Source organism: Mytilus trossulus, chromosome 11 (assembly GCF_036588685.1).
Source record: "Mytilus trossulus isolate FHL-02 chromosome 11, PNRI_Mtr1.1.1.hap1, whole genome shotgun sequence".
Classification (NCBI taxonomy): domain Eukaryota; kingdom Metazoa; phylum Mollusca; class Bivalvia; order Mytilida; family Mytilidae; genus Mytilus; species Mytilus trossulus.
The window spans coordinates 45,535,618-45,607,706 of NC_086383.1; the positions used below are offsets into that span (position 1 = coordinate 45,535,618).

General features: G+C 32.5%; 1 protein-coding gene and 1 long non-coding RNA gene across 3 annotated transcripts; one reads left to right on the top strand and one right to left on the bottom strand.

The window, feature by feature from the left end:
* Positions 1-4,078: 4,078 nt before the first annotated feature.
* On the bottom strand, positions 4,079-5,718 carry LOC134691182 (uncharacterized). Its single transcript, XR_010102103.1, has 2 exons — positions 5,552-5,718; positions 4,079-4,397 (listed from the first exon to the last, which is right to left on the bottom strand). It is a non-coding gene; the product is annotated as an uncharacterized LOC134691182 (long non-coding RNA).
* Positions 5,719-7,674: 1,956 nt separating this feature from the next.
* On the top strand, positions 7,675-53,589 carry LOC134691183 (serine incorporator 1-like). Of its 2 annotated transcripts, XM_063551506.1 has the most exons (13): positions 7,675-7,851; positions 37,169-37,333; positions 37,912-38,138; positions 38,658-38,737; positions 39,652-39,789; positions 40,340-40,416; positions 41,071-41,164; positions 42,199-42,285; positions 42,714-42,855; positions 43,409-43,482; positions 44,107-44,127; positions 51,021-51,171; positions 51,985-53,589. In XM_063551506.1, exons 1-13 carry the CDS (start codon positions 7,831-7,833, stop codon positions 52,121-52,123), a joined length of 1,416 nt encoding a protein of 471 aa, XP_063407576.1. In that variant the 5' UTR covers positions 7,675-7,830; the 3' UTR covers positions 52,124-53,589. The 2 variants fall into 2 exon arrangements, with proteins under 2 accessions (XP_063407576.1, XP_063407577.1); XM_063551507.1 differs by lacking the exon at positions 44,107-44,127.
* The last annotated feature ends 18,500 nt before the right edge of the window (positions 53,590-72,089 follow it).

Here is a 72,089-nt window from a genome sequence, read left to right on the forward strand (position 1 = left end):
AGTGAATTATCCTTAACATTAAAAGAGTTTTTGACACTTCAAAAATAACTTATTCCATAATTTTCATATAATTCATTACAAAAACTAACTTGATAACACTAGAAGACATTTACATACACGTATGTTAAACGTATTTGAAAAAGGAGTAGGTCCGGTAAGGGCCTATTTTGGCCTCAAATTTCAGGTTCATCTGACGAAGGTTTTTGGACTCTTTTAAAACACTGAAGTGTTTATTTCAGTTGATTCAATTAGTTTATGTGAAACATTTAAACTAGTTTAGTCTTTAAAAACGATCCGATTCAAGCTCAAATTTGAAAAATCTACCAAATGTGCCGAAAAATGTCACTTTTCAGATGTTTTTTTGTCAAAAATGAAAGTGGCCGCATCCATGTTCATCCTCAACCTTTATAAATGTTATGTATTATCATAAAATACAACTTACAATTCAATATTAAGTATGAACACGAAAGCGGCCACTTTCGTTTTACCCCGAAACCGTCTAAAATTTAACAAAAATGTTAGAATTATGAAGTTTTTAGTAATCTAGCATGACTTAATGGTGCTAGTATCCGATATATGTGCATTGTATTGTCAAAAACATCGCATACTTATGTAGCAGAACCATTCTACTGTCAAATAGATAAATAACAGTTTACATTTTAACAATTTTGTAAAACTGCTTTATTTTGGGGCCAAAAAAGGGTCTTACTGGACCTTCTCCTTTGACGAGGTAGATTTACAAATTACTATTTATCTATAGTGTTGAATTTAATCACTGTTCAATAGTGTTGCATTTTGGGGATGAATGCAATACCAGAAAAAAAGATGCACACATAACGTTTTATTTATGAAGATTGTTGTAGCACATACCAAAATCTTTGAACTAAATAAAATTACCACGTTTGAAAATCAGAAATAAAAATTATGATAGCAATTAATAGAGGATACACTGAAGCTTTTTATTTTTTTAATATTTCAAGGTTATGTAAAAACAGTAGTACTCATTTAGAAACGACATTATATAGCTAATGTTCCAAGGGTAAAGGACAACTACCCATGGGTTCACGCGCCTATTTAGATGTAACCAAACTTTTGAACTAGCGGCCGAATTACTTGCATGTGGACAATTTATTTTTGTTTGGGGGGGGGGGGCATTTAAACTTGAAGTTTGGTTGGGAGTCTAGAGGACGGCAACTCGTGTTAATAATCATCCTGTAGACCTTAGTAAGGTGCACAATTTATTTAACTAAACATATCGCTGTTTTTATGACTCATTTATAGGCATTATGTTTTCTGGTCTTTGGGTCCGTTTGTCCGTCGCCGTCCTTCATTAGTCTGTTAGTCTGTCCGTCCGTTTGTCCCGCTTCAGGTTAAAGTTTTTGGTCGAGGTGGTTTTTGATAAAGATGAAGTCCAATGAACTTGAAACTGAGTACACAATCATGATCCTTGTGATATGATCTTTCTACATGTTCTAATCGTAATGATGCCACATCAGAGATTTCGCCCCATTTTCACGGTCCATTGAACATAGAAAATGATAGTGCGGATGGGACCTCAATGTACTATGAACACATGCTTGTTTCTTCATATTTTTAGATATTTTTCGTTATCTATAAAATTAACGCTTATTCTGCAAAGTTCTCAGTTCAAACAAAATTTTGACTCGATACGCTCGGCGATATAATTCTGCCAATGCTTCAAAAAGCGCCAAGCTATAACCAGAGACATATATACACAAAATAGTGATTTCGACAACACTATAAAGTACTTTCATTGAGGAAATTTACGCAAATGTTCCATAAATAATTTTATTTTAGGTCAATCGACAATTTTACATTATAATTAAATTAAAACAGATATAAATTCAGTTTCTCACGAGACAAAATTCGGCCACAAAATTCTACTGGCTACATATTTTTATATATATGACCAGAGACATATAAGACATATAATGTCTCTGATATGACAAAGTTGCCTCATTTCTTTTTTTTTACATGTTAAAAGACTCTTTTTGTTTTCCTGATTGAATATACACTATAGTATTGCCGAGTGCTTCTGTTAAAATAAAGTTCTGGTCATGGTTAAAATCATATGTCAGAATTTGTAAATTTTTAAAAAACAATTGCCAAGTCATAATCCATTCCGGTAATATTCAGGTGATCGGAGGGCAATAAATTGCGTAATCGCACACCTGTGAATCAACAGTCACAACTCTATTTAGGACCTAATTACCGGAAAATCGGACACACACAATTTCACTGTGTAATTAAACAAACTATTGCAAAGATATATGCCGTACCGAAAATTTTCTTGTTATAACAATTGAGCATTACCAGATTTGAAATTTTAATTATGAAATGCATATCATATAACAATATTTTTCTCAATAAATGCTTAAAGATAAATATAACATTCAAGTTTTTTTATTAGAAAAGAAATTATAATATGATCTGATATAATTTTCCCATTGCTTCTCTTGATTATCTATCGAGGTTATTCATCCCCGACTTGATTGCATGTTCTAAATTTTATCGACGAGAATCTCATTCTGGGCCGCGATCTTTAACGGGATTTCACGGAGTTGCCAATCTCTGTTACAAAAACAAAAAGAGTCTTTTAACATGTAAAAAAAAAGAAATGAGGCAACTTTGTCATATCAGAGACATTATATGTCTTATATGTCTCTGGTCATATATATAAAAATATGTAGCCAGTAGAATTTTGTGGCCGAATTTTGTCTCGTGAGAAACTGAATTTATATCTGTTTTAATTTAATTATAATGTAAAATTGTCGATTGACCTAAAATAAAATTATTTATGGAACATTTGCGTAAATTTCCTCAATGAAAGTACTTTATAGTGTTGTCGAAATCACTATTTTTTGCTGCCATGAAATATTGAATATGAATCCGTCATTATTTGTGTTTTTTTAAAGACTTAATATCACAGACTTTGATTAAAAACAATATGTTTCATAAGTACAGTAAAATGCTCTGCTCAACTCTGGGAACATTATATCTAACGTTAATATGTTCCTGCTCAACTGTAGAATTTTAATGTTTTGTTTCATAAACCACTGGAGTATTTCAACATTCTTATCTTTACTCTTTCCAGAGACATATATACACAGTGAAACTTGAGTTTGAAATTAGAAAGATTTAAAATTGTGCACAAGTTTTATCTGATCTTTTGTGGGTTTATGTTGTTCAAGGTAATTTTCTGTGCAGTTATTTTCATTTCATTTGTTATTTTTTTCCTCTGTGTTACACGACCTTGTACTTTTTGATTTGCCCCTTGACATCTCCTGCTTCTGTTTAAACCTTTACCACAAATATCTCATCTGTTTTAAATAAAATAGTCTCATTCCCGGAATTTGTTATACAGGAATTCATATTAATATCAGATTTTTATAAGCATATCAACTGCTTGGTCTCTTCCCACAACTTGTGTCAGTTAGGACGGAATGCATCAATAGGTGCATACATGTACCAGGTCATGGATATAATATAAGTACACGTTATGTGCTTTTGACCTTCACAAGAATTCTTAAACATTCATAAATGTGCAAAGAATATTGTTGTCGTTGGGTTGTTGTCTCATTGACATATATATACCTCACACTTCTGTTTAGTCATAGCATCTGTGCCTTTTCAACTTATTGCAGAAAATATTACCATAAACATTTATTCAAAACAGGAGAGATGAAATAGTGATCACAGAATGAGGACATGTAAACTTAAAAAACACAACAGATAAATATAAATAAGCACCATTGACAATTTTTTAAAGGACTTAAACAAACATAGATGGTGACCAATGTAAGCGACTAGTGTACAGTAGCAGAGTGAACATTTCTTGCTTCTTTTTCTACACATTTTGTCATTTTATGTAAACAATTACATATGTTACTTTCCATGGAGAGGAAGGAATTTGTTAATAGAGTGGCCTTCTAATGATAGTCATACATGTAAATCCTTGTCTCATTAGCAATCATACTACATCATCATATTGTTATACATCTACATGTATGGTTTCTTGTAAAAACTATGTAAACTTTGTAAACATAAATAAGACTAATGAAGTTGAACACAAGATATTTATTTGCTTTTTTATCCATTTTACAGTCAGGATAAGCACATGTACTTTTCTCTCTTACATAACCATTGTTAGTTTTAAGTATCACATTGATAGTAGTAATCAGTCCACTACATGACTGTGCCGTCACTTTTGGAAAAAGTCATCACTAGTTGTTTCTGTTTGCCAGGGAGTCTTATTTTCAATCAGAAAGACTTGGGAGTCCTACATTCAGCCCATGTATGATATTATATCTCTTGTGTGCTGCACTGATGCAGGTAAATTTGATCAACATCTTTGTTCTTTTATAGCATGCAGGACCCTGTTAAAAAAAAGAAAGCTGTCAGATACTGAATGTAAATCTATATAAATTGTAAATGTCATCAAAGTGGTGGAAATAATGAAAAAAAAAACCAACTTCTATGCACAAATCAAGTATGTCATAGGAAAGTAATGCATGTGCTGGGTACAATAATTCTCTGAAGATGGAAAAGTTTATAAACTGTAAACGAACAGGGGTCTGTCTTGATATTGAAGCAAAACACCATGGGCGACTGCTATAATACTGATTTCAAATTGTAAATTGCATCAAAGTGGGTGAAAATATGATAAAAACAACCTCTCTATGCAAATTCAGTATGTCATAGGAAAAAAAATAATGTGCTGGGAACAATTATTCTCTGAAGATGGAAAAGTTTTAAACTGTATCCATGGACAGGGGTCTGTCTTGATATTAAAGAAAATTAACATGGCCGTCAGCTATAATACTGATTTTTAATTGTAAATTGCATCAAAGTGGGTCAAAATATGATAAAAACAACCTCTATATGCAAATTCAGTATGTCATAGGGAAAAAAATAATGTGCTGGGAACAATTATTCTCTGAAGATGGAAAAGTTTTAAACAGTAGTCATGGACAGGGGTCTGTCTTGATATTAAAGAAAATAAACATGGCCGTCAGCTATAATACTGATTTTTAATTGTAAATTACATCAAAGTGGGTGAAAATATGATAAAAAAAACCTGCATATGCAAATTCAGTATGTCATAGGAAAAAAAATAATGTGCTGGGAACAATTATTCTCTGAAGATGGAAAAGTTTTAAACAGTAGTCATGGACAGGGGTCTGTCTTGATATTAAAGAAAATAAACATGGCCGTCAGCTATAATACTGATTTTTAATTGTAAATTGCATCAAAGTGGGTAAAAATATGATAAAAACAACCTCTACATGCAAATTCAATATGTCTGGGGAAAGTAATTCATCACGCAATTTGTTTTATTCCTTTTCAAATGAAAATGTTTTGATAAAAATTACGACAGTGCTAAAAATTTCCATAACGTGCATCTCGGCCCAGTTTCTACCATTATTAAATACTGCAATAAAACGTTAATCGTCTCAATATTTTAAATAATAACTACTGCAAACTGAATAAAACAGGGTAATTCATAGTAGAAATTGAAATATATACTTACATTATGCTGTTTTGAAATGCTTGATGTGAAATAAAAATCGAAGCGTGGTGGTGTACTTGTCGTGATAAAATCAATATGGCGATCTCGTTAAAGTCTCGTGAGATGCGTTACGTGGATTAGATTTCGTTGACCACTGTTACAGTTGCCAATCTCTGTGTATATATGTCTCTGCTCACACTGAACAACAAGCTATAATTGACTATACATGTATTATTTATAATACACAAATCATTTAAAAATTGAATGTTTTCGAATATCATCAATATAGTTGTGAAAATGAATAAGCAGTCCCTTGCTTTGATGAAAATGAAAAATCTTGCTTCAATAATGCAGAAGATGAACAATCTGTCCTCTCAGTTTACACAAATATATAACCGATCAAAAAAATCCTCCTGCCCCCCCCCAGAATATCAAATAGTCGTCCCCTAATTACAGAAACAAGTCTAATAGAGAAACCCAATAATTTGTATAGTAAAATTTTACTATACAAATTCTTGGTAAAATCAGAGAAATGTCTCAGTGGTAAAACATTACTGAGAACTTTGCAGAATAAGCGTTAATTTTATAGATAACGAAAAATATTTAAAAATATGAAGAAACAAGAATGTGTTCATAGTACACTGAGGTCCCATTCGCATTATCATTTTCTATGTTCAATGGACCGTGAAAATGGGGCGAAATCTCTGATGTGGCATCATTACGATTAGAACATGTAGAAAGATCATATCACAAGGATCATGATTGTGTACTCAGTTTCAAGTTCATTGGACTTCATCTTTAACTAAATAAAATTACCACGTTTGAAAATCAGAAATAAAAATTATGATAGCAATAGAGGATACACAAACTTTTTTTTTTTATATTTCAAGGTTATGTAAAAACAGTAGTACTCATTTAGGAACGGGCCTCCGAAGGCCCAAGAATCTATAAAACAAATGATGCAAAATCGTGCTTTCTGGGTGTTCGGAAGACCCTTTCATAATCTGAAAATGCAAGTTTTGCTTAATACTCTTGTGACAATATTTTGGTCTCAAAGCAAAATGTATTAATTCAGTGTAAGACTTAAGTTTCTAGTGAGAAAAAATGGAATTCACATAGTTAAGTCATTGTAAGTCTGTGGCTGCTGGTTTTTTTTAACTCATGACCAAGTTCATAACAAAATTACTAGATTGCAAAAGGAATACAACACATGCAAACAGAATACCGTGAGAAGGGCAATCAAAGAACAAAAGACAAATAAATCAGAAATATTGATCCCGAAAAATCAGGGCTATGTCTGAGGGAAAACAGAACTTGCTTCTTGCAAGGCACTCGCCGTGAACACAATTTGATATAGAATAATAGAGACAAGTGTTTGGAATCTAGTGCAATCTAGTGTTTGGTTTTGAAATTTTCTACATGAGGCATTTGCCTTATAATGTAGTTACGGCCCTGTTAAAATAAAAGTGAGGTAGGTTTCCTGAGACAATATACATCAAGTTAAATGAAACCAATTTTCAGACATTTCAAGTATATTTAAATAATATTTATACTTTTATTATTAAACAAATTGGAACTTGTTTCCCGATTTTTTTGGGGGAAAAGATGAATTTATGAAGAATCTGGTGACATTTCATACTTTCGATTAGACCTGCTGAGTTATTTATTTTCAATACATGGCAAGTCAGGTAATTTATTTTCAAACTACCACAGAACAAACCATATATTTTTGGGATTATCAAGGCTGAGTTTTTCAAAAATTTCTATTTTAAAAATCCCGGCCCCTCCCCAGAATATCAAATGGTCGTCCCCTTAGATGATTTCTTTATTCTGTAAGTTAATCAGTATTGCTGGGGATGGTTATACATTCTTTTAATTTCCACAGTTAATCTCAAGTTATACTTTTGCGGAAATTTTTGCCGAATTATTTACTTTTGATGTTGTTTTAATGGTCTCTGTTAGCTTTTCCAAATATTTGTATAGTAAGAAGGATCAAAATCTATTAGTTGCTATACAAGGCGTGAATCCTTGGTTTTTCCTTGAAACTAACTTTTTGACAGCTATAACTAACGAATCTTCAATCCATTTGATATGGGGTGGATTGAAAATGACATGTCCGGAATCAAAGTTCTGTCTCCGTTCAGCATTTTTCATCTTAGTCATCGATCGACATTTTGTAATATTCTTGCGCAGTAAACAAAAACAACATTGTGACTAAAGATCACGTATTTTTTAACAAATCTCAAGTCATTGATACACAGAATTAAGTTTTTCGAAGATATAGTTATCAACTTTATAATATGGGCTGCATTATAGGCTCCGTAAGTAGCAAATAAAAGCCTTTTCCTTATTCAGAAATAAAACTGAAATTGGTTTGGTCTTCTGATTATGTCAGAGAGGAAGTGTAAACAAAACAAAAAAATATATACCTAGGAAAAATATTAAAAATTAGAAATAAATGTTTATAATTGTATCTGTTATATATTTCATTGTATGTAAGCATGTTAAGCCAAAAGTAGATATCTCAATCAGACTTCAGATTATAATTTTATGAATTCCAAAAAATATCTCAGTCAGATATAATTTGAAAGACAGCAAACACAGAGGCAATTATAATATACTTGAATATACGTCAAGGCACCCAACACACATTTTTTAAATGACAACCTGTAGGATGTAGCAGCTTTTGTTATACTGTAAAAAGACGAAATAATTACATTGTGTACATAAAAGTTAAAAAAAAAACCTGGTCATTATCATGATATATGGACTGCCGTCGGGTAAATGTATTGCTTAAGACAGAAATAATGACTGAGCTGATGGCTAGGTTATTATCACTGTGGCAGTCAATACCACTGTCCTATGAGAAGTCCATGTATCACAATGCAATAATGACCAGTTCTTCATTATCTATTATGTTTATTTCATTAAGGAACCATGTATTTTTTTTAATTACACCTTATGTAAGAATCCTGGGTTTTGATTGGTTGATAGCCAGTGTATGTTTCACCAATTTATTGATATCGAATGAATATTGTTATTTTTTTAACACCGCCAGGGTAGACATGGTAAATGCAAAAAGGATATACTTTTTTACAAGGTTGGCAAAAAAGCGGTCAATACTAGTATTGACCATGCCAGTGGTAAATACCGGTATTTAACGGGAAATACTGGCAAATACTGGGAAATACCGGCAAATACTGGTCGATTGAAATTTTGAGTGGTCATTACTATAAAAACCACTATTTACTTGGTCAATTATAATTACAATTAAAAAATTAATTTGTATAGAAAGTGTTTAAATCATTTTTAATGCTTTCATTTCGAATTCTATTGTAAATTTAATCTTTTTGTCCCTGCTTCAAATTTCCATTTCCAGCATGAAGAAGGTTTTTATCTCACAGTTAAATAGCTATAGACAGGAAATAATTTATTGTTTAAGGAGTCTTTATATATCAATTTTATTACTTTCAACCCATGTACTGTCAACTTTTATTGGAGGCTGTTGTTTTAGTAATTAAATTTTCACACCTAGCAATGCAAGGTGATAGGTAAAAAGACCCATGTAACTTCATTTACCTGTAGTTTTCACTGGTAGACCTATTTGGCAAATGACCGCGATTTTTGGCAAATCTCCGCGGACCGGATAATAAATATAGGTTTATCGTAAATTTTCCGTTTTACAGAATATTTTGCGGTTCTCCGGAGATTTTCCGTGTCTCAGGGAATTATCCGTTTGTCCGATTAAACTGGTGTGTATTGAGTCAGTGATAGAACCAGTGATGCGTGAGCGACGGTTATTAATAGATCGTTGTATAATCCGTTATCTGTGAGCAGCGGTTATTAATAGATCGTTGTGATTATATACACTGTTTACAGTCAGATCAAAATAACCGTCTTATTACCCTTTTCAGTCGAGAAATAAAAATCGGTGGTTTTGATATTAAAGTTACTTGCAATTTAAATATCGAATTTAGTTCAATAAAGAATAATCTATTTAAAGTGACCAATGAACAGGAAAATGCACGTGGTAACTTTGCAATACTACAAATATGTTCACCTTACAAAATTCTTCTTTATTGTCATGTTAAGATAAATCAGTTCCTGTAAAAACAGTAAAAACAGGGTCTTAATTACTGCAGATGCCGTAATCCGACATAATGTCATACTGAATTGGCACTTGTCTAGTGTGAGTAACACCTGCTGTGATATTTTTGCAATACAACATGGACAAGCGGAAGGTCATAAATCAATCTGTTGATCCGAATTTAACTTTACCTGTACAGATATTTATTTATGGAGGATATCATAGATACATTTAATAAATTGTATTGTATTCAATGGAGATAATTTAAATACACAATATAATTTATTCAGACATATTTGCAGGTATACATTGAACATGTTTATTCCGGCTATTGGTACTTTACGGAACGGAACGGAACGGAACGGAACAGAATTTCATTTAAGGTATCCAAAGGGGGCATTTATCAAAATTTCGAAAAATCTTTAAAACAAAACAAACTTTAAAATTTCTGTGTTTTACGGTTTTCCATATACAAATAACACAAATGTATACTTAATCTCATCTTCACAGGTGAAATGTGCAATAATGTATAACATCGGGAACTATTCTGTAAATGAATATGTCGGATTGTCCTGATAAATTATCATGAAATTAACGCATTTGCAAGTCATGCATTATGATATCTAGACTGACCTCACGTCGTCCTTTCCGACGATGATAAGAAATATTGGTTCTGATTTTAACTTTTTAAATTTATTATTCCGTTCCGTTCCGTTCCGCAAAGTACCAATTGCTCTGGGGAATTGGTATTTAACGGAATCGAACGGAACCAGACATTTATAATGTAATCAAAGCAGTATGATAAAAAAATGTGTCTGACACCCCTTTTTGCAGAAGAAATAAGTGTTTTAGATAGCATTCCCGACCAGATAAATAATTAAGAATTTAAAACAAAGGCAGCTTAGACAAAAAGTCTTACCCCCTCCATTGGTAATTATATTTTTTAAAAGAGGCCTTCCACCTCTCGTGCCGACGAGGATTAGAAACAGTAATCAAGTTGAATCTGATTTAAACTTTTTAATTTATTATTCCGTTCCGTTCCGTTCCGCAAAGTACCAATTGCTCTGAGGAATTGGTATTTAACGGAATCGAACGGAACCAGACAGTTATAATGTAATAAAAGCAGTATGATAAAAAAAAATGTGTCTGACACCCCTTTTTGCAGAAGAAATAAGTGTTTTAGATAGCATTCCCGACCAGATAAATAATTAAGAATTTAAACAAAGGCAGCTTAGACAAAAAGTCTTACTCCTTCCATTGGTAATTATATTTTTTAAAAGAGGCCTTCCACCTCTCGTGCCGACGAGGATTAGAAACAGTAATCAAGTTGAATCTGATTTAAACTTTTTAATTTATTATTCCGTTCCGTTCCGTTCCGTAAAGTACCAATTGCTCTGAGGAATTGGTATTTAACGGAATCGAACGGAACCAGACATTTATAATGTAATCAAAGCAGTATGATAAAAAAAAATGTGTCTGACACCCCTTTTTGCAGAAGAAATAAGTGTTTTAGATAGCATTCCCGACCAGATAAATAATTAAGAATTTAAAACAAAGGCAGCTTAAACAAAAAGTCTTACTCCTTCCATTGGTAATTATATTTTTTAAAAAGAGGCCTTCCACCTCTCGTGCCGACGAGGATTAGAAACAGTAATCAAGTTGAATCTGATTTAAACTTTTTAATTTATTATTCCGTTCCGTTCCGTTCCGTAAAGTACCAATTGCTCTGAGGAATTGGTATTTAACGGAATCGAACGGAACCAGACATTTATAATGTAATCAAAGCAGTATGATAAAAAAAATGTGTCTGGCACCCCTTTTTGCAGAAGAAATAAGTGTTTTAGATAGCATTCCAGATCAGATAAATAATTAGGAATATAAAACAAAGGCAGCTTAAACAAAAACAAAAAATCTTACTCCTTCCATTGGTAATTATATTTTTTAAAAGAGGCCTTCCACCTCTCGTGCCGACGAGGATTAGAAACAGTAATCAAGTTGAATCTGATTTAAACTTTTTAATTTATTATTCCGTTCCGTTCCGTTCCGTAAAGTACCAATTGCTCTGAGGAATTGGTATTTAACGGAATCGAACGGAACCAGACATTTATAATGTAATCAAAGCAGTATGATAAAAAAAAATGTGTCTGGCACCCCTTTTTGCAGAAGAAATAAGTGTTTTAGATAGCATTCCCGACCAGATAAATAATTAGGAATTTAAAACAAAGGCAGCTTAAACAAAAACAAAAAATCTTACTCCTTCCATTGGTAATTATATTTTTTAAAAGAGGCCTTCCACCTCTCGTGCAGACGAGGATTAGAAACAGTAATCAAGTTGAATCTGATTTAAACTTTTTAATTTATTATTCCGTTCCGTTCCGTTCCGTTCCGCAAAGTACCAATTGCTCTGAGGAATTGGTATTTAACGGAATCGAACGGAACCAGACATTTATAATGTAATAAAAGCAGTATGATAAAAAAAAAATGTGTCTGACACCCCTTTTTGCAGAAGAAATAAGTGTTTTAGATAGCATTCCCGACCAGATAAATAATTAAGAATTTAAAACAAAGGCAGCTTAGACAAAAAAAAAATCTTACTCCTTCCATTGGTAATTATATTTTTTAAAAGAGGCCTTCCACCTCTCGTGCCGACGAGGATTAGAAACAGTAATCAAGTTGAATCTGATTTAAACTTTTTAATTTATTATTCCGTTCCGTTCCGTTCTGCAAAGTACCAATTGCTCTGAGGAATTGGTATTTAACGGAATCGAACGGAACCAGACATTTATAATGTAATAAAAGCAGTATGATGTAAAAAATGTGTCTGACACCCCTTTTTGCAGAAGAAATAAGTGTTTTAGATAGCATTCCCGACCAGATAAATAATTAAGAATTTAACACAAAGGCCGGATAGACAAAAAGTCTTACTTCTTCCATTGGTAATTATATTTTTTAAAAGAGGCCTCCCACCTCTCGTTCCGACGAGGATTAGAAACAGTAATCAAGTTGAATCTGATTTAAACTTTTTAATTTATTTTTCCGTTCCGTTCCGTTCCGCAAAGTACCAATTGCTCTGAGGAATTGGTATTTAACGGAATCGAACGGAAACCGACATCTATAATGTAATAAAAGCAGTGTGATAAAAACAAGTCAGACCCTTCTTTTTTGAATGAGTGGTAAGTGTTTTAGATAGCATTTCGACTTGATCAATATTTAAATAAACAGCTGCGCCATGAGCGCATGATACGCCCGTCGTCTTGTGAAAAAACATAAATCTTTTTTGAATAACACAGGGTTGTACAGGATGTCATGCTTAGTATATCCTAACTCCTTCCTTATTCCCGCTCAATAGGAAGATTGTACAAGATGTATTTGGAAACCCGACGCAACATTAGCCTGTTAAGTTTTAAGCAATAGATATACAGCGCAACATGTGAAAAAACCCTCTTTTTTTTACAAAAAACTCAATAACTCGAAAATATAAAAATGAATCATCACCAAAAAGTATACAGATCTTTAGATTAATATAACAAAGAAGTGTGTAAAGTTTTAAGCAATAATCATAAATCGTTTTTGAGATATGGTGCGACATGTAAACCCCCCCTTTTTTTTTTTTTTAAATACTCAATAACTCAAAAATGAAATTTTGAATCATCACCAAAACGTATACAGATCTTAAGATTAATATAACAAAGACATGTGTAAAGATTTAAGCAATAATCATAAATCGTTTTTGAGATATGGTGCGACATGTAAACCCCCCCCCTTTTTTTTTTTACAAAATACTCAATAACTCAAAAATTAAATTTTGAATCATCACCAAAACGTATACAGATCTTAAGATTAATATAACAAAGACATGTGTACAGTTTTAAGTAATAATCATAAATCGTTTTTGAGATATGGTGCGACATGTGAAAAAAACACACCCCTGTTTTAGTTACAAAGTGCCGTAACTCAAAAAGTTGTAATCTTATTTTCACAAAAAACCCTCCCCCTTTTTTACAAAATACTCAATAACTCAAAAATTAAATTTTGAATCATCACCAAAAAGTATACAGATATTAAGATTAATATAACTAAGACATGTGTACAGTTTTAAGTAATAATCATAAATCGTTTTTGAGATATGGTGCGACATGTGAAAAAAACACACCCCTGTTTTAGTTACAAAGTGCCGTAACTCAAAAAGTTGTAATCTTATTTTCACAAAAAACCCTCCCCCTTTTTTACAAAATACTCAATAACTCAAAAATTAAATTTTGAATCATCACCAAAAAGTATACAGATATTAAGATTAATATAACTAAGAAGTATTTAAAGTTTTAAGCCATAATCAAGAATCGTTTTTGAGATACGGTGCGACATGTGAAAAAAACACACCCCTGTTTTAGTAACTAAGTGCCGTAACTCAAAAAGTAAATTTTATTTTCACAAAAAATGTATACAGATCATTTGACCATCATAAGACACAACTATGTTAAGTTTCATGAAATTTGGATAAGTCGTTCTCAAGTTACGGTGCAACATGTTTACACCGGACAGACGGACAGACGGGCGGACGGACGGACACTGGACATTTGTATACCATAATACGATCCGTCAAAATTGACGGACGTATAAAAAATAACACAAAGACAGGTTAGACAAAAGGTCTTTCTACTTCCATTGGATAAATTAAAAAAGGGGCCTTCCGAAGATGATTAGAAACAGTGATCAAAACTTGACAGACAAAAGATTGACGTGCGAGTTTAACACAATGTAATGTGATGCCTGAAACACTTCTCAAGCAACGTGGGTCCTATTTGGCACCACAAATAGCAGAGATCTACAAAAAGCTTGGCTGTGACAAAGAGACGTCTGCAGTACTCAAACTTTATTTATAGAACGAACAACATAAAAACAAGTACACAATCCCGAACCTAATAACCGTTACACTATCCCCCCTTTTCATTATAAACAGACAGTTCTCAATAAAAATATCTCTTATTTTTTTGCACAAATGTTTTTGTCACTCTTTGAAATGTAAGGGTTGGTTTATTTTGCGTCCATATCGACTGATTTTAGGCGGGTGCTTTTCTTTTGTCATCTGATGATTCCCAGGTAAGTCTGGAGCCTGTGTCCTCGACTCACTGGAATCTGAACTGTCATCCATCTTGGGTGAAATCTTTGGATTTAAGGCATCATTGAGAGACCCTATCTTCTTGGTTACGTTTGCATGGGTCTTACTACCACTTGAGACTGGACTCAGTGTCCCCGAATCACGTGATATAATCTCCTTCTGTTCTGATTCATCATCTTGTTTGGTTAAATTCTTGCCCGAATCTTAACTTTGTATCGTCTGTTCTAATGAACATATGATATAGTCTTCAAATAGTGAATTCTCTTTCTTTGAACTATCAGATTTATCGTCGTTAGCCGCATCATAAGCATCGGAAATTTCGACAACAAATTCTTGCGATAGCTTAATTTTCTTGTTCTCAAACCCCCCTGAGTCCGGAGCCTGTGTCCTCGGCTCATGTGGCACATTTGAACCAATCGCACTTACCTCGTCCATGTCTGAAACATTATCCTTTTCAAGATTATCCTGTAGGCGAGTTTCCACTAAAACCGACCCAGTGTTGTTATTGTCTTGTAAGGAAGCTGGGTCTAAAACATCAACAATACTTTCTTTTAGACTTTCAACTCCTCCATATACATCTGTCTCGTCCATGGGCTTTAAAGTATCTAAAGTGGGTTCCATTTCAGCCGTCACTCTTGATATTTGGCAATCATTTTCTGTTCGATACCGTCCTGGTATCAGCTCATTATTTATCAGCAGATCACCTTGTTTGGCCATTATGATACCATCTACTTCTTTCAGTAAGTCTATTCCAATCAAAATATCATCTCTTATGGGGGCAATACATACTTTCCAAATTATCTCCTTTTTACCCAGTTGAAGCTTTGCAACATTATTCATGTCAGCCTCCATTTCTTTCCCATTTTCTGCATTCAATAAGCAAGCTTTTATACCGGTAGTACCGCTCAAACCAATACAATTTGCAAAGGATCTTGAAAGTACCGTTACATCTGCTCCTGTATCAACAATAGCATCGACCTTATTGCCATTGACTTGAATTGGAATGAGTAAATCTTGTCATCTGCCAATTTGATAATATATCTCCTTTCACAATCAGCACCAGTATCTTGTCTTCTCATAGGGCTGGGGGATCGTGATCTTTTTGGACAATCACGTTTGAAATGGCTTTTATCGCCACAAAAATAACATCCCGTTGACTGTGCTGTCAAGGTAGCTGGTTTTGAATCATGCAGCATGGCCCTTTCTAAAAGATCTCTTAGTGCTTTGATTTCATTCTGTAATGTTTGATTATCTGGTTTCCGAAATGAATTTACCAACTGCCTAACGCTGTCCATCCCTTCATAATGGTCAGTACTCTTTTCCTCTTCATCTTTCCACGTAACGCGTCTGGTCCTTTGTTTTGTATTATAATCAACATCCCTGCCCAACGTAGCATGATAATTATGTTGTAGTTGTACAACAACATCTAGTACTGAATATACAGTCTTAGGTTGGTGGTTTAAAGCTTCATATGCTATTTTGGCGTTCTTGTGGCCCTTCAAAAAGTGTTCCGCTGCAAGTTCCTCTTGTAACTCGATACTACTTGTTGGGTATGCTCTTGAGACTAATCGTCTTACTTCTTCAGCAAACTCTTCATTCTTTTCATTGTGTTGTCTTAAATCAGATAGTTTTTTTCGTGCAGTGGATGGGGGGCTCTTTTCGGTTGAACCTGTTTTCCATGTGACGCGAAATGGATTCAAAACTATCTCTTTCCTGTCGAGGAATTGCGGTCATAAATTTACTCGCCTGTCCTCGCAGGCATTCAATGTACCTATCTAACTTTTCCTCCTCTGTCCATTCGTTTCTCCTAGCTGCCCTGTTGAATGGGATAATAAACCCCTCATAATCATCCTTCCCGTCGAATGTTGGAAGTTTTTGGTGGGGAACGTCACTATTTGGTACTTTTTGTCTTGTCTGCTGTGTATTGTTACTACTGTGCATAGCTTCAATATCACTAGAAAACGAAGGTTGTATGTTTCTTATCAAATCTTGTCTATTATTTGTGTTCATAGAACTCGACCTAGACTCCCATCTTTCTTTAGTGCTTAACAACGGTTTAAAAGGGGGGAGTGTTGTGGTATCCCTTGGTGTTTATGACAATGGTGTGTGTGAATTAGCATTTGGTCTGGGACTGTTCCCGCGACCAAACTGCAAACTCCCGTTCTGTCTGTCATCATCTAAATTCTGTGTTGTTGTATCCCTTTGTGTTGATGACAATGGTGTGTGTGAATTTGCATTTGGTCTGGGACTGTTCCCTCGACCGAACTGCAAATATCCTATTGGTTGATTATCTAAACTAAATGAAGGCGGTCTGGGACTGTTCCCTCGACCGAACTGTAAATCCGATTTCGGCTTGCTATCTTGACCGAACAGAGATTGTCTGTGACTGTTCTCTTGGCCAACCTGAAAACTGTCAACTGGTTTGTTTTGCCTAACTTAGGGTCTAGGTGTTCATTATTTCCATCATATAATCCATACTTTGGACAAATAGAAGACCCAGAAAAATCGTCAACTGTGTAACCGGAAGTATTAGTTCCTGTGCTCTTAATGTCGGATTTCGATGTCTCCCGGTTCTGCAAAGACGTATTGTTCAATTCTTCTATACTTCTACTTTGTTGGTAGAGTAGCTGCATTGTATTGGCAGAAACCTCATCCTGTTTTCTAAACATATGTCATGGTGTCAGCCAAGGTTTCCATGTCGTTCCCCATTCTTTCTAACACGTTAGGCATTTTTTATGCCCAACTGATCACCATTTGGCGGGGAATCGTCGCTGACTTTTCGATCAGAACCCGTCTCTACTACTGTATCGTCATTCATGTTTATTATTAAATTGCAATTTATAAAAGATTGTAATTTTCAATCCTGTGGATCGACGTGTACTGAAAATGATTCCCTATCTAACCAATACTCTTGGCATATGTCAAGTGGTAATCTTCTAAACCACTTGTGTGCCCATATTCTCTTAGGATGAAGCCCGTCTCTTAGCAGGTGAAAATTAATATTTTGTCTGTTGTGTGATGACGAGTGGAATAGACCTGAGATAGTTGTGTAGAACAGTTTCACTCATAAGTCCTTTATTTTCTAAATTCGATCTGTAATACTTAAAAAACACGTATTACATGAAACAGTCTAAAAATATGCAAATTATTGTGATACAAAATGCAAATCTTGACTAAAATAAAATAAAAATTAACCAGATGCTCCGCAGGGCGTAGCTTTATACGACCGTAGAGGTTGAACCCTGAACGGTTGGGGCAAGTATGGACACAACAATCAAGCTGGATTCCGCTCTAAATTTGGATTGTGATTAAATAGTTGACACAGCATAGGTTTCTGACACAGAATGAATGTATTCAAATGAACCTTAAAATTTTTGTTTTCTCTTAGAGCAATTCCCTATGCTGTTGAATATCAATTCTCTCAAAAAAATGTTTGAAGGAATTTTCTTTTTATTTATGAAATTTCAAATGAGAAAAATTGAACTCAATTTTTTAATCACATCCCCCTTTCCCTTATTCCAAAACTAATTTCAAATAAAATATTCTAATGGAGTTTGCAACAATTACTACTCATTTAAATACATCATAAAATATTAAGATGTAAAAAAAAACTGCTTGTTATCACTGAATGGTAAAGATTATTTAAATTTATCAGTTGGTAGTAAAAAGTGAATATACATTGTATTCTGGATTCTGGACAAAGAAAGATAACTCCAATTAAAAAAAATTCTTGCAGATATTTCTTGCTTACTGTACTGGACAAAGAAAGATAACTCTTAATTAAAAAAAAATGCTATTTTACAATATTGTGAAATTAGATATTTCTTGTCATTGCACAATACTGTGCAATTGAAAAGACTTGCTATTGCACAATACTTAATATAACAATTTTAGATCCTGATTTGGACCAACTTGAAAACTGGGCCCATAATCAAAAATCTAAGTACATGTTTAGATTCAGCATATCAAAGAGGCCCAAGAATTTAATTTTTGTTAAAATCAAACTTAGTTTAATTTTGGACCCTTTGCACTTTAATTTAGACCAATTTTAAAACTGGACCAAAAAATTAAGAATCTACATACACAGTTAGATTTGGCATATCAAAGAACCCCAATTATTCAATTTTTGATGAAATCAAACAATGTTTAATTTTGGACCTCGATTTGGGCCAACTTGAAAACTGGGCCAATAATCAAAAATCTAAGTACATTTTTAGATTCAGCATATCAAAGAACCCCATGGTTTCATTTTTTGTTAAAATCAAACTAAGTTTAATTTTGGACCCTTTGGACCTTAATGTAGACCAATTTGAAAACGGGACAAAAAATTAAGAATCTACATACACAGTTAGATTCGGCATATTAAAGAACCCCAATTATTCAATTTTGATGAAATCAAACAAAGTTTAATTTTGGACCCTTTGGGCCCCTTTTTCCTTAGCTGTTGGGACCAAAACTCCCAAAATCAATACCAACCTTCCTTTTATAGTCATAAACCTTATGTTTAAATTTCATAGATTTCTATTTACTTATACTAACGCTATGGTGCGAAAACCAAGAAAAATGCTTATTTGGGTCCCTTTTTGGCCCCTAATTCCAAAACTGTTGGGACGGAAACTCCCAAAATCAATACCAACCTTCCTTTTGTGGTCATAAACATTGTGTTTAAATTTCATTGATTTCTATTTACTTTAACTAAAGTTATTGTGCGAAAACCAAGAATAATGCTTATTTGGGCCCCTGTTTGACCCCCAATTCCTAAACTGTTGAAACCAAAACTCCCAAAATCAATCCCAACCTTTCTTTTGTGGTCATAAACCTTGTGTCAAAATTTCATAGATTTCTATTAACTTAAACTACAGTTATAGTGCGAAAACCAAGAAAATGCTTATTTGGGCCCTTTTTGGCCCCTAATTCCTAAAATGTTGGGACCAAAACTCCCAAAATCAATACCAGCCTTCCTTTTATGGTCATAAACCTTGTGTTAAAATTTCATAGATTTCTATTCACTTTTACTAAAGTTAGAGTGCGAAAACTAAAAGTATTCGGACGACGACGACGACGACGACAACGACGACGCAGACGACGACGCCAACGTGATAGCAATATACGACGAAATTTTTTTCAAAATTTGCGGTCGTATAAAAAATAAAAATGTTTTTGTATGTCCGGTAATTTGGTGACGAGGTCGGAGCCACCGGAATTATGTTTTTTCAAATGCAAATTTTCGTCAGCTAAATTTTTTGTAAAATCAAAACAATTTTCAGTATTTAAAGTATAAAAATCATACGATCTCACCGGAATAATTATGTTTGGGTTGTGATTGACGGGGATCCGCTTCTGGATCGCCCAATCGTCGACTCACGTGGTTTTCCAAACTGGCAACTTTCCGATGAATTTCCAAACTTCTCAGTCGAATAAATTCACAATAATCGACACTTCTGACACCAGTGTGATGCCTGAAACATTTCTCAAGCAACGTGGGTCCTATTTGGCACCACAAATAGCAGATCTACAAAAAGCTTGGCTGTGACAAAACGACGTCTGCAGTACTCAAACTTTATTTATAGAACGAACAACATAAAAACAAGTACACAATCCCGAACCCAATAACCGTTACAGTAATTAAAAAATTGACACTGTCATAGTTTAAGTACACTTGTATTTCTACATCAAAAGCTTATGTCATTCGCACTGTATATTGTCAAAGTTGCGGACTTCAAATTTAATAAAAGGTTGATTTTGATATTTTCATTTGTAACCACTGTAATGACGCCGGGTATAATTGACGAGAGCTTTGTTTTTATTCAAGACATTTTTTTCATTTTTTTTTAACTTAAATACACATGCATGATATTCATTAGCACAATTTAAAACTTACATTCAAATGAATTCCAAGAGGATCAACATTACTTTAGACATACAAATGTAGCAACTCATTCATAACTTTAATAATTAACGACAACTTATTTTTGCCCATTTCATCATTTTTTTTCCCGAAAATTTTAAAATATAATAAGGAATGGATGGATTTTGAGTAACCTGCATTTGTGTTAAATTATTTATTAATGATCAGGTCGAGAATGCTATATAAAACAATTACCACTCATTCAAAAAAAGAAGTGTCAGCCTTTTTTTATCATACTGATTTTATTACATTTGTAGATGTCTGTTTCCGTTCGATTCCGTTAAATACCAATTCCTCAGACCAATTGGTACTTTGCGGAACGTGCAATGTGAAAAATGCCCGGCAGGCATGACTTTTTATCAGGAATTTAATGTAAAAAAACTCATCAAAATCGGACTTGAAATAAAAAACAAATATATTTTTTCAGGCCCCCACCCCCCATTGGCCCCCTTAATCTCGGGTCCCATAAGAGCAATATAAATCCGTGGGCAGTCTACAAATAGAAAATTTATAAGGAATATAAAGAACAGGTTTTTATTACATTAAAGATGTCTGTTTCCGTTCGATTCCGTTAAATACCAATTCCTCAGAGCAATTGGTACTTTACGGAACGGAACGGAACGGAATAATAAATTAAAAAGTTTAAATCAGATTCAACTTGATTACTGTTTCTAATCCTCGTCGGCACGAGAGGTGGAAGGCCTCTTTTAAAAAATATAATTACCAATGGAAGGAGTAAGATTTTTTGTTTTTGTTTAAGCTGCCTTTGTTTTATATTCCTAATTATTTATCTGGTCGGGAATGCTATCTAAAACACTTATTTCTTCTGCAAAAAGGGGTGCCAGACACATTTTTTTTTATCATACTGCTTTGATTACATTATAAATGTCTGGTTCCGTTCGATTCCGTTAAATACCAATTCCTCAGAGCAATTGGTACTTTACGGAACGGAACGGAACGGAACGGAATAATAAATTAAAAAGTTTAAATCAGATTCAACTTGATTACTGTTTCTAATCCTCGTCTGCACGAGAGGTGGAAGGCCTCTTTTAAAAAATATAATTACCAATGGAAGGAGTAAGATTTTTTGTTTTTGTTTAAGCTGCCTTTGTTTTAAATTCCTAATTATTTTTGTGGTCGGGAATGCTATCTAAAACACTTATTTCTTCTGCAAAAAGGGGTGCCAGACACATTTTTTTTTATCATACTGCTTTGATTACATTATAAATGTCTGGTTCCGTTCGATTCCGTTAAATACCAATTCCTCAGAGCAATTGGTACTTTACGGAACGGAACGGAACGGAATAATAAATTAAAAAGTTTAAATCAGATTCAACTTGATTACTGTTTCTAATCCTCGTCGGCACGAGAGGTGGAAGGCCTCTTTTAAAAAATATAATTACCAATGGAAGGAGTAAGACTTTTTGTCTAAGCTGCCTTTGTTTTAAATTCTTAATTATTTATCTGGTCGGGAATGCTATCTAAAACACTTATTTCTTCTGCAAAAAGGGGTGTCAGACACATTTTTTTTATCATACTGCTTTGATTACATTATAAATGTCTGGTTCCGTTCGATTCCGTTAAATACCAATTCCTCAGAGCAATTGGTACTTTACGGAACGGAACGGAACGGAATAATAAATTAAAAAGTTTAAATCAGATTCAACTTGATTACTGTTTCTAATCCTCGTCGGCACGAGAGGTGGAAGGCCTCTTTTAAAAAATATAATTACCAATGGAAGGAGTAAGATTTTTTGTTTTTGTTTAAGCTGCCTTTGTTTTAAATTCCTAATTATTTATCTGGTCGGGAATGCTATCTAAAACACTTATTTCTTCTGCAAAAAGGGGTGCCAGACACATTTTTTTTATCATACTGCTTTGATTACATTATAAATGTCTGGTTCCGTTCGATTCCGTTAAATACCAATTCCTCAGAGCAATTGGTACTTTACGGAACGGAACGGAACGGAATAATAAATTAAAAAGTTTAAATCAGATTCAACTTGATTACTGTTTCTAATCCTCGTCGGCACGAGAGGTGGAAGGCCTCTTTTAAAAAATATAATTACCAATGGAAGGAGTAAGACTTTTTGTCTAAGCTGCCTTTGTTTAAATTCTTAATTATTTATCTGGTCGGGAATGCTATCTAAAACACTTATTTCTTCTGCAAAAAGGGGTGTCAGACACATTTTTTTTTATCATACTGCTTTTATTACATTATAACTGTCTGGTTCCGTTCGATTCCGTTAAATACCAATTCCTCAGAGCAATTGGTACTTTGCGGAACGGAACGGAACGGAATAATAAATTAAAAAGTTTAAATCAGATTCAACTTGATTACTGTTTCTAATCCTCGTCGGCACGAGAGGTGGAAGGCCTCTTTTAAAAAATATAATTACCAATGGAGGGGGTAAGACTTTTTGTCTAAGCTGCCTTTGTTTTAAATTCTTAATTATTTATCTGGTCGGGAATGCTATCTAAAACACTTATTTCTTCTGCAAAAAGGGGTGTCAGACACATTTTTTTTATCATACTGCTTTGATTACATTATAAATGTCTGGTTCCGTTCGATTCCGTTAAATACCAATTCCCCAGAGCAATTGGTACTTTGCGGAACGGAACGGAACGGAATAATAAATTTAAAAAGTTAAAATCAGAACCAATATTTCTTATCATCGTCGGAAAGGACGACGTGAGGTCAGTCTAGATATCATAATGCATGACTTGCAAATGCGTTAATTTCATGATAATTTATCAGGACAATCCGACATATTCATTTACAGAATAGTTCCCGATGTTATACATTATTGCACATTTCACCTGTGAAGATGAGATTAAGTATACATTTGTGTTATTTGTATATGGAAAACCGTAAAACACAGAAATTTTAAAGTTTGTTTTGTTTTAAAGATTTTTCGAAATTTTGATAAATGCCCCCTTTGGATACCTTAAATGAAATTCTGTTCCGTTCCGTTCCGTTCCGTTCCGTTCCGTAAGGTAGCAATACACAGTTAGGAGTTTAGTTTCGCATTATGGCCCCTGTGGATTTTTCAAATAGGAAAGTTATTGTGAAATAAAATTCATTTTTAGACAGATGAGTGCTAATTTAGCCTTCAAAGGTGGTTTATAAGAGCATCAAGATTATTTTTTACATGTTTTATGGGCTGTTTTCTGTTTGACAGTCCGTATTTTCATAGCTAGACCGGCCATCGGTCCAGAAATTAATGTACTGTTTACAAACACTCTTTTTCTACACGAAGTTTTTGACGCAATTTTACAAAAAAATGAGATGAAAGACATATGATTTTCATTGGATTTGCTGAATGATATATGTACACAGTTTCAGAAAAGGTATTACTTCAAGCAATTGAAATGCTACTTTTAGTCAAATTTTGGGGAAATATGTGACATCTTTCCCCCCCTTTTTGCAATATTTTATAACAAATAAATGCAGATTGTTGCCATGGATACACCAAAAAGAAATTATATTTTACCATTTTATATACTGGAAATAAAATCTATGAAAGATTCTGATTACATACATATGCCCATATATGACACAAACAGTAAGCTTGATATTGCAAGAAAGCAATGAAAAGGGAATGGTAAAATTCATAAGGGCAAATTTTATTATTTTTTCCTAACTGTTTATTGCTACCTTATGGCATACTTACCAAGCTCAGAATTGTATAATTTAAGACTTTTCATGCCACAAATCTATTGATATTTAGATTCAAAATCAACTTCTGAGTAAATTAAGTGTTTAACAATGACAATATGTGTCAATTTTATTGTTTACAGTCCTTAGCAACCAAAATTAGACATTTTGACACTAGGCTTATATTTGTACTCTATCGGCTTAACGCTTGCTTCTGATGGATTGGGCTGCATGTGGTAGCCCAAGTATTGAACGCGTTGGTTTTTTTCTTGCGAATATATCATATTATTGTTTTTATCAAGATTTCATGTTACATTTTGGCATATATTAGATGTATAGTTAAATCAGATGTAAGAAATTGATTCCCTATCACCAAGTTTTTAATCAAGTCTTTGGTATGCAATAAGCATAAAGATTAACATTTTTATGCTTAAAATTGCTCAATTTTGTACAATGGTGCATCATCAGAGATCTTATTATGATATTCAACATTAAAAAACTGACAAAAGAGGTACAATTTTTAAGATTTGGCTAAACATTGAGGTAGAGACAAGATTTTACACTTTGACTTGGCCCCTTTCTTAAAATCAGTTTTTGTCGCGTTTCAGTATCAAGTGCTAACCTTCATAAAATATTCATTACTCAACCAATTTTCAAAAATAAAAGGCCAATTTACTCGTTTTAGCTAGCAGAACTCAGAAAATAAGTTAAAAGGGAGAATTTGAAAAAAATATTTACTATTATGGCATACTTACCAAGCTCAGAATTGTATAATTTAAGACTTTTCATGCCACAAATCTATTGATATTTAGATTCAAAATCAACTTCTGAGTAAATTAAGTGTTTAACAATGACAATATGTGTCAATTTTATTGTTTACAGTCCTTAGCAACCAAAATTAGACATTTTGACACTAGGCTTATATTTGTACTCTATCGGCTTAACGCTTGCTTCTGATGGATTGGGCTGCATGTGGTAGCCCAAGTATTGAACGCGTTGGTTTTTTTCTTGCGAATATATCATATTATTGTTTTTATCAAGATTTCATGTTACATTTTGGCATATATTAGATGTATAGTTAAATCAGATGTAAGAAATTGATTCCCTATCACCAAGTTTTTAATCAAGTCTTTGGTATGCAATAAGCATAAAGATTAACATTTTTATGCTTAAAATTGCTCAATTTTGTACAATGGTGCATCATCAGAGATCTTATTATGATATTCAACATTAAAAAACTGACAAAAGAGGTACAATTTTTAAGATTTGGCTAAACATTGAGGTAGAGACAAGATTTTACACTTTGACTTGGCCCCTTTCTTAAAATCAGTTTTTGTCGCGTTTCAGTATCAAGTGCTAACCTTCATAAAATATTCATTACTCAACCAATTTTCAAAAATAAAAGGCCAATTTACTCGTTTTAGCTAGCAGAACTCAGAAAATAAGTTAAAAGGGAGAATTTGAAAAAAATATTTACTATTAAGGTAGCAATACACAGTTAGGAGTTTAGTTTCGCATTATGGCCCCTGTGGATTTTTCAAATAGGAAAGTTATTGTGAAATAAAATTCATTTTTAGACAGATGAGTGCTAATTTAGCCTTCAAAGGTGGTTTATAAGAGCATCAAGATTATTTTTTACATGTTTTATGGGCTGTTTTCTGTTTGACAGTCCGTATTTTCATAGCTAGACCGGCCATCGGTCCAGAAATTAATGTACTGTTTACAAACACTCTTTTTCTACACGAAGTTTTTGACGCAATTTTACAAAAAAATGAGATGAAAGACATATGATTTTCATTGGATTTGCTGAATGATATATGTACACAGTTTCAGAAAAGGTATTACTTCAAGCAATTGAAATGCTACTTTTAGTCAAATTTTGGGGAAATATGTGACATCTTTCCCCCCCTTTTTGCAATATTTTATAACAAATAAATGCAGATTGTTGCCATGGATACACCAAAAAGAAATTATATTTTACCATTTTATATACTGGAAATAAAATCTATGAAAGATTCTGATTACATACATATGCCCATATATGACACAAACAGTAAGCTTGATATTGCAAGAAAGCAATGAAAAGGGAATGGTAAAATTCATAAGGGCAAATTTTATTATTTTTTCCTAACTGTTTATTGCTACCTAAAGTACCAATAGCCTTTATTCCAAGGTTTGATATTGAATGCTTTTTTTTTTTTTTTTTTTTATCAAACTTTGATCTGATCAGTCTCGTAGATTATAAACGAGTAATTCGTTTTTAGTTATACATTGTTACTCTTCTAACGTCTTTTTCTTTGTGCTATTAAAAAAAACCTCCCAATTTCCCACATCAGATCGACATTTATATACATATGAATACTGGAAATCTTTTTTCCGTCCGACACCACGCTCCCCACAAGAGCCCCAAGATATAATCATACCTGTCAATCACTAGCCGCAAGTTGAACATTTTGGTAAGCCTTCCTCGTGCTTTCAATTATGACATCGTTGCGAATTTTTTTTTTTTAAATTGACATGTGAAAAGAATAAAGTGATGGGAAGTTTATTTTACGACCTATCAGAACTTCTTGTGATTCTAATAAGATTTTTCTTAGGCCGCATTTCTTTCTAACAAGAATTTTGTAAACGTTGTGTCGCGTGTGTTACTGTTTTCTAAACGATACACGAGTACGTAGAAACAAATACATCGTTTGATAAATCTTTAATGACCCTGTTTGAATTTTCAATAATGCATGCACATGTTGTTGGTAATCAGACTTTTTTACAAACGAAGAAACAAATACTTCGTTTAATCAGGTTGAAGTTAGAAACAAATGGAGCGTTTGTACTAACAAACGACAAACTGCAGAAGCATTTTTAGCGTTTGCATAGTTTGTCAAAGTTTATGTAAACTTTGCAAACGTATGTTTGAAAGAAATGATCAAAACATGTGCGAGCTTAGCCGTTTGCATCGTTTGTGTTAGAAAGAAATGCATCTTTAATGAGTCTGAATCCGTAACCGTCAAAATAGCATGCTTTACAAAAAGATCAGCCAATTCAAACGTTTCTTTACACAAAGATGATTTTAAGTACGTCATACATTACATGTAAATTAAACATTTATTTAAGTAAATTTGTTTGTGTATCTATCTTTTTTGTATCTATCAATTTGGTTACAGGGTTGTACCGTGTGGTGCGTTTTCAGATTCATTTCTCAACAACTTCCTGTGAACCGAAATATTTCGGCAGGGGTATCAACGGCGGCAAGCTTACAGTTTAACTTGCTTAAATTTTATTTAAGTCAGTTTATTGAAATAAAATTGAAAATGGAAATGGGGAATGTGTCAAAGAGATAGCAACCCGACCATAGAAAAACAGCAGCAGAAGGTCACCAACGGGTCTTCAATGTAGCGAGAAACTCCCGCACCCGAAGGCGTCCTTCAGCTGGCCCTAAACAAATATATACTAGTTCAGTGATAATGAACGCCATACTAATTTCCAAATTGTACACAAGAAACTAAAATTAGAATAATACAAGACTAACAAAGGCCAGAGGCTCCTGACTTGGGACAGGCGGGAAAATGCGGCGGGGTTAAACATGTTTATGAGATCTCACCCCCCCCCCCCTTTTACCTCTAGTCAATGTAGAAAAGTAAACGCATAACAATACGCACATTTAAAATTCAGTTCTAAAGAAGTCCGAGTCTGATGTCAGAAGATTTAACAAGATAAAATAAACAAAATGACATTGTTTTTGCAGAAGATTAATCCAGACATTAACGTACTTTGGCTTCCCATTTGTTCCACTGTGAAGGATAACTTATTTACGCATTACATCATTAATAATTACCAATATTAAAATGCTGAAATGCAAGTTGTATACTTATTATTTTACTAATTTGCGTTTTGGTTCCGTTCAAATTTGCTGTTATATCATGTATAGATTCCTTGATTTTCATAACTTATCTAGTTTCAGTTGTTAAATACTAGTCAGTAAAGAGCTAAATATTTTGCCTTCCAGCAGAGCCAACAATTAAGCATCAGACGTATACGTGATACATTAATCATATATATATATGTAATATCAGTAATGGACTCCTAGACTTTTTCTCCTTTTATAGACGACTAGGCAGTATGGGCTGTGCTCATTGTTGAAGGCCGTACGGTGACCTACATGTATAGTTGTTAATTTCTGTGGCATATGGTCTCTTATCCAGAGTTTTCTCATTGGCAATCACACCACACCTTTTTTTTAAACGGACTCATTTAGCATTTGTTATATTCTCAACGGTTGAGAAAAACTCCATGGATGACAAGTCAACTGGGGTTTTGAGTTGAACATTTTAATGGTGTATGATATAAGGGTTTGAATAGGATTTATATAGAAGAAGAGAGAATATATATGGACAAAAAGTGCACAACAAAGGGCCAAAAAAGTAAATAAAATAGACACCAAGAAAACAAAGAATATAGAATAATGGGGAAAAATATGAAGACTACAGAAAAATTACTTACAACTATAAGACAATATTCAAGACCCTCGTGTGTGTTCAAATACAATCTGTATACACTATAGTATATATCTTGCTATAAAGTTCCGTTCTCAATGTTATTTGCTCGAGCATGACTGTCTGATTCTATTTAATTTTTAAATTGATGTCCAGTGGCAAACATTTCTAGAGTCGTGTCATTCAGGAAGTAAATACAAGAATAAATGAATCTGTTCATGCGCGGGTTGGTTAAAATAGAGCTCCCTACATATATCTTGTTTAAAAAAATATTTATTTTACTCAGCTATCTTCAAGGCACTATCTTCTGCTCTTACATGAAATTGTGATACTATGAAATTGACTGATAAGATTTTATTTTAGATTGCCAAAGTTTGAAGTGGTAGAGACCATTTCCGTGACCTGTGTTTGTTGCACTCTGTGGGTAAAATCCAGTAGTTTTTTTTTAGCCTACTGAGATTTTAATAACTTATTTTCGAATGATGGAACCATATCAAAATTAAGAAATAATTCATGGAAGCCATAGATTTGTTGGAAATTTACACATGGCCTGGGCCGTGATATTCGAATTTTATCCTGAGCGGTAGCGAGGGATAAAATTAACGAATATCACGGCCCAGGCCATGTGTAAATTAACAACAAATCTATGGCTTCCATGAATTATTTCGATTCTAATAGGACAAATAAGTTAATTTAAATACTGAAGCGAGGGTTGGTATGCCGTGTGTGGAGCTGTTCTTTTTTACTCCTTGTTAGATAAAGCGCAAATATTCTCATACATCTTTAACTTGCATTAATTATTTCGTTAATAACCGCTAGAAAAAATATGTTTAATTCTCAAACCCAATATTTCCGATTTTTAATTTACATGTTTTCTCGTAAGCTACCGTCAAATCCAAAATTGACATTTCGTAAAGAAGGAGCTGCCATGTTGACTCGCTGAATCAAAGGCAATAGAATAGAAAACCTCAGAATTCCATTTTAATACAATATTATACGAACTTCGTTGGTTACAAAAAAGTTTTTATTTTTGTGATATTGACTAAATATTGTTTTACTGCAACTTAAATTAGTATATTGATATTTGTTTAAATCGTAACATAAATATCAAGCTTATTTGCATCCCTTAATGAACCCCTCATTGTACATGTTGTAGAGAAAGTGTTCCATGATGAAATTGACATTGCACAAAATATACAGTGTTACTATATTTAGGAAATAAACAAAACTAGTTGCAATACATTAATTCTTTTATTATGCATCTGAATAAGAATAAAAGTTCTGTAATGTTTTTTGTTTAATTAAAATTATTAATACAATAAATTTGGCAAAGCGTTTGCAATGTAGGTTCAAATACATGTGGATTTACGTGGGGGTATATTGTAACATCCATTATTATGTATATCTCTGAGTCCGCTAAGTATAGATATATCGAGAATTTTCACACAGTGTTGTTTACAAAGCGAAAGAAGCACGTCATATTAGAATAATAAATTGAACACGGGTTTGACAGTCAGTAAACTGTCACACAAGAAATAGATTGAATGTTGCATGTACACAAGTCCAATTTGTAATGTTGTCTTTACGTCCTTCCACATTCTTTTTTTTTCAAAATTCGGGATCCGCTTTCGAATATATTATGGGAGTCTGTCAATGGAGCTAGAGATACATTTAACTACCTTGACTGACTACACAAACCTTGCACAGTAGATAAATACATCATACACAGATACACTGGCTGGTTAAAGGGACAATAATCCAGAAGTGTAAATTGCCCCAGGTATTTTAAGTATAATATTGTGTGTAATGTGTCAACAGCCACGTGTTAGTGAATTCAAAGATAATCAAAATGATCTAATTCACGTAGTAATCTCCCATGCAGCTACGCATCATCGCACTTCGCAAATAACTAGCTTTGCATTGTAAGATATTTAATTATACCCCCGCTTTGAAAAAAAGGGGGGGTATACTGTTTTACCTCTGTCTGTCCTTCCGTCAGTCCATCCGTCTGTCAGTCTGTCAGTCAGTCCGTCCGTCCCATGAATATTTTTCGTCACATTTTTTGTCAGGAACTACACAACCAGGATTTCTGAAATTTGGTTTCAGGCTTGATATAAGTCAGTTATACTTGGAACTTGATGCGTTTTCAGATAAATCACTCAACAACTTCATGTTTACCGAACACTTGATTGATTTTACACATGATAGCCAAGTTGAAATTTTTTCTCAGGAACTACAATACAAGGATTTCTGAAATTTGGTTTAATATAAGTCAGCTATACCGTGGTAACCAAGGTCTGTCGTTTTTAACTGTTTATATGGGAATTGGTGAAAAAGTCATAGTTCAAAGTCATAAATGAGTGTAAATAAGTGTTCCGTGAAAATTGTTTTCGAAAATCTAATTTGTTCATAATTCTTTTATGTAATAAAATTCGTACCTTCCCTTGTCTGATCACCAGCATGGCTAAAGGTATTACTCCCAAATGTATTGTGAGGTGACACGTTCAGGTATTCAAGCGATTTCCTGTCGGACTTGCAAGTTCATGCATCGCTTCACTTCTAAGGGTATTGATCAGTGTATACTACCGATAACTTGAAACTTTCCATTTTGAACTATCAGGTGTATAGTATAAATCTCTGTCTTGCGTGTCCGATATACTAGTCATTACTAAACGCATAAGCTTGTTTATAAATTACATTTCTGGTGTTAAGAATATTATTTATAAAAATCTAAATAATTCCAAAAAAAAAAGATTTGATAAAATAAAAATCTGTTTTCACATTTTTTCCAAGGGTAAATTTGGGGAAATGTAAGTACTCGTTCTCAAAAGTGAAGGACAGTTTGAAACATACAAGAAATATTGATTTTTATCGACCATTCTTTTATACGCCTTGATAGAAAGTTACGGAACTATAGATAGTTGCAATTCAAAATTATATAAATTGCTTGTTACACCCTCAGCTGCCACTATATGTAATGCTAAAATTGAAAGAAAAAATTGTTTTCGACTTGTCGCGAAAAAAATTAGTTTGTTTTTCGCCATAGGCGAAAAAAAAAGTTTGTACAGAAAAAAACAACATAGCCCCCCCCCCCCCCCCCCCTTCCGAAAATCAAATGGTTGCTGCCTAATGTACAATGATGTGAACATGGTTCTGAAAGTACATTATGCCAAATTTCCTGTTCCGACATGCATGTTATATATGCCACTGGACAAACACTAATTATCCCCAAGGGATGTGAATATTTTGCTGGAAAACTATTGAGTATCAAAGTTTCAAATTAATTTCGGGATTTATTTTCCTTCTTGGTATTCAATATTCAATAACAGAAAAAAGAATAAACTGCTTGTCCGCTAAATATAGGGGTATTTTATAGTTATATTAAAAAATAGGGATATATGACATTAAATTGGTTCTGTCTTTTTTTAAACATCGTTAAAAAGATGTGTGTCTAAGGTGAACGACACAAGAACCCTGTAATACTAGTACGAGAGAATAGCATGTAAACATTCCTTCTCAATAATATGGTTGTATTGGAAATCTTGTCATACAGATTGACAACTCATGGTCCGATATGCATGTAATATTTGCCACATGACGCCCATAGTTCTTTCTACCATCATCATCTAATTCTTTGATATTGCTGTAAACATCGATGGTTCACACCCAAACAAAATGGGAGTAATGTACCTTCTGATAGCTTCTCCGTGTTATACACAAATACACTTTATACATAAAGTTTGCAGTATTAAACATATTCCTCAGAAATCAGTTATCATAAAACCATACGAGTTATGATAAACCTTGATAAAACACAGTTCTGTTATCATAAAACATAAAAGAATGCACTATGTAAACTGGAGTAAAATTATGAGACAGTTCTAAGCACTGTACATGTACTATAGTAAAGTTGTAAGTCGGTTCTGTCACAAAACTTGTAAGCGATGGTCCATGCAGTTATATTCATGTCTGGAAATGTCCTTGGCTGTTTATCCAAAAGATATAGTCTGGTTTTTTTCTGTTTCCCATCGGTTTTTTTTAGAAATGCATTTAAGAGTGAATCGTTAACTGGGTAAAGACCAGTGGCAAATATCTCTCTGTACGTTCTGTCGATTTGGGAAGATATTTTCTAATTCATTTGAAAATATCTATATGTGTTTGCAATGTTCAATGCTTGGACTTCGAAAAGGCGCTAATAAAGCTAAATAAATATTATTTTGATAAAAAAGCGGTAATACAACAAATTTAATTTTTCAAACAAATAATTCTGTAAACATCGCGTGTGAGGGTTTACACGGAGTTAAAAGAAAAGACAACAGGGCAAATCTGATGAAAAAAAAATCCAGAAAATTCATAGTAACAGGAAATTAAACAGTAATTGAAACCCCCTCCTCAAACAAATGTACCTCATGACCTGTATTATGCTGAGGTACAATTTTTTTGGTGAAAAAAATATAGAATGCTGGATGTGTTTCGATGTGCTATTGGGAAATCCTTTGAAAAAATGGGTAGGGTTCACCAGGCCACGGCTTAGGTAGCACTTCACAGAAAATATAGTTACAATTGAGCCACAGAATGTTTAATAACCTTCCAACCCTGGCCTTCTAATACGTTAGGCCAACTGTTAGTGTCATACATGCAAAACTACAGACCTATCTACGGAGTGCTGCCATACTCACATGCTCCCGATACTAGTATGCTGAAGAAGTAATGAAATTAATAGAACCAGAGCTGGATTTAGTGGGGAATGGGGTTGATGGGAGTTTTTAATAGTCTTGATTTGATTGATTGATATGCATGGAAGTTTTTAACGACACTGACTCAATGACTGGCTATACAACACATAGAAGTTTTTGACGACATTGACTGCCTAAACAGCCCTTTGAGTTTCTCAGTCGGCTATAAAGGGGGAATGACACGGTGTCCGCCCCCTTTTGTTGAAAAATAAATATTGATTATATAGGGAATCACTTAGGAATGACTGGAGCTGGTCCTCTCATGAAATTATCAGTTAGTCTCCCCTCTCCTTATGTATAAAAAAATCTGGATCTGCCACTGAAAACAAGTTTAATAAATTAAAAAAAAGAATGTGTCACTAGTATACACGGATGCCCAATCCGCACTATCATTTTCTATGTTTAACAGACCAGGGACTTTCTTTACTTAGTATAGAAAGTCCCTGAGTGGACTGAGGAAATGAGGTAATTCTAATTTGGCATTAAATTTAGAAAGATCATATCATTGTGAAAATGTGTACTAAGTTTAAAATTGATCATTGTTGATTGGATATCAACTTCATCAAACACTACCTCGACCAAAAACTTCAACCTGACGCGGGACAGACGGACGAACGAACAAACAGACCAGAAACAATGCTGAGAATGGAACATCCTAAGTATATATTTTTAATCTTTATTGCAAAATTACACCCATAAGGGTTAAGCAATATAAACAAACATTTGTAAATACAATGTAATATAAGGTAATCTTATACACTCCCAGTCCTGAAACACAAACAAAATTAAAAGTCATCTGATTGCATTCTTATAACTGTTAATACTGATGAAGTCGCTTTATCATTGATTTATAAGATACAAGTTGTGACCTTCGAAATTGTTTTATATTATTTTTTTTGTATATTTTCCTATAGACTTTTAAGGTACCTCCGTTGTCCTTAAAAAAATTCCTTCCATAATATCCAAAACTTCATCGTTGATTTGAAAAAAAAATGATTTTAGATTTTCGATTATCAATTGAAATGAACCTACTAGAGCCTCAACTTTCAAGCGCACAATAATGTCAATCATTACACATCACTTTAACCCTGAATTGACATTCCACAATCGGTCAGTATATAACATCACCTGTGTTTATAGTTACAGGGTATTTCCCGCCGTTGGAAAATCCCGTGCAGTCGACACAATTGATTTTTAACATTCTCTATCATGAGCGAGGTCAAGTTTTAGATCAAGTTAATTACATATATTTTTAACGTTAATTATTTAATTATTAAAAAAAAAACGTATCATCATTTCTTTTCTTTTCTTTTTTTTTGCTAGTATAGTAAATAAATCTCAGTCCCGGAATGTAGATACACTTAAATTTAGACCTGGAAGTGCCTTCTTATAAATGGAGAAACTGTCTTTCACATTAAAATTTAAAAGAATATTATCGCTCAGGCATATTTTAAATTTTGTAATAAGATGATTGATTGTTGGTTGTTTAACTTCCAGTGGCAAATATTCCATAAATGTCAGGACGAACTTAGTTTTAAGATCGAACTCTCAAAAAATAATTGAAAAACAGTAATGATGACAGAAGAACTTTAATACGTGTGAAATAACCATCCAATCTTTTAAATATAACTTATTTATATTTCAAAAAATAACAGTTTAGTTTACAAGACGTGCATTGACGTACTTTCATATCTTTAAAATGGAACTTCTTTGTCTAAAAGACAACCTACGAGTTGTCGAAATCCAGTTGCATGCATACTATATACATACATAATTATGCATATTATGCATCGACGATTGTTGTATTACGCTACATACTGCTATACCAATTGACCCCTGATATCAACTAAGGTTAGAACTTCCTACAGGCCGGTCATTTTATTTTTGTTCCAATAAACGGTTCTTGAATCAATTATAATTTCTGAAGTATTTACGATGAAAGCATTATTCTCAAATCGTCTTACACAATGATAAAATTGTATTTATACCACAATTGAAAAGTAATTTAATAAAACAAATGACAGATGAACTGATTAATTATAAAGATGAATGTATGTCCATATGCTCATATATATACACATTCGAACTTGTCATTATCTCATCGTAGCATATTGTTAATGTTGCTAATATATGCCTTCAACCCCAAGAGGTATAAATGTGCATTTCATTCTGAAAGATTAATGGATCAGCAGGTGATCAAGATCGTTTTAAAAATTCCTATTTGCCAATGAAGTTTAAATGATCTTCGGCCTCAGACATACACATGTATTTTTCAATCATAAAAGTAAACCTTTAACCCCGAGAAATATAAAATCTGTTTCTCTCTAAATTTACAGAAACATTATGTGATAAATTTTTGAAAATTCCGTTTATCTCAATCGATTAATGATAGTTCTGTAAACTTCTACATATATTACAATCTGTACCTCAATACAACCGTCCCTCACACTTAACAGATAATACAACGATCAATTAATGATTGAACGTCGCTCACGCATAACGGATTATACAACCGACCTTTTAATAACCGTCGCTCACGCATCACTGGTTCTATCAATGACTCAATACACACCCGTTTTATCGGACAAACGGATAATTCCCTGAGACACGGAAAATCTCCGGAGAACCGCAAAATATTCTGTAAAACGGAAAATCTACGATGAACCTCTATTTATTATCCGTTCCGCGGAGATTGGCCAAAAAACACCGAATATTTTACAAAAATCGCGGTCATTTGCCAAATAGGTCTACCAGTGTTTATTTACCTTAAATTTTAATTACCTGTAAAATCCTACATTTTGAATAAATATATATTGCAAATGTATTGATTTAAAAATGTTGAAATAAAATATAAATTTGTATATATATCATGTATATCTTAAGTATGCAATATCATAATTCAGAAAAACTAAATTTTAAATCAGTAAGAATAAGTGTTATAAATGAATAGAACATTTCAAATTCATTAATTTTATAAGCTGACACATTATATTTGTCTTTTTATCAAGATTTTACTTCAATTAATAGTAGAAACAACCATGAAAATTTCAATTGACCAGTATTTGCCAGTGTTGACCACTTGGGGAGTATTGTCCGGGGCGGTAAATACCGGTAAATACCACTGGTAAAGTTTTTTACCCTCTCGGCCGTGGTATTTGCCCAAAAAATACTCTATCCGACTGGATGCTTGTAATGTCACAATCATCAATGTGTTTTTTGAAAGTAAACATTTGGTGTAATTAAACAGATATAAATATAGCATGTTCTTGACAGGTATTTGCAAAAAAATATCAGTCTTGGGAATAAATTTCCCTCGCCTTACAGATTGTGAAATTTAACTTATGTTTTATTCAAGAAATGATATGTTGCCATAGACAGTTAAATTTACAATTTATTAAACATGAATTACATTTTGAAATAAGAAACCTACAAGCTAATTTTGTGATTAAAACATTATGCATGTATGTATTTATTATTAGCAGTATTATTGTACATGTGAAACTTAAATTATCTCTTGTTTAAAAAAAAAACAACACATTTTCACATGTTGAAGAAGAAATTTAAGAAAAAAATTAAATGTTTATACTACAGTAAAAGGAAAACAATATTAAAGTACAATATTTTTACCTTTATATTTCAGCTTGCCTGCTGCTGTGGAAGTGCAGCCTGCAGTTTGTGCTGTGCAGCATGTCCATCATGCAAAAACTCCACAGCTGCCAGACTTGGCTACTCTCTTATGTTAATAATGGGAGCAGTAGTTGCCTGTATATTTTTGGCACCAGGACTTCGTGGTACACTAGATGATGTAAGTTCTGTAATATCAAGGTCTGCTAATATGTTGTACAGATGGAGACATAGGGGTAATATAAGCAACACAGTTAAAGAAAACATAGATATAGGAAGATGTGGTGTGAGTGCCAATGAGACAACTCTCCATCCAAATAACAATTTAAAAAGTAAACCATTATAGGTTAAAGTACGGCCTTCAACACGGAGCCTTGGCTCACACCGAACAACAAGCTATGTATAGCCCCAAAATGTATAGCTATGTATAGCTATTGTTGAACAAAATACAGTTCAGATAGAAAATATTTAGTTAGTTTTTGTGCGTGTTGTAGTAAAATCATTATGAAATAAAGTCAACCACCAATTGCAAATCTTCACATGGTGGTTAACTTTGTTGAATACATGTAGTTCAAGCAACTTGGATCCATTAAGAATTATGAGGGGGTGAGATGTTTTTTAGATAGATTAAATTAATTTTAGAAAATTTTATTACAAGACAAATTATCAATGCTCAAACAAAAAACTGTTTGTCTAATGATGTTTTGTAAACATAACAGTGCGATTTATTCTAATAAATTATGCTAAATAAATTTGCAGATACCAGGCCTATGTAAGAATTGGGTAGATACAAAGATTCCTGGAACAAGTTGGGATGTATTTAAACAGAACAACGCCACTGAGAAGAAAGAATGGTGTGATAGTGTTGTTGGGTACCTGTCAGTGTATAGGATTTGTTTTGCCATGGCAGCGTTCTTCTTTCTGATGGCACTTATAATGATAGCAGTCAAGTCATCGAAGGATCCCAGATCAGGAATTCAGAATGGGTTTGTACTTTAAAGAATAACACTACTGTATTTAAACATTTGCCACTGTCAGTTGAAGATTTGATGGTCACAACTGAAGTAAAACATTGATGGTGAATCAAATATTCAATGGAAACCTACATTTAAGATGTATTACATGATATTGACCTTGCTTGTCAGAATAGCTGACCCTGGATTATTTAAGTACATTTAAACATATAAAGACTAGGGTTAATTAAAACATTTGAAGAAATTAAATTTATAAATGTCAACTTCTAAGTTTGATGTACATGATGTAATAAAATTAACGGTACCAATTTTCTTGCACCAGATGCGCATTTCGACAATACATGTCTCTTCAGTGATGCTCGTGGCCAAAATATTTGCAATCCAAAGCTTATATAAAAGATGAAGAGCTATTATCCAAAAGGTCCAAAAAGTATAGCCAAATCCTTATGATAACAAAAATCATCATTTTATGAACAGAAAAGGTTTTACCTGGGTAACACTTATTTAATATATCTTCTTTTTTTCTTCCAGATTCTGGTTCTTTAAGATCATAATCCTGATTGGAATCTGTGTTGGAGCATTCTTTATTCCTAGAGGGGAATTCGGAAAAGGTATAACCATGTCTTTTTAAAAGGTCATATATATATTGGAAACTGTAAAAAGGAGACAATTCAACATATGGTATCATAAAAAATGAACGGGTTGGATGGACATACTAACTTTAACACCCTTTATGGAACTGTTTCTGTACATTTACTGTATATGTGTATAAAAAGAAGATGTGGTATGATTGCCAATGCGACAACTATCCACAAAATACCAAAATGACACAAACATTAACAATTATAGGTCACTGTACGGCCTTCAACAATGAGCAAAGCCCATACCGCATATAGTCAGCTATAAAAGGCCCCGATAAGACAATGTAAAACAATTCAAGCCAGAAAACTAACAGCCTTATTTATGTGAAAACATGAAAGAAAAAAAAAAAAAAAAAAAAAGGGGGAAAAAAAAAAGTGTGTATATCTCTGTTATTTCTTAGTTTTGTTTTAATTTGAAAGAAACAGTAAAATACTTCTAGAAATATATCTTACAATTTCATCAAGATCTATAAGCAAAAACACAAATTATGAAATGATATGCCTATGTCACTGCTAAATTTAAAACATGCTTATACTGAATTGGAAACAATACAGACTTGCTTTGCACAGTACAAGTACTTTAAAAACTTAAAGATCCTTTCATGTACAAGTTCAACTCAAAGAAAGAACATTTAGAAGTAAAAAAGAACTTTAACTCAACAACCCTGACACTCAACTAAGAACGAGATACAGATTTCAGCCAAAATTTATACTTTGATGGTCAGTACCATTAAAATACAAAGACTGTACTTTGACCTATAATGGTTTATGTTTACAAATCATGACTAAGAATCGAGAGTTTTTCCATTGGCCCATCTTCTTATATCTATATGAATAATTTTGAAATGTTTGCTCATCAATGAGCTTATTTTATTCAATTTCAGCATGGATGTACATAGGTCTGATTGGAGCGTTCTTGTTTGTGTTGATCCAGCTTGTCCTAATTATTGACTTTGCACATGGATGGGCAGAAAGCTGGGTAGAGAAATACGAAGAAACTGAATCCAAATGTTACTATTTTGGTAAGTAACTATGTTTATATAAAGTTAACATCAACTTCTTTTGATAGGTCTTCAGAACGTTTAAGAAAAAGGTAACATTCCCTCCTGGTTTATACAAACAATATTATTACGGTTAATATGACAGTCTCTATTGGATTGTATGTGGAAGCATGCTAGTCTGGACTGCAAAAAGTCAAAGGTTTTTCAGTATGAATGACCACATACATTTAATTGTCAGTTGTAGTATTGTCAGCTTCTAAGCAAGAGACACAACATCTAAAAGCCATTTGTTACAGAATCATCTTAGTTGTAGTGTACTTTTGATTTGTGGGAATCTACATTGAAAATCAGAGATACTACACACTACATTAACAATGAAAGGTACAACGTTCACTAACAGAGGGCTACATTAATATCAGAGTTAAAACATAATTATAGATATATTCTGAATAGCTTAACAGATATTCTATTAAACATGTTAAAAAGGATTCTTCTATAAAAAAGTGATAATTTTTTATTGTCATAAACTATTTTAGTATTCTTATTATCATATATGTTTCATTCATTTCAGGGTTGCTGTTTTTCACTGTTGTGTTTTATATCATGGCCCTAACATGTGTTATACTGTTCTACGTCTTTTATGCCAAGGTAAATTTATACAGGTAGATGAAAAAATGAACGAAGGCCATAAATGATTGTCTTCTGTGAAATATGTGACATTGAAATAATCACTTTTGTTGATATTGATATTTGTATTTGATATAGAAATTATTAGTGTTATAAGAGAGGTGAAAAATACTAAACAGATATTTTTGTTCGGTGTGAGCCAAGGCTCCATGTTGAAGGCGGTACATTGCCCTATAATGGTTTTCTTTTTTTAAAAATTGTTATTTGTATGGAGAGTTGTCTCATTGGCACTCACAACACATCTTCCTATATCTATTCAAACTCATAAGTCAAATATAAACCGACAAGGCTGTGGCTGAAAAAGAAAGACCAACAGACAAAAAATACTTAATATTACACAAAACTAAAGAGTAAAGATAGAGCAACACGAACCCCACCAAAAACTGCAGGTGATCTCTGTTGCTCTGGAAGGGTCAGCAGATCCTGCTCCAAATATGGCACCTGATATCTGAGAGTGTAATACCACCAAAACAAAGACTTCACATATGGTTGTATAAGAAATAGTTCATACTGTTTACATAGAACTACTGCTCTTTGGATTGTTTTGTTAAGGAGATATTACATTTTAGACATAAAAAGCTATCACTCTCTATATATTGGCTTTATTTTTTTTAGGGTGACTGTCACCTACACAAGTTTTTTGTCAGTTTTAACCTGATATTGTGTATTGCTGTATCTGTTCTGGCCATTCTACCAAAGATCCAGGAAGGTAAGAATATAAGTATATAGGAAGTAAACAAAAAGTTCAGGTATACCAATAAATGGCAGTGAAAACAGTAGTAACTTGCTTAAACTGCAAAATAACCAAATGAAGTAATACTATTTATATTGACAGGGCAATTGTCTCATGCTTGATATATGGATATTTAAAACTCAGTATTTTTTTGTTTCAGTTGAGAGAATAATTTATACTTTTATTTCAAGTTACCTTAATGTACAAATTCCTATTGTATAGTAATAATCAAGTTCAAGAGTGAAATTGTGTGGCTTTACTTTTACCTCCTAGAGTTATAATGCCCTTAAAATATGGAAAAAATTGCTGAAGTTTTCTTTTCTGTTCTTAACTTAAACAATCCTCAAAATAAGTTATGGATCTTTTACACAATGCGTATTACCACAGAAAACAGATCAAGTTTTAATTTCGGTTGCATCACCTGTTCTGTTCTAGAGTATTGCCCCTTTACAAAGGAGATTTGAATAAAAAAAATGTTGAAGTTTTGCCTCAACCAAAATGTCATGAAACTTATATGCAATATATATATACACAAACCTCAGAATAAGTATGAATTTGGGTAGCATGACTAATACTGTTCTTGAGTTATGTCCCTTATGAGCTATTGCTATTTCATGGTGTTCTCACCCATATGATTTTCATTACTTTCACAAGTACTATAACATTTATATTTTGTGATAATATTAAGTAATACTGTGGATTCATGTATTTTTGTGTGTATCAATTTTCGTGGATTGCTGAAAACTTGCATTTTCTTGGATATTTGATTTCGTGGTTTTGCCAATCTTTGTATACAAAGTCTATTGAAAATATTTTATTCATTGAACATTTGAATTCGTGGTTCACCTGTTCCCATGAAACCCACGACAATTGGTATCCACAGAATAATAATGAATCCACAGTATGTTATTTTGTTTTCATGTATGCCTTCAACCCCATTCGGGTATAATACATTGCTGTAATAGAGCATTATTTTCATTAGCTTATAATGTATTTTGATTATATTTCAGTGAACCCCAGATCTGGACTTCTCCAGGCTGCTATTATCTCCATCTATGTACAGTATCTGACCTGGTCAGCCATGACAAACAATCCAGGTAGATAATTACTAGTTATATATCATGATATTGGAAAATTGCCAGTGTACTGTTTGTTTTTGCTCTGTTTATGATATGTTTTAAGTGCAATAACTTAATTCATAAAATTGGTGTGGAACTTTTCATAAATAGCACTTTGAAACTTTAGTTTCTTGATGTAGACTTTAAAGTGTAAAAAAATATTTGCAAAGGTTGTATTTTTTGATTGAGATAAAATCAAAAGACTGTCTGTTCTGATGAATTTGTTCTATAAATGAATAAAGAATTAAGGACACGATTAACATTAAAATGAAACAATGCAAACATGTTTTGCCATAAAAATCTCAAAATTTTAATACAAAAATAATCTACTTGTGATATTTAAATGTACAGTTATCTTACGTTTAGAGTGACATTTTAATAAAGATTTGATTTTATAACTTTTACAGAAAGAGAGTGTAACCCAAGTTTGACAGCCATTACTGGAGGGTCTAAACCAGGAGACAAACAACAGATCTGGACTGGGGACACCTTTGATTGGCAGAGTATTATTGGACTCTTTATCTGGCTCTTTGCTGTTCTCTACTCTAGGTATAATTTATACTTGTACATGATAACCTTTTTTTTTTACCATTGTTATAAATTTATAGACAGATGCAAAAGTAAAATGTAGTTCACCAACTTTTTACCTGCACTAATTAGGATAGAGAAGGAGTAACTATTCTATTTTTTGTTCTGCTATTTTTTTTTGCTTTTTAAAGAGAATGGGTTTTATACTGCTTTAACAATTTTCACCAATATGAATATTAGGAGCTGTAGTATATATGTCTGACAATAAACAGGAACAGTTGTTCAACATGAAAATGCTCAGAAGAAAATCATGGTCATATTCTTTTATAAATATCCTTGGAATATCAGATAAAGTAATTTTATACAGTTTTCATTGTTTTGTTGCCACAATGGCATGTATATAATTATATAATTTTATTAATATTTTGATAGCAATTTACTCTGTGTTATCAAAACTTTGTGAATTAGTATGTTTATTTTTCAAATTGCACCTTATTTTTTCAAAAATAAGAATGTTTATAATTCTACTTTTTTCTTGAGTTATATACAATAACTGAATGTTTCTTCATGACAGTATTCGTACGTCCAGTAACAGCCAAGTAGGAAAACTAACCATGTCTGAGAAAACTATCCTACAGTCCGACAATGGTATGTATATATTGATATATAGATAAAAACTCCAATTATTTGATAAAACACAGGTTCACTCAGGTAAATGTTGTAATTGTATGTATCTGTATAAAACATAGGTGCAGGATTTTTCTTCAGAAATTGTTGGTATCAAGGGTTGACCATTCAATAACACTTATTATATTTTTTATTATTGTAAAGTTTACTCACAGATTTTTTAAAAAGAAATCTTGCACAAAAAGATATTTTATATGAGTGCTAGATATTTCGCTTGCTTTCACTATTGTTTGAAAGTTGCTTCTAGATAGGTATCAGAATGTTAAAATCTTGATCCTCTTAATTTTGTAAATTACATATCTAAATGAATTATTAGGTACATTTTGTGATCTTTTAAAAATTTCAATAATTACATACAGTACATAAAGTAGTTTCTTCTCAATTTCCAACCCACACATCTATCTGGGAAATATTTAGTATTCTTACTCATAATTTTTGGGAAATTTCTCTATCTTCATGTGTTGTTTAATTAACATTGCAGTGTTTATGAGCTCATTTACCACATTTGTTATCTTTCAATGAAAAACCCAGTAATTACAAGACAAAATGTTGATAATAATGTTTCCTATGAAATTTATAACACAGGACGGGAAGGACTTTTGAATGGTATGAAATTGTTGTTTATTGTGCATCAGTTTACTTTTTTATGGCTTACGCTCTCTTATTGATTTGGCTTAATTTCTGTTATTTTCACACTAAAATTTAGCTCATTCAAGTAAAATTTAAGAGGTTAAGAGACAGTTAGGGGAAAAGTAAACTTTGTATTTTTGAAAAACCTATGTGTTTCATACAACAAGACTTGTTATGTTTGATGGTGCAATCAAAGGTCAGGATATCAATAGGTATTTAAATTTTAGTTGACAAATTCTTGAAAATTATGTTAAAAATATATTAATTTCTTTATGATGTCATGACATTGAATTTTTCTAAAAATAAAAAAAAATAGTTCAAAACATTGATTTTTTTTTAATGAAATCGTTAGACCTAAGAGAGATATAGACAAATAGTGTCTTAATGATGACTTTAAAAATTCAATAAATGTATTTTTGTGATTTTCAGGATCTGAAGGTAGTTTCAATCACTTCACAAACGCTTCACTTGTCCCTAACCTTTTCATCCAGAACACAACACCCTGTGTTGCTTAACGCTAGCATTTAAGCATATTTTTTTTGCTTTAAAAGTAAAAAAAAGAAGCTTTTACTATCTTTTTAAAAAATTTTGAACTCATATTCAATGCTGAGAAACATAGGTGTAGAGAAATGGCCCTTTATGACATGGAAAGTTTCATTTTTTTGTCTCCACACTCTTAACTTAAGTTTTCCTAATTTAAGTTTCATTAAACTCATACACAATGCTAAAATCAAAATGGTAATTTTAAATTACAGAGCTTTATGGACATGAATGCACTATTCAGCAATTAATTCAGCTTTTCACTGCTAATCTACATTAAAACCATTTCTTACAGTTTTTTTGTCGCAAAGGGTATGATCCCCACTGGACATTAAAGAATTTTTTGTTAGTCCTCTGAAAGTTTGATGTGAGAGATGGATTTTGATACAGGTTTTCTGTGTATCAATTAAATTACCTATTAGTATCTTAATTAGAGATCAGCAATTATTTAAGCAAATTTTGACTGTTCATATCTATAGTTGCTCTAAAATAATCATCTTAGAACCATAAACAGTAACCTGATGTACATGTAAAACTTTTATTTTGAATGGCATGTTTATTTACATTGCATCTCAATTCTCTCAAGTTTGATGATGTTAATTTCAGTTTTGAAAGTGACCTTGCAGCACTGCATGCAGTAACCAAATTTATAAAACAATATTTTTCATACCAAAGTTCTTCAGTTTCAGTCTGATCTGTTTTCCTTAGATAGATTTTTTTACATGTTTTTTAATGCCATGAATGTAAAAATATACGTTATAGAATGGTTTAAAGTAATATGCAAGCTTGCTGTTTATAGAAATTTAGATTAGCTCAGGGGTGAATTTGACTTTTTCTTATATATTTAAATTGATTGAATAGGAAGAATAATTTGATCTGGTAAATTTTGTAAATCTATAAATTGATTCAAGAGCTAGTTAAAAAACTTGGACTAATGATATTTATATTGTGAATGTTCAAATTTGATGTTGTACTTTTCTAGCATTTTATTCTTTATCATTCAGGGGCTCACATTAGTGTGGATTCTAACGTCAGGGTTCTGTCTTTTAAAAATATAAAAGGCATGCCTCCCATTCCTTACTCTGATGTACTATACAGGACTTTTGGCTTTCTTGAGAAGAATTTTTGATTGGAAAGTTGAAAGATCCTTGACCTGGCATTATTGAAAGCAAATTTGAGATGCAAAATTCAAGAGACACAAAAAAAAAAACCCATCAACACTTAAAGTAGATTTTTCCTGGTAAAGTTGAAGTTGTCCTTTGACTTGGTTGATTGTGCCAGTGCCACAGATAACGATTGATAACACCAATTACACCTCTTTTATTTCAACATGAAGGGTGCCACTAGTTTAGCAAAAACTAACAGAACTAGAGTTGCCACTTTGTTTTTTAGGTGGGTGGTTTTGCTCAATATTATGTGCAGTCGAGGCTTTGTTAGTCTGTTGAGTTGTCTTTCCTTCCATGTGAATTGTGATTGTCCCTTTTGCATCTTCTGAACTGTTTCAAGCCACCATCTGTAATGAAGTATGGAGATATAAATAGTCACATGATTGACTATCCAGTAGATATATGATTTCATGAACCTCTGGAACTAAAGTGCCATTGAATTTTAGAATTTGTAGTTCAGGCAGTGTTAACTTCAATAATTAGAACACAATTATAAATCCTATTTTAATGGTCCCATAGGTGTTAATGTATGATGCCATTGCATTTACATTGGTATGTCTTAGCTTTCTTATACTTAAAAGCTCCCCTTGAGCTAGTCTTATTCCTTAGACCAAACTGTATTGTACTTCCTTGTGTGGTTACATTTTTTTTTACAAAATATTGGAAATATTCAATTTAATGCCATGTACAACTTATCTATTCAAATTGTAATTGTTTGCATCATTGTTTTTGGAAATTGAAAAAATTAAACCTCATACCAGTAGTCACTAGTCAGGAACACATATCCCAGCTGAACTTTTTGAATTCCCTGCAACCTCTCCAAAAAAATAAAATCAACGAAAATAAAAATCAACGAAAATCTATGAAAATAACTCATCATAGATACAACAATTAAATTTTGAATTTACGCCAGATTGCGAGATTAGTCTACAAAAGACTCAACAGTTACGCTCAAATCCAAAAAAAATTTAAAATAGATATAGGAAGATGTGGTGCGAGTGCCAATGAGACAACTCTCCATCCAAATAACAATTTAAAAATTAAACCATTATAGGTTAAAGTACGGCCTTCAACACGGAGCCTTGGCTCACACCGAACAACAAGCTATAAAGGGCCCCAAAATTACTAGTGTAAAACCATTCAAACGGGAAAACCAACGGTCTAATCTATATAAACAAAACGAGAAACGAGAAACACGTATATATTACATAAACAAACGACAACTACTGTACATCAGATTCCTGACTTAGGACAGGTGCAAACATTTGCAGCGGGATTAAATGTTTTAATGGGCCCAAACCTTCTCCCTTTTTCTGAAACAATAGCATAACATCACAACATATAAAAACATACAATAAAATATCAATTAGCAGACTTAACTCAATCAAAAAACGTATGATTACACAAAGAACGAATAAATTTGATCTGCGATATCTGAATACAAATGCACAGTTAATTAAATATTAGAGACAAACAGTCATGACCAAAAGGCTCTCAAACAAATTCAAACACACTGAGAAATATTTAACCAATCAATGTTCACTTTAGAAAAAAACCGTTTTTTTTATAATCTTGAAGTTTATACAAATGTTGTAAGAATAAGTGAAAAATTGAAGATATTACAAATAATCAAAGCTGGTATACAGCCAAGATCCATATAAATAAAAAATGACAAAAAAGCATTATAAACAGTATCAACAGGTCGAATTAACAAGAAAATACGATTTGAGAGTACTCGCAGTTACTGACAGCTAGTTAAAAGCCAAAACCAATTAATAGTAAAAAATCATGCATCAGAGACTAAAATCGACTAAAACACATCACAGGGATTTAGTATTTTAACGTCATTAATAGTCAAAGAAGACATGACTTGTGCAATGCCAAAAATAAATGTATCGACAGGTAGTAGTATAGTGAAGAGCGACTTCTATAGAAATAAAAGTTAACGTGGCTGTGTCCCCTATACATCTCGCCTCAAAAGATAATGAAATTTAGTTATGTTTTAATTTGCTAATGACAAAATCAATATTAGTGCCAATGTGAACTATATTCAGAGATCTAATTACAATATTGGTACGATAACCCTTACTTATAAGTTTGTTTAAAGGTTCGATGAGTTTACAAGGATCACATAGTGATTTCCTCGCTTTAAGTACAATATTACCATAAAATTTAGGATGAGAAATACCATTTTTAATAAGCTTTCTACAGGTATAGCCAAATTTACTAATCAAATCTTTGTATCTATGAAAGAATTTAGTAAAAGTTTTAAGTAATTTATGGTATCGAAATCCCTGACACAACAATTTACCAGTGATACATTGATTACGTTCGTTAAAATCTATGACATCAGAACACACACGGGCAAACCGAACGAGTTGCGATATATAAACACCGTATGATGGAGCTTAAGGCACATCGCTGTCTAAAAAAGGAAAATTAACAATAGGAAATGAAGGCTGAAATAAAATATTAAGTTGAAGAGCATTGAGGACCAAAATTCCTAAAAGTTTTGCCAAATACAGCTAAGGTCATCTATTACTGAGGTAGAAAACCTTAGTATTTAAAAAATTCAAAAGTTTAAACAGTTAACTTACAGGGCTTGCACGTTGTATTTTATGATTTGAAATATATCAGGGTTAAAATTCCCTCAAACAGCACAATAGGCGTTGATATTTTCTGTATTTTTGTCTTGAAAAAATGTTGCAGATATTTATGATCAAGACAATGCATTGTGTCATAATAGCTTTCAGCACTACAGTGTTGACATGAATATCAATTATATTGCCATTTTTATAAATTTCCTGTTACAAAACTTTGAATTTTTAGAAAAACTAAGTATTTTCTTATCCCAGGAGTAGATTACCTAAGCCGTATTTGGCACAACTTTTTGGAATTTTTGGTCCTCAAAGCTCTTCAACTTTGTATTTGTTTGGCCTTGCAACATTTTTGATCTGAGCGTCACTGATGAGTCTTATGTAGACGAAAAACACATCTGGCGTAGTAAATTATCATCCTGGTACCTATTTCTATTGTCAAATTGAAAAGGACAGCAATAAAGGCTGGATTAGCACAAACTAAAATATTTCAGATTATATCACAAAACACCTTCCCCTAAAACGAAGCTTTTCCTTCTATCAAAACAGATGTGAAAATAAATCCCCATTACAACCAGTACAATGACAGTATAGACAGAGCATGCTTATTAATAGTGCAATGTTTTGTTATGTATTATTTACAGATGATTACAAGAGTGAGTAGCCTGCAAATAAATTAAATGTGTGCTTCTTCTTTTAAAACTTAGATTGTAATATGCAGACATTCTGGACTCATTAGGATTTTTTTTTTTAATTTCTAGAATAAAATATTAAAGTTAAGGAAGTGGTACAATGTACTATTGTCAGTGGCGGATCCAGAATTTTTCATAAGTGGGGGCCCGCTCCAGTCACGCTTCAGTGATTCCCTATATAAGCAACCAATTTTTTTTCCAAAAAGGGGGGGGGGGGGGGGGGGGCGGGCCCCCTAAATCCGCCTCTGATTGTTATGTCCACAATTTCAATAAAACTCAATTTCAAGATTTTTATGCTTTAAAAAAATATTGCTTGACTCACGTAAAGTAGGTACACAATGTTGACGTCCTACAAGGGAGAAAGAAACCAAGAAAACATTTACAATTTGTATTGTTGTTATTTTATCTTTAACATGGGATATTACTTGATAAAGGTTATTAGTGTCTGCATATTACAATTATACTTAACTTGTTTAACCAGTTACAACTAACACAATTTATTACTAACATTCAGTTTAGTTATACAGAGTAAATCTTTAGTTAACTTTGATACATCTCTGGTAGCTTGAACATCACATAATGCAAATTTTTGGCGAAAAATAGCTAAGTTTGAAAGAGTTGTAAAGGCTGACCTTTTGATAATATTGCATCAGATTCAGCTACCATAGTTGTGTACAAGTTTTATTATAAATCCAAGTGTTTTTCTTTTAATATGTTATCAACCAATTCTCATGTATATTATCTTAAATGTTGATGCTAAAGAATTAGAGAAGTGGAGCAGAACTTTTAAAGGGGCTACAAGATATATGAAAAATCTAATTTAATATTTTTTTGGCTCAATTACTAATGAAATGCAAATAGTGAAATAATAATTTGCCTTTAGCAGCCAGTATGGTTCATTTTTTGTCAAAATAAGTTTAAAGAAAGACTTGCTTGTGAATAATCTCAATGAATAATTTAACCTCATTGAAACTGTATTTATGTGACCTTCAATTTAACCCCTCAGCTTGTGATTGATAACACATGAATTGTATGTGTGAAGTTATTTAAAATAAATATTTATTATTAGCCTCTGTAGTGATTAATTTCACACTCCCTGTCTAAGTGGTCATCTCCTGTGAAAGATCACACACATTCATCGTGTCAAAATGTCAAATTCATAACCTTTTATTTTAAAAACTTCATGATTTTAACAGCAATTTAGTTTATGTCGTTTGTTAATTCAGTTTTAACCATTTAAAAGGTGATATTAATTAATAGATTTCCTGATTATTTAACAGGTTGTTTTGCTATTGGTTTCAAAAATTTGAAATATATATTTTTGCCATCATTTCATTGAGAACCATACTAAAATCATGAGAATTGGTACATAGAATTAAATTTTACACAATCTTTGAGTTATTGTTATAAAGTCTGCACATGTTTAGCTTTTTATCACAAATATTTAGTCTGTCCTATAGACATCAATGTGAGAGTATTTTTTGTAGCAATTCTTAAAAAGTGAATAAAACTGATATCAGTAGCAATTAGCTGTTACATGGTAGCTGGTTGCATTGTATTTTTACACATTTACACACATTTTATTCACAGTTATGAAAACATCATTGTAAGTTCTTAGGTTTGTAGGCACTGGAATTTATTAGTTTCTTAAAAAATAAATAATTAAAGTTAAGGTCAGATGTAAAGATTAAAGAAAAAGCATTCAACATTTGAACTTGCTTTGAAAAGATAAAATAAAAATTAATAGAAAAATGAGCGCAAAATGAATAGCATGTGACAGGACTGAGAGTTTTCTCAATAAAGATACTGCAATTGTTGAATTTGAAAATAATGCTCACACTTTAAACACTTTTATTAACCTTTTGTCCTTTCAGGATCTGATGACACAGGCAAAGATGCAGAGAAGGGTGGACAGCATGTCTATGACAACGAGGAAGAGGAAGTGGCATACAGCTATAGCTTCTTCCACTTTATGTTATGTCTGGGATCTCTCTATGTCATGATGACCTTGACAAACTGGTACAGGTATGTATTGAGGTCAACATCTAAAATATCTTCATTCATACATAAAAGTCTTTCTGAAAATTATTTGATTTTTGGATTTTGACATTCTGTACATATCAACTCCTGTACAAATTAAGGAATTTTGTCTGATTTCTGGATTTTTTTGCTCCTTTTGTACTTTCACCCATGTGTTAGTTATGTTGACATGTGTATGTCCCCTAGGGACCTAGTTTGGAAAATAAAATATCTTATCTTGTCGTATCTGAAATAACTGGAACAATTATGAAAAACAATGGGTTGGACTTTATACTGGACAACATATTCTACAAACTGAGGAAATGAAAGCAGCACACATTATCTAAGGGATCATAATAAAACCAGGGGTTGAAGTCATAAAACTTTGCTCAGTGCTCGGAGCACAAAAATCATGCTTGAAACATGAAATCCAGTGTTTTGATTGGTTGATTCTTGAGTCTGAGTGCAAAAATCGTGCTCAAAAGTTTTATGACCTCAAGGCCTGAACTTCTTCATTATACAGGGATTTACACTACTAAATTGTATAAAATAAATCATTGACAAAAAAATATGTCTTCAAGTAGTATTAGGTTGTAGTTTTAGAAAACCAGAACGGCTTCAATTAGAAAGATTTTGAGAAAACTGTGCACTTCATTTTCAGCATGACTTTATCTAATGAATGAAAATACAATTCTAAAAAGCAAAGCTGAAAATAAGGCATAGGTACTTTAAATCAGTCAGGGAACTGGGATGTGGCAAGTGTGCTTAGTTCTTATAAAGAAAATAGCTTTAGTAAAATATCACATCAATTTTTTTCAGTCCAAGTTCTGACTTTAAGACACTGAATGCCAACATGCCCTCAGTTTGGGTGAAGATTTCATCAGCTTGGGTCTGCATTGGTTTGTATGTCTGGACCCTGATTGCTCCAATAGTCCTCAGAAACAGAGAGTTCAGTTAAAGATAGACTGTCTTTAAAATGATTATTGGAATGGAAATTTTGTGAATTATTTATAGTAACTGGATTAATATATCACTGTACATAATGATAAATGATAAACCACCTAAACTAAACAACATTTTTGTTAATTTTTGTTTGATATAATGTTAATAACAAAATGTCTGAGAGGATTTTTCCATAGATGATTATAAAATTGAAGGAATTTGGTGTTGATAACTACAAATTCAGAACTATTTCGGTAAAAATGTTTTCCATATGTAGCTATGTAGTAAGGGTTATATTGATAGTATAAAATGTGCAACCTAGCTGGCCTGGGAAGATCTTAGGTTTTCATCCGTATGAATCAGTTAGTGTCTTTTATAAAAAAACATTTGTGTTATATAAATTATCTATGGAAAAGTCTATGATAAGATACTTGCTTGAATATTATTTTGCTCTTATTTTTTTAAAGAACATTTGTAATGATAATGTTTCCTCAAATCTAGAAAAATATTTAGTTTCCAATTGCACAATAAATGTTTCACTATATAAGATTAATGATATTTGAATTTTAGTCATCAAAGAACAAATTTATGTGACATCCCTTATTAAATTTATCTCTCAGTTATTAATCACAGTTATTAAAGAAAAATGGTATAGGCATTTAGGCATAAATTTTTTTAGCTGTGATGACTTGATAAAAAAATGATAACTGTGTTATATTTTAAATATGATTATTAACATGAACTGGGAAATAAAAATGGGAATGGTTATTATTTACTGCCTCAAGTTGAGAAAAGTGAATTCAAGTTAAGAAAAGTGAAATGCTTGTTAGTTGTTATTTTTAATGTAATTGTGTATGATATATATATTTGTTGCTTCTGTAATTATTTTTATTGTAAAATTTTATTGTGAATTATAAATGTATCAAGGAAACTTTCATCAAAATTTAATAAAATTTTTCATATATTTATTAGATAAATATTTGTTCTTTCCATAAAAAGATTCAAGTGCTGTAAAGGTTCATTTTAGTCTGTTTATTTTGATTAAATCAATGAACAAATGGAAAAAATTTAACAGTATCAGGTCATTTTTTGTTTTATAAAAATTCAAGACATGTGTGGATCAAAAAGATAATAATATTTGTTAGACGGTCTAGTTCAACAATCTACTTCTTTTGTACAAATATTTTTGGTAAGTGTTCACACTCAGTGTCTTAAGACAGACATGAAGCTACATACTTTTTATTTACATCCATAATTTACAGAGAAGATGACAGATGAATATAAAGATAATGCTTATATGTTTTATGATATTATTTTCACTGAATATGACAAATATTTTGTTTTTATTTTCCTGAAATATATCTTGTTCTTTCAATTATGAACTCAACTCATAACAGTATATATACTGATGTTACAAATTTGCTTCGCTTATGAAAAAATATTTGGTGTACACATTCTTTTAGAATAAATGTTGATTTTTTACATGTTTAGTTTGTATAAGACTTGTGTACCCTTGTCTTTCCATCTGTCCCACCTCTGGGGGTCTCACAATAATTAATCTAAAGCATGCTTTAACATCACAAAGTTCGTCACATTTATGCTTCCAATATGATTAGTCTATCTATATGTCTGTCCTTCCTTGAAATTCCATACCATATTTCTCAGGAACTACAAATAAATGCAACTTTAGTATACTGCTGTTCAAAAGTTAAAAATCCATTGAGAGAAAACAGATCCTGGTTACAACTTAAACCTAGGGAAACACATCAACTATAAGAAGAAACAACAAAACAACAGAAACACTGAAGTGTAACAAAAAACCAAACGAAAATGCAACACTTACAGAAACAAACTATATATGCCCTTGAATTTTTACTAGATAACATTTTTGTTCGCTTTGGAGATTCCGTATATCGTCAGGTTATTGGAATTCCAATGGGGACTAACTGTGCACCACTTATTGTGGACCTGTTTTTGTATTGCTATGAGTTACAATCTATGACAAAAATCAGCAAAGACCCATCTAAACAACATCTCGTAAACAAATTTAATAATACTTTTAGATATTTGGAAGATATTTTGGCTCTCAATAATGACGACTTCACTAAAGAAATTTATCCTGTTGAACTTACTTTAAATAAAGCTAATACTAACAATGACCACTGTCCTTTCCTCGATCTTGATATCTATATCACTAACGGAAAGCTTAATACTAAAATTTATGATAAAAGAGATGATTTTTCATTTCCTATTGTTAATTATCCATTTTTAGATGGTGACGTTCCCTTGTCACCATCTAGCTCAACTTGCACATTTCACTCGTGCATGTAACAATGATTTAGATTTTAACAAGATAATTTTATGTAGTACTGACAAATTATTATACCTGGGTTTTCGATATCGCAAACTAGTCAAAACATTTACTAAATTTTATCATTGGTGTAAGGACATCATTTGTAAATATAGCTCAAAATGCAGACTTCTTATACGTTCAGGTATTTCACATCCAATTTTTTATGGAAATATTCTTTATAAAGCACAAAAATGTCAGTGTTCACCTCAGAAACTAACAAAACCTTTAAATAGACTTCTCAAGAAGGGATATAGTTACGATACTGTTGTCAGGTCATTATAGATTGCTTATTTTGGCGTTAATATTGATTCACTTATAGGGTCTTTGCATTGGAACATTTATTCAAAAACCAGTTGTTGGCATGACACGGGTTATGTTCTTCTCATATATGTTATGATGGTATGATACTAAACCCCTAACGGGAAGGATTGTGCCTGATATTCATATGATGAAATCATAATCTTTCAATCAGTTTGACTGAAGTCTGTAGCTGGCATGTGAGTTAACTGCTAGTAGTCTGTTGTTATTTATGTATTATTGTCATTTTGTTTATTTTCTTTGGTTACATCTTCTGACATCAGACTCGGACTTCACTTGAATTGAATTATAAATGTGCGTATTGTTATGCATTTACTTTTCTATATTGGCTAGAGGTAAAGGGGGAGGGTTGAGATCTCATAAACATGTTTAACCCCGCCGCAGTTTTGCGCCTGTCCCAAGTCAGGAGCCTCTGGCCTTTGTTAGTCTTGTATTTTTTTAATTTTAGTTTATTGTGTACAATTTGGAAATTAGTATGGCGTTCATTATAACTGAACTAGTATATATTTGTTTAGGGGTTAGCTGAAGGACGCCTCCTGGTGTGGAAATTTGTCGCTACATTGAAGACCTGTTGGTGACCTTCTGCTGTTGTTGTCTTTTGACACATTCCCCATTTCCATTCTCAATTTTATCTAAAATAACAACTGCCTTATTTCTGACTTGGTACAGGACATTCTAAGAAAAAATGGTGTGTTGAACCTGATTTTGTGGCTAGCGCTATGTTCATCAACCAAGGTTAAAGTTGCACCTCACAGATACTATAAATAGGAGATTTATTGTGGTCTATGAAGTGATTGTAAGTAGTTCATGTCAGTCCGGTAGGTTTCATCTGACCTTTACCTACTTTTCATGGCTCATTGCTGAATTTCAGTTTTTGTGTTTTGTTTCGTTTTTCAAGTATACTTACAGCAACAGGTCTAATATGTTAGGTGCAAATAATTACTAGTATTGTAAGGTACTGATGTTAGTGTCACAGGTTTCGTCTGATCTTGACGTCATTCTCATAATTTAATTGGTCAATGTTATGTTGTTTTTTTATGCCACATTAATGGGCATTATGTTTTCTTGACTGTGCATCCGTTCGTCTGTCCTTTCGTTCGTTCTTCTGTCCCTCTGTTCGTCCTGGGTAAGGTTAAAGTTTTTGGTCGAGGTAGTTCTTAATAAAAATTGAAGTCCAATCTACTTGAAACTTAGTACACATGTTCATTATGCCATGATCTTTCTAATTTTAATGCCAAATTAGAGATTTTACCACGTTTTCACGGTCCATTGAACATAGAAAAATGATAGTGCGGATGGACATCTGTGTTCGTAGGACACATTCTTGTTTTAATCTGTTTTACTAGTACTATAAGGCTTATAGTATAAACAACCAGTGAACTATATTTTTGTAAGGGATGATTGTAAGGTAAACATGACTGTTTGACTCAAATGGTTATAACATACTAAATCATATATCCAAATGAACTTATCTGGATTTGGCAAAACGTTTAGGAATGTTGGTCCTCAATGTTCTTCAACTTCGTACTTTATTTGGCCTTTTTAACCTTTTTGGATTCAAGCGTCACTGATGAGTCTTTTGTAGACGAAACGTTTTTATTTTTAGTTTCATGTGTATAATTCGAAATTTAGTATGACGTTCTTTATCACTGAACTAGTAACATATTTGTTTAGGGACCAACTGAAGGACTCTTCCGGATGCGGGAATTTCTCGCTGCATTGAAGACCCATTGGTGGCCTTCGGCTGTTGTTTGCTCTATGGTCGGGTTGTTGTCTCTTTGACACATTCCTTATTTCCATTCTCAATTTTATTGTCATATTTGTAACTAATATTGCACACCAATCCATCGAACTATTATCGTGTTTACGGAGTTTAAGTAATGTAGCAGAATCTGTAAACCTTTTGCGTTATGCTTCCTCACATTATCGTTATAACGTAAACAAAAAACTCAACACCTAATTGTTTAAAGTATCACTCTAAACGTATTTAACTTTATACCCTTTATGAACATAATGAAGGTATCCGGTGAGTGCGATCTCACATAATAAATCCTTGATTTACTTTTATACACTAAAAAGTAAAGAGTAAAAAAAAATACCTGATCTGTTCAAAATATTCACATGATACAATAAAGGAAAGATGTATAGTAATCCAAAAATCACAACAATTTTAATAAAAACATTATGAAGCTGGAAAGGACTCATTAGAAATACAAAACATATATTAGGTACTAGTATTTTAAAGACTATGAAATAAGAATAAATTTAACGATTCCACATTCAATTTAACATTTGATAATCAACATTAATAATAAATACGTAAAAGATTAAAAGTTTGTAACATTTTCCATTTGACATTGGGATTGTCAACAATCATGACAATTAAGTAGACTGTAGTACAAATTATAAAAATAAAAGTAGTGTATTATGTGTAGTAATATGATATGCGACACGCTTTTTAAATTTCTAATATACAGATAGTATTGACTGACCAATGATTATACATATATTCTACGCAATATAATACTTGGAATGATTGTTCGGGCGCATTTTCTTTTAAATAAAAAGCTTGGTGGAATACTACAATACTTTTGTCATCATAAGAACATACAACAAACTCCCTCGTGACAGTGCTAGGGGGTCTTGAAGACGCGAGGAAAGGCGTGTCATAGGTTTAGACGAGTCACAGAACTTGACAGGTATAGTCTTGATTTTTTAAAATCTATATTTCTACAGGTTTTTGCGATAAATATGTATAAATTTCATACTATGACATGTATACTATAATCCTTCGGATATTTTTTTTAAACGTTTTGTCCAGAAACTAGGAGGTCAGTTCATAGAGTAACTCTGTCTAGTATTTCAAATGATTTGAAAATTATTTACAGTATGTTTTCATAATAAAAAATAAAGTGGCGTATTATTGTCATCATCGTAATTGAAATAGAGAACAATACTTCAATTTACATGTCCTGCCACGAATCAATAAACATTATTTATTTAGGAACACTTTTTGTGCGCATTATCAACCTTTATCTGATAACATACCTGATTTGTTATGCCATTTAAAATTGTTGTCGTCCTCCCTTTTACAATGTGTGCAGTAATTTTATCAAGCTTACTATTGTCAAATATAAAACTGTCTAAAGAATAAGTATATCGCAAGTTAATATTGAACAAAAGGTATTTATTTTGCAGTGTCTTGGCATAGATATAATTGCTAAAACTAATGCAGTCTATTGATTCATTTCTCATCCGATTTTTTCATTTATGCTTTGAGGTCACTTAAAAATTTAAACGAGATACAATATCTCCTATCCTTTAATTACAGTTTTCTACTCAAACTGGATAATATGACGCAGCTGCAGATTACCCAATATTTCAACAAAACTGTGTCAACATCGAATACATTTTTTTCGAACATATGGAAGCCTTGCCAAGCGACTCAATCTAGAAAGGACCTTTACGAAAGCTATTCAAAGTCAATCAAAAATAATTATCTTAATGACTTTGTTAACAATCAGACGTTTGAAACTGATAATTTATCCATCGAAAATATCAGGTGGCTTCATGCTTACAATACCGAAAATGCTGTTTCATACTCTAAAAGAGCTGCATTTAGTTTAAAGAGAGCAGACATAGAAACAGACAGTGATGTAACAGTTTTACGTAGAAGTTTAGTCGACTGTAGGTCAGTAAAACCGGATTGTAAATCCAAAGAAAATGTATAATAATAATGGCTCGGCAAATGATAAATGTTGTATTGATTTGTATGCAAATTATAGCAAACCACGAAATAAAGTCTTCCTCAATCCTCGAAAATTGATAGCCGAGAAAATAGATTAATCCACAGTATTAAAGTTTGAACAGTCTGAACTGAAGGGTCTTGACATTTGTTAACAGATTCTACTTCGCCTACGTTTACTCGTTAATCGAATTATGACTATTGAACAGCGGTATACTTCTGTTTCCTTTATTTTCTGTAAGATATCTGTTTTCAAATGTTTTGTTTATCCTTTTGCTTGCATAATAGTAAAAGCGTTTAAAATATGTTTGTTTGATATCAACCACCATTTTATATTCTTTTGATCAGCCGTGCATTAACTGTTATTCAACCATTTTTTGTGATGTTCAAAGATTGAAGTTCTAATTATTAACAACTTATCTGTCCACAAGTCCTACACCAACTATCATTCTTATATAAAAAAACTCATCATAGATACCAGGACTAAATTCAGTATATACGCCAGGCGCGCCTTTCGTCTGCTAAAGACTTATCAGTGACGCTCGAATCCAAAAAAGTTTGAAATGCCAAATAAAGTACGAAGTTGAATAGCATTCAGAACCAAAAGTTTTGCCAAATACAGCTAAGTTAATCTATGCCTGAGGTAGAAAAGACTTAGTATTTCAAACAATTCAAAAATTTGTGAACAGTAAATTTATAAATATAACCATATCAATATTTTTATATAAAATTGTAAAAAAGCTTACATCAAAGTTTTACTTAGAATCTACTATTGAAAAATTGAACTAACACAGTCAATTAAAGTAATGTTGATACGTCTGTCACAAGCAGGACACAGTTATTCCATTATATTCTCTTTTCCTTTCCATCTGTCCATGCATTTAATAGTGTAGTGACCTTTAGTGCTAAAAAGTACTTTGCTCACATTTGAAGACACGTGTATGAGTATGTTAATTGGTAGAAAAAAACACGCATTTGAATGTAATGAATTCCTAACTTAAGAGAACGATGCGAATGTTAATGTCTTCAAAATACTCACAGACACACGTCTAAGAAAAAATGCCTATGTACTTCAATGTAACATGTGTAATATCAAGGTATTACGGATTTTGTTTTGTCTGAAACAAGTGCATGTGAAATACTGAATCTATATCCCAACAATATTTAATCAACAGTAAATTTAATATTCACCCTCTCCTTTAAGTTTCTAATCAAAACTTATTGATAAGATACTTTGTTCCCAATATAAAGAAATATTATAACCTACGTTAATCAAAACATTAAGTTTCCATAAATGTGAAATCGACATATATTTTCTTAAATTACTTTATACATCATATTTGTAGGTGATAAAAGGAAACGCTTGTCAGTGTTTTATATGTATTCCAGAACTATGTTTATCTATCTATCATATATCATTGGTACTGAGGACACGGTGAGAATTCGAAGAAAAATAATCAACGAAAAATTTCCTTATGATGTTAAAATTTTAAGAGGATACATGTTTGCCAGTGGTAGTAGAGCTGAGGGATTAGATATGAAAGGAAGTGATACCGATGTTATGGTAATTTGTGGATTAGCTTATGAAAATAATATACCTACAGGTACTCTTATCACCTATAGGTACGATTCTATGTTAAACAATTCACAACCAGGCTACGTAATAGTTCAGATTGAACTGCAAGGTTATTCCCCTGAAAATTATGCAAGTAGTTTTGTAAAGAAATTTATGTCATCAGTTTTACCTTTCTTCAAGTTAGTTTAATCATTCACCCCTCACGGGCCAGCAATGACTAGTGGATCATGTGGTCAAGATTTAGACATTGTGCCTTGTTTAAAGAGTGCAACATGGCCTAAGATAGCAAGTGAATGGATACAGAGGAAACGAAAATATTAATGACATGGAAAGCCAAGGATGTCACTTAGTTCCAGTTTGCAGCAAACTCGAACATTTGATAGAAACTGAATGGCGTTTATCATTTTCCTTAGCGGAAAGAGAAATGATTTATTCATTCAATCACACTCAGTTGTTAGTGTACGGACTACTCAAAATCCCCCTCAAAGAAAGCATGAATGTATTTTTGGAAAACTTTGTTCCTACTATCTGAAAACGACTTTATTTTGGACGATTGAAGAGACTCCTCGTACCTTATGGAACTCGAAATACACAAAGTTGTGCTTTCATTTGTGTCTAGATCGATTTGAACATTTTATTATGGTGGAAAAATGTCCAAATTATTTTGTCCGTATAAATTTATCATCCTGGGATGCAAATACTACACTAAATGATGTGGAAGCGCTCTCCTTGTACCCAGAATCTTACTGCTTTTTCCTGAGATATCTTTGCTTCTTGCGGTTAGGAAACGAACCAAGAAGCGAAAAGGCAAATGTTAAATGTCCAATACAAAAATACAGATAAATATGAAAGAAATATGTACGACCTGCAGGTTTACACAATGAGATTGGCCGGATCAATTACTAAGAGAAAACTAGAAAATGGAACTGATAATGATAATACAATCAGTATGAATGAGTTCCTCATGGTCGGACTAGATGGAATTCCAACTGCATTGGGAAAAACAGATTTTCCAATGCTAACAAATTTCCTGAAAAACATTAATGACTTTGGCTTTAACCCTGACTTTATTCGGAATATGTTTGCATTCACAAATTCAGCGTTTGATATGTGCAAGATACAATGATTCAGTGTAATGTTTTAAATAAATGCAAGGAATAACTTAGCATTACAATGGTTATATTGGCTTTCAACGTGAAAACAAAATGCATACTCCGAGGAACGGAAACATACAAGTTTCATCGTCCTTTTTTTCGATTTAATAATTATCAAAGGTACCAGGATTATAATTTAGTACGCCAAACGCGCGTTTCGTCTACATAAGACTCATCATTGACGCTCATACCAAAATATTTATCAATCCAAACAAGGACGAAGTTGAAGAGTTTCACCGAGCATCATTGTGTTTACTTAAATTATAAGTATGAAGGGTTTAACATATTCCCATTTTTTTGCTCACCTGGCCCAAAGGGTCAAGTGAGCTTTTTCTCATTACTTTGAGTCCGTCATCCGTCGTCCATCGTCCGTCGTCGTACGTTATTAACTTTTACAACAATATTCTCCTCTGGAACTATTGGGCCAGCTTAAACCAAACTTGACCACAATCATCATGGGGGTATCTAGTTTAAAAAATGTGTTCGGTGACCTGGCAAACCAGCCTAGATGGCCGCCATGGCTACTAATAGAACATAGGGGTAAAATGTAGATTTTGGCTTATATCACTGAAACCAAAGCATTTTGAGCAAATCTGACATGGGGTGATATTGTTTATCAGGTCAAAAATGTGCTCCAGAATTGGACAATTGTTGTTGGGTGGCTGCCCCTGAATTGATAATTTTAAGAAAATTTGGCCTTTTTTTGGTTATTATCTTGAATATTATTATAGATAGAGAGAAACTGTATACAGCAGTAATGTTCAACAAAGAATAATTTACAAATAAGTCAACATGACCTAAATGGCCAATTAACCCCTTAAGGAGTTATTGACCTTTATGTTATTTTTTTTATAAATTTTTGTAATCTTTTACAAAAGTCTACTAAGACAAATTTAACCAAACTTGCCCACAATCATCATAAGCGTATCAAGTTTAAAAAATGTGTCAGATGACCCCGCCTGCGATTCAAGATGGCTGACATGGCTAAAAAAGAACATAGAAACCAAAGCATTTAGAGCAAATCTGACAGGATTAAATTGTTCATTAGGTGACCACTTTTGGGTTGCTGCCCCTGAATTGGTGATTTAAAGAAAATTTTGCAGCTTTTGGTTATTATCTTGAATATAATTATAGATAGAAAGAAATTTTTAACAGCAATAATGTACAGCAAAGTAAGATCTACAAATAAGTCAACATGACCAAAACAGCCAATTGACCCCTTAAGGTGAATGTGTCAATTTGAAAACAATTTTCATAAATTTTGTTTATCTTTGTAAGTTGTTTACAAAATATTTTCCACTATATCGTCGTGTCATATGTTTTCATATGTCAAAAGTTTTCGTATCTTCCATATTTCATCGGTTTCGATTGTACACACGTTTATTGTGGCGTTTGTTTTTTTGTTTCTATATTTTTAACAACAACAACACTACAACTTGGCATCTTTAAAACATATTCAAAGTCGCTTAAAAAAGACGCCAGATTAAATTTAATAACACTGACCAGATTAGCCATTTTTATTTAATGACAAAAATATGCCTCACTAGAATAGATGTTGAGAAAAATTCTAAAGGGTAACATGAAGTACAGATATGTCGTTTGACTGTCAGATACAGGATCTTCAAGACATGTGATTGTCGTGTGCTTTTTTGTCGTTCAAAGTATAAACCAGTATAAACCAGAATAAAGAATTAAAATAACTTTTTTTTATGATTCAGTCAATAACCAGAACCACGACTTTAGAAAATTCTTATTTCCGGATTTTATAGTTATTTCCTGTGCGTGTACAGATCCAATGTATACTTCATACGAAAACAAATGACTTGAGCGCACAAGTGAATAAAAACTCAACAGTGAAAACCGTAAGCAGTTATTAGTACGAAACCGATCACACGATGATAACTACTGGGCCAAGCTCATTATAGATAATCGTAAGCTGCAAGAATGTTCAGTAAAGTAAGATATACGAACACATCACCGTCTCCAAAACAATGACAAATGCCTTATATGCAATTTGAAACAAACAATACAAGTAAACAGCACTTAAACCACACATTGTAGCACACACATTAAAAGTTTACTGTATACATTTATAAGTCTATCTATTCAACGTAAAGAAGGGTGGAGGCAGTACCACCAAACTGTACTGCTGTGACTTCCTGGTTGTGGTGTCTAACCTTAAGCTCTTCTACTCTGTTGTTGATTTCTATACACTTTGTATCTGATGTTAGTCTCAATCTGACATATGTCGGTAAGTGCATTTAATCACACATCTTCAACCTCAGCAGTAGAAACAAGTGAAAGTACAGTAGTACAGTGTACTAGTTGGTGAATTTCGAAGCCTTCCTTGTATGACACATGAACCCCTATTTATTGTGCTTTTCTCTAGATGCATTGTTAGTAGTGAATAAAAACCAGCATTTTGTGCTGATGCCAGGAAATACAGAATATTCTGCATTTCGGTGGGCGACTTCATTGTCCAGGAAGATGGTGGTAGACTGAAGTTGTAGTTGGTGTAGGTGGCATGCTTCTTTGAGTTAAGTGAGGAGCACTTTTGTATACTAGTTCACACTTGACTGGAAGTATGTACCAGTGGATACATTGCACCGTGAACTATTGCATGAAATGTGTAAAGTGGAAGAAAAGGCTGGGACAAGAGTAAAATGTGGAAGCAGATGATAAGTGTGTTAGAATCTTTGAATTCTGAAGATTATCATACGCCAAACTGTGTTATCGTCTGTTAGCGGGAAGGTGTCACCTTTGGTTGTACGTGCCAAAATATCATCTACTAGTATGTTGATGTTATCAACTTTTTTTTTTATAAAACTAGTGAGTTCTTCTTGCATTTTTTGAACATGGAAATCTTACAATATTGGAAAGGACTAGGGGCTATAAGGGCCTTTTTTTGCCCCACCCCCAAATTCCATTTAATTTGTCATGTTGTAAGTCTATACCATAGACCTTCTGAAAATAATCGAAGTTTGTGTCTAGCTCGTTTATTCTGTTGCCTAGCAACCACTAAAATGGCGGAGTTCAACTCATCAAATATGATTATTATTCAGCTTAAATATATCTATATTTGAAATTGAACCTGTTTGGCATGTAGTAAACTTTACACTTGTACACTATTTAAAAATTACATAATTAATTGCACATTTTTGCCAATTCACTGTTGTTTCTCCCTAGCAACATATCTGTGCCCATGGCAACCGCGATTTGTTTTCTATTTACAAGATTTAATTTTAAATATATTGAAACAGAAAGGCAATTTAAGATGTAAATTGTAAAAAGAAACAAACTCCAAGGTAAATATTAAGGGGGAAAGCAATATTAAAACCCCAACAATCAAAACAAAACACCGGGTATTGCTGATTTATACAGATTGTGCATCTGATGCTGGGTGGGGTCTCACTTATCAGCGACAAGAAGAAAAATATAAAGACAAGACACATTTAGCGCTTAGAAATCTTAATATTGATTATCTTAAATAAATAGATACAGACACATGCATTAAAGGGTGTTTTCAAAAATCAGTGTATTTCCATGACAGTAGTTATGTTTCCGGAAGGGGTTGGGGTTGAAGGGGGCACTTCTATTTACACCTTTTTAAGCTTGAATAAGTGAAAAGTTGAGAAAACTATCAGATATATATGATATGACTTTTTTTCCTACGCAATTTATGAAAAGGTATATATTTTTAAAATGTAAAACTGGGTAAGGTGACAAAACAGCGACACCCCTATCAATTAAGTATTGAAGTGAACCCCCTCCGAACCCCACCCCCTAGACTTATGTGAAGGATCGTTAGGGTTGACTTTTCCAAATTCATCTTATTTTTATTATCTATTTCAGTCGTCCAGACTTATAGCCGTATCATTCTATAGAATTACAAAACTGGAACATGCTACTTTATCAAATAAATCTGTATTCTTAGATTTTTTTTCTATTCATTATACATTGTATATATATATAAATATATATATTATTTGTTTTATTGTAGTTTTTGTCAATGTGACTAGTTTACTCAGTTTCGCCCTAATTCACTAATCTTAGCGTCGTATGACTTGGTCTTTGATCATCATGACAATATTCATTATATATTCGTCAAAATTATTGAAAACAAGAATGTGTCTTTAGTACATGGGTGCCCAAATCGCAAGACTAACAATGGCCAGGAATTTCTAGATTAGGACAGGCCCAAAAAATTGGCAGATTTAAACATGTTATTTTTGCGATCTCAAACCCCCTCACCCTTTACCTCTAGGAAAAGTAGAAAAAAATCAAACACACAATAAACACACTAAAATTTACTTAAAAAAAAGTCTGAGTCTGATGTCAGATTCAACTACCTTGACCAAACACTTAAACCTGAAGCGAGACACAAGGACAATCGGACGAACAGACTGACATACGCACGGACGAACAGACGCATAGACCAGAAAACATAATGCCCACAAATGGGGCTTAACAATAAAGCCGGGTCACATTTTAAAATTTACTCTTCATTTTTACGCATGATTATAAAACTATTCAAAACATAACCTTTAAAAAGGTAACAGACATGTAGTATGCTTACAGACTTCAGGCTCTTGTTTCTGTGCATGGAAAGGTCAGTTATCCATATATATATATATATACATTTGCAAATTTACAGATCTTACATTGTTGGGTTGATGTTTAGACGAGTTGTATATACATTATATACACAGCCATGTTCTACCATCACTGCTGGTGATCCAATGAATAAATCTGTTGTAGAGTTGTCACAGGCTCAGGCGTACTTATATAATAATATATACATGTTTATACGGATATATGAATAGTCTACCTTATGCCGTTTCCGTTTTTTTACCATCAAATTTTATAGAACTTGTTCTCTATGCACATTACCCACAAAGACACATCCAATTGGAATATAGGTAGTTTCATTTTCGAAATAAATCTCGTGTTTCTCGCCAATTATGGAAATTTAAGTAAAATACCCCCCCCCCCCCCCCCCCACACACACACACACACTTTTCGTTACATAGATCATGGATCTGACCCTAATACCAGAGAGAGAAGATTGCCCCATTCAAACAACAAATTTCGAATTTATAATTAGCAAAAAACATCAGAAAGGTACAGATTTTGTTATATTGAAGGTCTATCTAAAATTTCATAATTAAAAAATTGTCCTCAAAGTTGTTATTGACTCCCTTACACATGAAGTCTATTGCTGTCGGAGTTTTTAAAGAAATTTAACTAGATAAACTTACGGAAATATAATTAGGAATACACTTTACATTTATAAACACAAAAAATAAGTTTCTATAGGTATAAGAATGTATAAACTAAACTTTGTCAGATGAAAAGGTCCAATTTGGACGGCAAATTTCAGCTTTTTATTGCTCCGCTTGGCTATGAAAAATATAAAATAAACTATCGCACCAACCTTGCACCAAAAAGATTTTTTATCCGAAGTTTGATACGTATGAACTTGTCAAAATGTTAAAATTTCTAATTGGTGCAAGCATGGTGCGGTGGTCAAAATTTAGAAAAACCATAAAATTTTCGGTATTTTTGCTTATTTTCCCAATTATTACGTCATTTGCACCTACTATTGTGACGTCATTGAACCTTTTTTAGTCAAATAAAAACATTTTTTTTAAATCATTTACTCATATTCTAATAATTTATGTAGAAAAATCTGAATTTTTATATCTTGTAAATCTGGGGCCATTTTAGGCCATTAAAGCCCCTACTCCAAAGTTTAATTATAATATTATCTTCATCAATTTCTTTATTCGGATAACAGTTTCAAGTCTACAAATTCAATGATTTTTTAATCTACTTCTATTTATCTGATTTGTTCTTAATTTGTAGGTTGGAGAAGAAAAACATATTATAAAAAACAGCGTATTATTATTTTTTTGATGATTTATTCTCAAACAGTGTATTATTTTCATGTTTTCATGTGGGAATAGAAGGAATAGTGATTTTTTAAAAGTTGGAATTGGAGGAAGACACCGTATTAAGACTGTGTCTAAAGTAAACCGGCATTTGGATGGTGGAAAGATACACAGGTCTAAAACATAGCTTTACTATAAGCTTATGATTAGAATAAATTAACCATAGAATCGCATTTATATTTAGAAATAGACAATGCCAGTTGAAAAAGAGATGATTTCAGCACTTTTGTTTTCTATGTAGCAACATTCAATTAGCACCTGCAAATGGAGTATATATCTCCCAGTCAATACAATATTCCAATGTTTGTTTTCCTATCATGATTTCCATGATAGAGGGATGGTGCTTACACGGAAGTGGATAATTCGAAGTTGAAATCATCGTTCATTATACGGACGCCTTAACGAATTGGTTGAATGTTATAGAATATTCGTTTCACAACACAATGTAACAATTGTTACAATCCAATTCCCATTTCCCCAAATATAACTTACCGAAAAACATTTATCACTTGGTTTGTACTTATTTGAGCAACAGGGCGGTTGCCAACATGGATCAGAATTTGCCTACGCTTTTGTAACACCTGAGATAATCTCCAATTTTTTATGGAGTTCGTGTTCCTCGGACTTTATATTTCTGTGTTTTTTTTATGTATTGTTGTTTGTCTCTTCTCTTTTTCTTTTATTCCATGGCGTTACCAGTTTATTTTCAGCTTTGAGTTTGGATATCCTTTTGGCATCTTTCGCCTCTCTTTTATATCAACGTCACAATTTCTTTTACTGACTTTAGATAAAAGTGAACGTCACGTATTTAGCTTGTTAATAACAACTTATTTGCTGTCATCGTATTTATTTAGAAATATTAAGCTTTATACAAATTCCGTCCCTTTGGCTATCACTGCAGCGAGACAAATTTACCTCTTTTCCTTTTTACCTTAAAAATGTGAATTTTGGGAATAAACATCATAAATTGAGCTTTTGATTTTGCCATTTTTTTCCGGCTTTCCATTTTGGATTTTCTTATTTCACTAATTTCACTATTTCTCGTTTTTGTCAGAAATAAAGATGAATCTATATAAATATTACTAATTTGTATATTCTAACTTATTTGATTAGTTCAGAAGGAGCAACATTTTCAACAAGATGATTTTGCTAGTTATTTACTAAATACTAATAAATAAAAGTAAAGATAGGCTCAATTCTTTTTCTCTCAATATTTACCGATTAAACCATCTTCTGCTTTATTACCGGCATATTAGATAGATAAATAGATCCTTTATTCTCTAAAACCTGAATACAAGATTACTGAGAACCAAACAATATTAGTACAAGTACAATAGTTTAGGTGAAACAAAATGCAGTACGATATTCTAAAGGGATGTACATTTTAGATATACTAGTTTAGTAACGTGTATAATAAAAGGTTAAACTTATGCTATTACATTTACATGGAGGGACTCTTTTTTTATACTAATACACATAATGAATAAACACAGTTTTCTTAAAACTTATTGTTGTTTTTTTTTAAATTAAACAGTGAGAAAATTGACATTTTATTTGGACTATGTAAGCATTTGCACCTGTCCTAAGTCAGGAATCTGATGTACAGTAGTTGTCGTTTGTTTATGTAATATATACGTGTTTCTCGTTTCTCGTTTTGTTTATATAGATTAGACCGTTGGTTTTCCCTTTTGAATGGTTTTACACTAGTAATTTTGGGGCCCTTTATAGCTTGTTGTTCGGTGTGAGTCAAGGCTCCGTGTTGAAGGCCGTACTTTAACCTATAATGGTTTACTTTTTAAATTATTATTTGGATGGAGAGTTGTCTCATTGGCACTCACACCACATCTTCCTATATCTATTTAGTTTGAAGCAATAATTTCTTTCATTCTTCAAATGCGAATAGCAAAACAAATAATGAAATTATTAACGGGACTACACAACGCACATGTCCTTTCATTTCGGGCAGTGTTTTGCCATCTCCACTTTTCTATAAGTAACGCATGGTTATCTGCTCTGATTTAACGTATGGTAAACATAACTAAGATTACAAACGTAGCCTTTTTTAGTGTGTCTTTCAATGTTTTAATTTTACAATACTGTTTCATGTTAGGGTGAAGGTTGGTGCAACGTTAAAACATTAAAACTCGCTGTATTTGTTTACACCTTTCCTTATTCAAGAACCTGTTATTTAGTTGTTCTACGTTTGATGACGTAGGTCAAAAGCGTTTCTCGATTTTTGGCTCACTTGAACTAAAAGGCCTGATGGGTTTTCTAATCAAAATCTACTCCCCTAAAACTACTTGACCAAATTTAAACGAACTAGACCACAATCATAATTGGGATCTCCAGTTGAGAAATATGCGTCCGGTGACCCGGCAAACCAGCCAAGATGGCCGCCATTGCTAAAACTAGAACATAGAGGTAAAATGTAGATTTTGGCTTATATCTCTGAAACCAAAGCATTTAGAGCAAATCTGACATGGGGTTAATTTTTTAGGTGCACAAAATGACGTTGACATCTTCATCTGGTTGTTTTATAAAGCATTACATCTCACAACTAGAAAAGTGTTCATAATCTGTAACTCCAAAAAGGACATAAAAAGACAGAAATACTAACTTTTCTTTGCTTTAGTTGGTCTACATGTATATATAAGTGAATAATTCGAACTCATTGAATTCCGTTGACTATAATTCAGGAATGAACTTTTATTGCTGAAACAACAAAACACTCTATATTTTGATAAACTTACAATTAAATGTGAGGAAACCAGAATAACACCCCTCCCTCTCGCATAACGTTTTTCTTTGTTGACATATTTTTTTTGTTACATAGTGATTAAGCTTATAACACAATGTTACTGCTGTACCCCTATTATTGACAAATTACTCATCATGTCCGTAAAAGGTATGTTTTGTTCACACATTGTTGTCAATATAATAAAAAAATGTCACCATAGTACATAAACACATGTCGAGATGTATAAGTACCAAACCACCTCAAATGAATGGATAGTGCCAAAAATGGACTATCATTAAAGTACGAATTCATATGACAAATATAAGAGCACTATACCACGCTATTAAGATGATAATGATCAACAAAGTCACTATCTATTATATACACTGGTATTAAAGAGATAATGGTAACTGCAATTACGATTATCCCAATATGGCGACGGTAGATATAGGTAAAATCTTTACACTCATTTTTCTTACATGTAGCATGCTTTTGTCAATAGTTACTCAGCTGCATGGTTTATCTATACCATTACATCATATTTGAATCGTAACGGTGCACTGGAATTGTCTAAGCGCTGTGAAAATAGCCGTATATATACACCAAGACCATCGTGAATTATTTGTGAAGTTGAATATGTATATCGCATAATATGCAGAAAAAGTCGGTATATTGCTCCTGGATGCGGTAAATTTTTAGTTTAAAAAGATATAACAAAATAGTTGCTTTCCATGAATTTAAAAATCCACATTTAAAAAGAAAACAAGATATCAAATTTATTTATTTGATGAAACTGTCATACAAGTAAGATGTTTAGCTAGATATATAACCAGGTTCAATCCACCATTTTCTACACAACAAAATGCCTGTACCAAGTCAGTAATGTGACAGTTGTTATACGTTCGTTTGATGAGTTTAAGTTTAAATTTTGTCATTTGATTAGATACTTTTTGTTTTTTAAATTTTCCTTGGAGTTTAGTATTTTTAACTTATAATCAATGAATGTTTCTTAAAACGACAATTACACTTAGACCAGCAGTGAGGATTTGACCTACATGTATGCAAAGCATGTATACGAATAAAGTTGCAGTTAATAAATTAAGTGATCTAAAAGTTACCCTAACATTGTAAATATTCACCCTGTAAGATAAAAACGTTCGTTCAAGTGACGTCACTAACATGTTTAAATCCATGTTTTTTAATTCAAATTATCGTTACGTAGAGTGTTCAAATGCAGGATATTTGATACCCTGAAGTATATACTTAAAAGGCACTCTTAACAAATATTAATCCTTACAAAGCGTCACAGATTTAAGTGTTCTTATCAACTGAATGATTCTTTTTTTCATTTACGATTTTAGACACAAATGAATAGCGTCACCATACAGGTTTCGTATATCAAAGTACTTAAACTAATAATGCAACTCCCCCAGGTCATTCAACATAAGCCGAATTTAAATGTTCTGTTTATATCATTTTTAGCTTTAATAATTGCATCATTTTATGTAAAAAATAAAATAACAAAATACGGAACTCCAAGGAAAATTCTAAACGGAAAGTCCTTGATCAAGTAGCAAAATTAAAAGTTTAAACACATTAAACGAACGGAAATCAACTGTCATATCTCTGACTTGGAACAAGCTTGTTCTTAAGTAGCAAAAATACCCTGATTCTATATGTAGCTTAACCTGTCTATCGTATGATTGTTTTACACTAATTATTCGCTATAGACAGTTTAAATGTAATATTTAAAGCGCGAGGCTTGCTGAGCTTTTTAGATAATTAAAATTTATGAGTAATTGTTGTGAAATCTGTTTCTCTTAATATTTGTATCCCTCCTCTTCAACGATGTTAAGAAAGATGTGTCTTAACGTATGACATTATCAAACATAGTCATATTTTTTAAATGACGTTACAATGGTAAAGATACTAAACATATTTGACGTCATAATTAAGTTTCGGCAAATTATTAGCCGACAACAGATATTTCAGTTCTAATTTTTTTTCTCGCGACCATTAATAAGTGTGAAAATAGCACAAACATTAGAGAGACAATATGTCATCAACAATAAATCGGTCATTATATAGGGCAAATGTAAAAAAATGAATTGTTTTGATTTCCAATCCTTTGGTCTTGTAATATAGTTA

Coding starts and splice junctions, on each gene's coding strand:
- LOC134691183 (XM_063551506.1), top strand. CDS start 7,831: ATGGGCTGCATTATAGGCTCC. Junction 7,852..37,168: donor TGGGCTGCATTATAGGCTCC/GTAAGTAGCAAA, acceptor TTTATATTTCAG/CTTGCCTGCTGCTGTGGAAG. Junction 38,139..38,657: donor AGATCAGGAATTCAGAATGG/GTTTGTACTTTA, acceptor TTTTTCTTCCAG/ATTCTGGTTCTTTAAGATCA.